This window comes from Cupressus sempervirens, chromosome 1, assembly GCF_028749045.1.
Source record: "Cupressus sempervirens isolate cs-2001-9-10 chromosome 1, ASM2874904v1, whole genome shotgun sequence".
NCBI lineage: Eukaryota > Viridiplantae > Streptophyta > Pinopsida > Cupressales > Cupressaceae > Cupressus > Cupressus sempervirens.
The window spans coordinates 443,022,412-443,094,500 of NC_143118.1; the positions used below are offsets into that span (position 1 = coordinate 443,022,412).

The 72,089-nt window shown below is 34.4% G+C and overlaps 1 pseudogene; it reads right to left on the minus strand.

Annotated features, from left to right (window-relative positions):
- Positions 1 to 28,128: 28,128 nt before the first annotated feature.
- Positions 28,129 to 40,951, minus strand: LOC149578204 (uncharacterized; annotated as a pseudogene).
- Positions 40,952 to 72,089: the final 31,138 nt, after the last annotated feature.

The following is a 72,089-nucleotide window of genomic DNA, read 5'->3' on the forward strand; positions in this document are numbered from 1 at the left end:
TTCAAATAAGGTATTTCTCATGAAGTGTTTACTTAATATGAAGATGGTAGAAGGTGAATATATTGCAGATCATTTAAATGAGTTTAATATGGTTACAAATCAGTTATCTTTTGTGAATGTCAATTTTGATGAAGAAATAAGGGCTTTCTTAATTTTGTGTTCTTTGTAGAAAGATGGAATGACTTGCTAATGGTTGTGAGTAATTTTTTTTCTAGATCTAATACCCTAAAATTTGATAATGCGATTGGTTTTATTCTGAGTGAGGTACCTTGTAGGAAAGCCTTAGGTGATCTACATTAGGAACTTCTTTGAACACACAAAGAAAGGGTAGAATGAATAAGAGAGGAAGTAATTCTAGAATTCATGTGAAATCAAGAGGAAAGTCAAAGGGAAAGAGGTCTCAATCCATAGGACTGAGAGATTATTAGTATTGTAGTAAGTCAAGACATCAGAAGAAAGATTGTTGGACTCAAAAGAATAATGAAGGAGATAAAATAGAAGGGAAGAAGGAAGAAAATGTGGTAAGTAACAAATCCGAAGAGGATGTTTTGCTTCTTTCTTTAGAAAGTGTTGATGACTCTTGGGTTTCAGATTAAGGGGCTTCATTTCATTATAAACCTCGTAGAGGTTATTTTATTGATTATGTCCAAGGGGATTTTGGGTTTGTTTATTTGGGGCATAATGAACCCTATCAGATTGTTGGAAAGGGAAAAGTTAAGATTAAGTTAGAGAATGGGAATCATTGGCTACTACATGAGGTAAGACATGTTCCAAGGTTGAGTAGGAATTTAATTTTGGCACGGCGACTTGGTGATGAGGGTTGTGTAGTTATTTTTAGTGATAAAAATTGGAAGGTTTCAAAAGACTCCCTTGTAGTAGAAAAAATGTGTGAAATTACACACCTTATATCTCTGTATAAGTCATACTATTATTTCTAGTTTAATTGTTTTAGAGAAAAATGAATGTTTGGGAATAGTTGATTCTGATACAGCATTATGATGGACTTAGGCACATGATGAGAAAGGTATGGAATTAATTCATTCAAAGAAAGTTTTACCATGTCTAAAATGTGTCAATATGATTTATATGAAAGTTGTTTGTATGGAAAATAAAAGAGAGTGAGTTTTGTGAAGAGTGGGAAGGAAAATAAAATTGATAAATTAGAGCTTGTGCATATAGATGTATGGGGAATAGCTCAAGTATTTTCTCTTGGTGGCTCTCATTATTATGTTATATTTATTGATGATATAACTTAAAAAGTTTTATTTCCTTATACAAAAATCTGATGTATTCAAACTTTTAAGAAATGGAAATGCCTGGTTAAAAATTAGATTGTTAAAAGATTAAAATATCTCAGATTTGATAATGGTGGTGAATATTACAATCATGAATTTGAATATTATTGCTCCACTAATGATATTTGTAGATATAAAACTATTCCAAGGACTCCATAGGAAAATGGAGTAGTTGAATGCATTAATAGGACTATAATGGAGTGTGCAAGGAGCATGAGGTTTCATGTTGGGTTGCCCTTAAACACGTGGTTAGAGGTTGTTAATATTGATATATATTTGATTTTTGGGGTATGGTTTTTCAAAAGAAGCATGGACTGGTAAGAAGGTGAGTTATTCTTTTCTCAAAACATTTGGTTGTGAAGCATTTGCACATATAGATTATGAAAATAGAGCCAAGCTTGAAGCTAAGCCAAACAAATGTATATTTGTTGGATATGGCATTGATGAATTTGATTATAGGCTTTGAGATTTTGAAAATTGTAAAATTGTAAGAAGCAAGGATGTCATATTCAATGAGAAAGTATTGTACAAAGATATGTTGTAGCAACATGAAAAGAAAGAAGATGATTATATAGTGTTGGATGATACTCCAAAAGATAATGTTCTAGCAACTCCTCATCATCTACAACAACCGCAACAACAAATACCACACACCCCAATGAATGTTAGATAGTCAACAAGAATAAGTAGACCTCTAGATAGATTTTCTCCCTCTTTATAATCTATTTTACTAATTGATGTTGGTGAACCTAAATATTATGATGAAGTTGTGTAGGTGGAGAGTAATATTTATTGAGAGTCTACAATGGTAGAAGAAATGGACTCCTTGCTGACAAATAAGACTTGTGATTTATGCAAGTTGTCTACAAGTAAAAGGGCTTTACAGAATAAATGGGTTTACAAGTTGAAAGAAGATGATGGAGGTAAGAAAAGATTTAAAGCCACATTAGCTGTAAAAGGATTTGCACCAAAAATGGGCATTGATTTTGATGAGATATTTTTCCGTGTTGTTAAAATGACTTCTATTCACATTGTTTTAAGTATTGTGGCTACTTAAGATTTGCATTTAGATCAGCTTGATGTTAAAATAACCTTTCTTCATGGTGATCCAAATGAAGAGATATATATGGCACAGTCATAGGGATTTGAGCTCAAATGTAAGGAGAACTTAGTGTGGAGATTGAAGAAATGTTTATATGGCTTGAAACAAGCACCTCGATAATGGTATCTAAAATATGATATTTTTATGCAAGAGCATGGATAAATTAGGTGTCATTCATATCATTGTGTTTATTTTGAGAGGTTGGATGATGAAAGTTACATTAGTTTATGTTTATATGTTGATGATATGCTTGTAGTTGGGTCTAACATGGATGACATTAAGGGGCTATTAAGGGGCTAAAATGCTAGTTAGCACATTCATTTTCTATGGAGGATTTGGAGGAAGCAAAGAAAATCCTTGGTATGAAAATTTGTAGAGATGAGAAGAAAAAAAATTTGACTTTATCTCAGGTTGATTATATTGCGAAGGTTTTGCAATGTTTCTCTATGGAGAATGCTAAAGTTGTCAAAAGACCTTTACCTAGTCATTTGAAGTTGACTAAGGAGATGTGTCCAAAGACATAAGAAGATTAGGATAAGATCTCCAAGGTACCTTATGCTTTAGTTATAGGAAGCTTGATGTATGTTATGGTATGTACAAGGCAAGATATTGCACATGCAGTACGAGTTGTTAGTAGATAGATGAGTCATCTAAAGCTTGAGCATTGGAATACAATTAAATGGATACTCAAATATTTGAGAGAAACATCCAATAAGTTTTTTTGGGGCTTCTACTATTGACTTACAGGGATATGTTGACTTAGATTTGGTAGGGGATATTGATACCAGGCAGAGTACTATAGGTTATGTATTTATTGTTGGTAGGGTGACAGTGAGCTGGGTTTCTAGGTTATAGAAGGTTAATTCTTTATCCACTACAAAGGCAGAGTATATTGCTTCTATAGAGGCAGCCAAGGAAATTATATGGCTTCAGTTCTTCCTAGAAGAATTTGGACACCCTTAGAGGGATAATTATTTGTTTATAGATAGTCAAAGTTCCATTCATCTTGTGGATAATTCTTCTCTGCATTCAAAGACAAAACACATACAATTATGGTACCATTTCATTCGGTCAATTTTGGATGATGGATAGTTAAAGTTGGACAAGAAACATACAGATGGCAATCCAATAGATATGTTTCCAATGGTAGTGATAAGGGAGAAGTTGAACTCCTCTTCATCTTTGGTTGGTCTTCTAGACTCAACAAAGTAAAAGAATAATAGAGTCCAGGTGGTTTGATCTAGTGAGAGGCTCATGGAGTAGCAGAATTGCTACAAGATTAGTCTCCAAGTGGAAGATTGTTGACTAGTGTGCAGCTTGGTTAGTCTTTTGACTCCTAATTTAATAGAGATTTCAACTACCAGGTAGCCAAGACAATATTGCATCTAAGGGAAGCTATCTCCTATGATGGACACAATTTGTCTAGAACCTGGGCCAACTATAATGCTAAACTCCTTCTTCTTTGGGTTCTACAAAACCTAGATGGGTAGACCTCATATTCATCTATATGGTATCAATTCCTAAAACATAAATCTTAAACTATAGTAAGCAAATAAAACCCCAAATCTTCTATGCTTATACAAATGACAAAGGTATGAAATAGCTAGTAACATGACCTATGAGGTTGACAAGCTAAGTGTGGGTTATCCTTTTTAGCTCTACAACATGAAAGGGAAAATGATTTTGAATAATTGATTGATATCAACAAAACCCACATATGCAACAACAATATACTTGCAAATCTTATGATTGATCAGTGCCCTATCCATCGGGTATTCCACAAATTACAACATACATCAAGCATTAGATCTATCCCTTCACTTTGTGAATTAGACATCTATGTTTAAAATTGAATCTCATGCTCATACTATCCTTCTCATGAAATCTACAACCGTGCAAGATATATCAGGCATTTACATGGTTCTTTAAATGAAAGAAAAAACACATCAAGGCATACAACCCAAAATAAGATGCAACTAGATCTATATTATTTACCCATAAACCATAAAATATTGTAAACAACAGAGACAAGAGACAAGAATTAGAATCAAAATAAGTAACTTGATGTTCTTTGTATTCATTCCTTTGAAATAAGTGCATTCAAGATGTATGAAAAGACTCATAAAAAAAAAAATAGAACATAACTTTACACTAAAACTCCATTAATGTTGTTCATACGAAGAGAAAATGTTGAGGAGAATGGCGAAAATACAGCTAGAGCTCTATTCAATAGTCTGAAACCAACAACATCGAACCCTGGAGAAAGAAAATAAAGAGAATAAGTAGAAGAGGAAGAATTGTTGGATCTTATTTGAGGATTCCATTTGTCCACTTGGAATTTTTCCATTTGTTGAAGCCAAGCCTCTCTCTTCTATCTTCAACTAAAATCTGGATCAATTCCCATCATTGTGCATAACTAACTCTAGAAATATTTTTGAATGATGAGAATACTCTTCTTGATAAAATATTTTACCTACTACCAAAAATCTACTAAAAGTTCCACCAAACTGATTTGGAGGAAAAATAACATTAGCAACAGTATCCTCTCCGAGTTTAGTGAATACCCACTTCACATTTTGGCCACAAACTAAATTTGAACTACCCATACCATAATGTAGTTGAATATGGAGGAGCTCAAACAAATATACAAATACATGTTATACATTGATACTTACTCAAAAACTAATGGAAAATCTAGAAAGTGACTCTAAGAGCTTTTTGATGATATATAGTCCTATATTTGATGAAAAATTAGGCAAGTAAGCCTCCATTTGAAAAGCATGCAGAGTAAGAGACTAGATGTGCAAGCTCCATTCATAAAAAAAATGATTTTATTATAAAGTCCAAACTTTGTAATAAAATGACCTTCAATTTTTAAAATGTGGGGCCCAAATGAATTTAAAACTTCATCCCCAAATCTAGATAAGTGCTCACATTTTGAGCCAAACTATTAAAATTTTGAATTTGTTCTCCAATTTGGTCTCTAGTCAAACCTAGTTCACCACGTGGTGACACATGTCAACACTTGATTGGCTACTCCAATCATCATCACTACCACATCAACATCTAGTTAGAACCTCTGAATGGCTCACCACATCAGTGGTGTGTGATGCTCTCTAATTGGTCCTCAACATTTGGTTACCACTCCACCTCATTTGGCTCCACCTGGGCATTACTACCACGTGGAAGCATCTTGTTGCATCTCATCTTTATGGCTTGGTTTTTGTGAATCAGAGAGATTTTTCCATGTATCACTAACTGATATCACTACCTCTGCCTTCAACCTCCATGTGTTATTGCCTAATTAGTTATCATTGCCATGTCACCGGCCACCTAGATGCTACCTAAGTGCCACATCACCAACTCCCTATTTGGCACTTGGGCCCACTATGCCATGTGGCATGATCTCACCTTTTTGTAGTTTGACAACTTCCTTATTGTGAGAATGCATGATTACACCATGTGGCACTTCATCTACAATCACCACTGGATCTCGCCACCACATGTCATATTTTTGTGACATCTCCATTCTCACACCTTTTCTTATGAATTAGCACATGACTACTATATGTCCTCCTTGTCTAGCTAGATGTCTCAAAATGTATTCTACGTGTTGCATGATTATTGCTCTATATTAGTCCATGTCATCACATCACATCAACTATAGGTAGCAAATAATCTTGGTCTAAAATTCATCATTAGTCCATCTCAATCCACATCATCACCTCATGTCAACCATAGAATTCATCATTGGTTCATCTCGATCCACATTATCACCTCACATTAGCCATAGGTAGCCAGTCACCTCATGTCATCCATAGGTAGCTAGTAACCTTGGTAAAAAATTCATCATGGTCGTCAAGCTAGCCTAGTGGGTCCACACGCAAAGCTCTCCTTCTTATCTATAAGGTGTGTGCCTTATGACATTTAGCAATTGAGTGCTAGGATATAATAAGTGCTAACTATTCTCCACATACAAAATGTAGGATAAAAGATAGTATATGTTTTTCCTTCAAAACCCTAAACAATGTGGTTGTGCAACTTTGTTATATGGTATTTATGCAAAGTGATGAGATTTCCTTCTTCCTTGGACTATTACAGGCATGAATCCACCTTGTGATGATTGAACCACTATGTTTTGTAGAATGGACTCCTGTGTAATATATATTATGTTAGTTTTTTATTAATGGGTTTAGAGTCTACATTCTTCTCTAAAGCAATCACAAGCATCCAATTTTTCTTGGTAACACTTGGATTCCACCTCAGGGAAACACAAACAAGCTAGAAGATTTTATTATGGTGTCTCTACATTTGCATTATGGATGCTAGATTTAAGGAGTTCATCATACATCAGTAATAAGATCCACCTGTAATCACCATCAGGGAGAAATATTTTACCTTGTTATAGGATGATGGTTTATTTCATATTGGCAATGAAAAATGCATAGCATTCATCTTTAAAAATCTACTAGTTCTCTGATACATTCAGTTTCCAATCATGGATGGTAGATATGACCGTGTCCTGCTAAACATAACTAGAATGATTTCAAACCATTAGCAATCATGTGTCTTATTCTTTTGGAAATGGCGTTCACCCTTACCTATGAATGATCCTTACAATAGGAAGTATCATCCAAAATAATTAACTTCTACTTCTACATTGTATATGTGGATCAAACTGTTGATTCAACAATGATGATCTTGATTTTTTGTTGTAGTGATATAAATGACACACATATGCCTCATTGATCAGGCTTTATCCTATAGGGAATGGTGACCCCACTTGTCTTATCTCATGATGCCTAATTATACTTTGGTGTTCATCGAATTACATTTTCTTTTAATATTATCTTAATATTGCTCATGAATAAAATCATAGAATATTGTTTATGAGAAAGGCTCTCTTACACAATATTTTCAACAAATGTGGGTTTTGTATCTCTTGGGAAAATTCAATTATTTATCTTTCATAGCACATTCTAATTTTCCAAATTGTTATTTCTTCACACATTATAACCAAACATCTGCTTCACCTTCTTGATTTAAAAGACTTCATATAATATAATTTTGATATTTTTAATCCCTAATGTCCTATATGTATGATGAAATCAGTCAGGCTTGAAGCAGGTTCAGGTAAAATTTGTGCATCTTAAAAACTTGAATCTTCTAGAATCCACTAACTAACCCTTTCAAACTAGCTGAATTCAATTTTGGATCACTAGTTTAACATGTAAAAATTATTTTTATCCTTTTACAAACCTATTACTTTCAGATCGGGAGGGCTCTGAGATGGCTTTAAAAATTGACTAAAATAAACAACCAAACCCAGAAGCTCCACATTTGTGTTCTCTAGTATAAATTTTTTCACTCTATAAATTTTCACCTTGTGATGATAATTAAATCAAAAGATATTGACCAAAAAGTTCCCCTTTTCAAATTCATCCTACAAACAACATGTTAGAAACATAAAAGTGCATTTGGATTTGGCATTGAAACAAGGTCAAATAGGCATTTGGAGTCCTAAAAATTAGGGAAATGGTTTACAGTCACATGGTGAGTATAAATCTATGATTTGGGTTCATGACTAATAACTGGGAAAATTTGATAAGTGTTCAAAGTTGGGTACTTGGAATATAGAATAGGGAAGACTAGCAAAAAAGTGATTTTCACAAATGGAATGGACTTGGAGAAGTGTGCAAATGGATTCGTCAAGATTTGAAAATTGGCATACATGAAGTATTTTTAGAGAAGAACACATTGGTCTTGTTAGATTGTTCTCACTCTCATGGTTTCAAAGTTATCACATCCTGAACAGGGCTTCCAATCATTTTGCACATTCAATTACCAACAAATAACTAGTCAAACAGGGCTTCCCAAAATTCTAAACAATATGCATCAACATGAAAACAATAAAAATCCAACTGAGGGATTCAAAACTTGGTCAAAACATATTGAAATGACCTAAAACTTGAAATATAGGTTCTCTGATATGCATACTAGACATTCCCAAATTGGTGTGTCCTGAAACTTCACCTCGTGCAAGATATTCAATTGCAAACTAGGTGGTGCAGGAGCACCTAGTCTTAAAGATATTGGAGATAATCCCTAGAAATATTTAAATAATTTAATGTAATTCCATATGTTTTTATGTGATATTCCATGTAATGGAATCAATGATAATTCCTAAAGGCAATAACTGTAAAGTTGTCAAGAAAGTGCAAAACTATAAAGTTGTAATGTAAAATGCATAAAATGTTGTCATGAAAATGCATCGTGATTAAAATATTGTAAGGAGTTCGTTCAATTTTTTTTGGGCGAGTTATAAACCACCAAAGAACCTATAAAACCTTATGTATGGTTGAACCAAATGAGAAGGGAAGGAAACATTCACATTTGAAACAAATTTGGAGTGATTTTAAGTTGTTTTGATTTTTTTTTCAACTTTTGTGTTGGTTCCAAGTCTTTTATAGACATGTACGGCCTGGAAAAAATATAAAATATATATATATATATATATATTTGGATATTAGGATGATTAAATTCCTTCCTTTTTTGGTTTGGAGTGATTATGTGAAGAAATTAATAAGTTATGAGCATTTTGGTAAAAGTGCTTATTTGCAGATTTCAGATTCCCTAACAATAGTAATATTGCAACACTTGGTACTAACACATATGGATGATGTAAAAACTCTAAATGAATTCATTAGAAAGATATGTCTAGTTTTATTTACATTTTGTTTGAATCATTTTCATTGAGATTTGTGGAAGTTATACATTTCTTAGTGAAAACTAGTTTTTTTAAATATTCAATGGAGTTGTAGGCATAGACTTGCAAGCATATAATAACTTATTGATTGGAATATTTAAATGGATTATATATTTGGAAAATAGAATGAATATTTCTTATTATGAAATTGGTTTAGGATCAATTGGTTTTTTATTGTGACAGATACTGGATGCCTTAGGCAGGGTTACAAGTTTTTTTACTGATTTATGACAATAAAATGGGTTTTGGTACAAAGATCATAACTTATAATATATTTATTGTATTAGTCTCAAAGTTGGATATGTTTTAGAAGGGCTAATTTGAAAAAACTCATTAAAAAAAATTTTAAAAAAAAAATCAAGAAACATTCAAAAACAAAAGTTATGAATAATATATTCTTGAATAGATATCAGACAATGTAAATGATGAAGTATTGGTAAACTTGGGTGGAAAGAGTTTTGTCTTGCCTCATGAGATGTCTAAGAATGGAATTCATTTCATTTATATTGATGGGATCATCATGCATCTGATTTATTCACTTATTTTTAAGGTGCTTTGCATCACTAGGCTCCATGTTGTTGTTTCACACTTAGGCAAAAATGCAGATTTGACAAATACTCAAAATAACACTTCACAGAATGACTTGGAATGGAAATTTATCATCATGAAACACATGCATGTATTAAATGAAAGGTGTTAAACACATGAAATACATAATAGGATTCAAAATGACATCAGGGTACATATGCACGAAAAGCTCTTATAGGGGCTCAATTAGACTTAGTTTTTAAGATGGTACTCAAAATCAGTGCTTCAATTTTGAGTCCCAACATAGTCCCCAGCTAAGAGATTGTTAGTTTTTGGTTACTAATCAAGGAAATACTATACATACTCAATAATTTTTTTGGCAGGGTTTAAGGTTGGGTTACGCCCTAAGCAAGGGTTTGGGTGCGGAAACCCCCAACATAGTCATGACCAATAGGCCACAACTGTTAAGTGTTTAAGGGCGTAACCCCTAATAAAAAAAATTTGGGGCTATGTTATTGAAATTTTTGGGCCGACATGTTGTAACTAATTTTAACCCTAAAGAGGCAAAAATACTTGTATTAAATGGCTTAGGATTAGGAATTTTCTATAAGGTTTGATGTGATAATTTCTTCTTGTGGCGATATTGAGTTGTAAGGGATTACATATGGTAATTAGGTTGTAATCACTAGATAGTAATAATATTGGACTCGTTGTTTGGTGGACATAGACCAAAGAATGGGTGAACCATGTTAAATCTTGGTGTCTTGTATTTCTCTCTTGTGTGATTTATTATTTTTCTAATATTGGTTATATTTGCATGTAGTTGTTATTTATCTCTATGGTTAATCCTAATAGAAGATCCCATTACAAAAGATAATGTCAAATCTAAAATTAGTGCACTTACAACATCTCATAGAAGTGAACCCATGTAGTGTCAAGGACATCCATAATGCATAAACTAATAACCAGCAAGAACAACATTAAGTAACAAACCTTCAACACTCTCCCAAGTTCTCCACAAACAACAAACGAAAGAGTTAAAGGAATAACCATGTCATCTCTCACATGACATACACAAATGCAAACTAATGACAAAACCTCTAACCAATCTCAAATCCAATGTAAGTGAAACTGAACATATAAGAAAATAACCAAGACCAAAAAGAAATCGTGTAAATCATAACATGTATCACGTCCTTCTATCCACATCTCTAGATGTAAACTATGCCAAGTCTCCTCCATAAAACCCCAACCAAGAAGCCCGAAAAAATTCCCAAACCATACCATATAACCAATCATGTATGTAAACCTCGCACAAGAAGATCAAACTCATAAACCATTCCTAACCCAATGAATAACCATTACTAATCCAAGGAATATGCCCCATAGAAACCATCTTCAAAACTCAATCAACATAAAAAAATATCTACAAGGAGATAACTAGTGCTAAATCATCTCTCAAATGAACCCTCCAGAACTAACTCATGTACCATAACTCAAGATCCATATCAATGAAAAACAAGCATAAACATAATGCACTTGAGAGATATGATGGGCTATACCTCTCAAGTAGTAAAATTGTCAAGTAGACCAAGAGTGGGGAATGAAAATGGTCATCAGGATGTCCAAGTATCCAACCAAGAATAATCTCCACTCAAGTATATATCAGCTTAATGCCCCTCAGGTTCTTGTTGAAACCATCATGTGTCCCAACAATTAAATCTTTAATCACAAGAGAAATTAGCATCACCGCCATCTATAAGTATCTATTAGCACCTATAACAAATCAATCCATGCTAACTCCAAATGCAACTTAGAAATGTCAAGAAGTATCCAACAAATGATCAATGTACTCAATACAAGGAAACTAAACCAATATCAATGTAAAAGTTCCAACCACAACTTTAGGAACATAAACATGAAAACATGATCTAAACCACCTCAACCAAAGATACAACATGCTCCATATGAACATACCACAACATGTCAAAACTATAAACCTTCATTAAGATTGATTCATCATATAATAATGAAACCATCCTAATACTAATGATAACATGTTAAATGCAAGCATAAACCACACCTCTACCAAGAACCTGAATGAGTCCTCAAGGTGCAACTATTTCCACACAATATGAAGATAACCTATTGGTCTCAACCAATATTGAGAAGGGGAGAATGGATTGGTACCATCTTCTAAATGGGTTAAACTCTTCACCACTTTGGATATACTAATTAATAGCCACTTGATAGCTAACACAATTATGAATATATTGAAATAGAATTATATATACTCATGTAGAAAAGCATTCAACAATAAACACAGATTTTTGTACATGGAAACCCTTGACAAGAGGATGAAAACCATGGTGGAAATAATATACTCACTAGCCTTTTACTACAAATAAAAGGTTTCTATATTAAGAGCCATAACTTGTTCCTTATAAGAACCCATCCTATTAGGAATATCTATAATCTATTAAGATTATAATGAACCTGTTAAGGCTACCTTGTTACAAGAATCAAAACTCTTGGTAAGAGGAATATAGTTCAAGGATTTAACATATTCTTGCAACTAAAGTATGATTTGTTAGGATCTTACAAATTGATTACAATGTTTAGAGAGCAATCAAATGTGATTTAAACATGTAGCACTTTCCTACTTAGTAGGTATCTAGTGAATACCTTTGAGATGTCATGGTCTCCCTTTGTTTGATATTCATACTAAGTGATCTCCTTTTGATCACTCTATCTCTCTCTCCTCTGCTCACACTCACAACATACTCTTCTACCTCTAATAAGGTGTGGCACTATTTTCTTCAACTTCTTTCTTAACAACTATCATCTATCATTTTTCCTTTTATTCTATGTGATCTTAGTATGACATTCTTTCCTTTCTTCTCTAAATCTTAATCTCTCTTACTTAGTAACCTCTCTTTATACATTCTTGTCCACACTTCGCTCCTATGTTTTGAATGTGTGAATTCACCTCTTATCTATGGGTGTTGAAAACCCTAGAGAATATCCCACTCAAACTAGTAAATTCAAAATTTAAATTTGAACTATTGAGTATTTCATGAGCAACCTATGACACCTACACTATAGGGTCTAGACTAGTGACAGTGTCAGCCTAACGTGGGTCTCGTCTCAATTCATCTATCCACTCTGCATTCCATCATTCTTGTCATAATTTAATCTTAACTTGAATTCTCACCATACCTATTCTTCCATGTCGCTATGATGACTCCTCATGCTTACTAGATTAGTCTTAGCCTAGTCTTATTCTTCTATGTAGACTGGTGAAGATATCTATCAGTACTCAAAAGGTGTACATTTCTTGATTGGTTGTGAATCAATGACAAGATACTTATACCAACTATACTTCATAATGCCAATGCAATTAGTCAAGACAAAAATCTACCCCTTTAACATTGATGGCAAAGCATATGCCTTGGTGGGTTAGATATTGGTAGAATCTTTATCGGTGATTGAACTTAACCATTTTTTTGTGCTTCTCCATAATTTCCTATATTGTGATCCCTCTATGGTGTATCTTTGACTTGGTTTCTTCTCTCGACTATTTTTAGTGCCAACTTCCCCTTTTGTTGCCTTTTCTAATGATCCTCCATCTCCTTCTTTGTTGTTCACATTGTTCATCTCCCCCTTTCTTTAGTCTTCCCCTTTTGCTGCATCTCCCTTCATTTCCCATTGCCCAATATTTTTTTCTATTCATTTTTCTTATTATCTCCCATTACTTCATCATCTCCCCACTTTGGTTATTAATTACAAATGATATGTTGTCTCTATAGTTTCCAACCATGTCTTCCATATGTCTTGAATTTTCTAGAGTGCATGGGTCAAGTTGATGATTTATGGTAGGCATTGTTCCATTTCTCCAATAATGTCTCTAGGAATTGAGGATATCAATTCATCTGGCTTAGTGATATGTTCTTGGATAATTTCTATCATGGAAAATAAGAAATATTGTAATTTGAATAGGGCAGCATATCTTTTTTCTTATATTGTAGTAACCTAGTTGATTAGATGTTGTTTTTCTTGAATTTATTTGATGTACACACTTGTTGAACAAGTCAATATATCAAATGATGTTTGAGTGGCCTATAGTTCTTGATGAGTTGTTTTCACTAAGTCATTTAGATCTATCAAAAAGTTTTATGAATCTGGGCCTAATGAAGGATTGAAGAGATGTCCTTCAATGATTCAATTGTAGTGTTCTTGGATTCTACAATTTGATGTAAGTGATGCTCAATAAGTTACTTGAGCTTGTCTTTCTCCTTCCTTTTGTTGAGTGAGTGTGTTCTATCACTAATGTTTACATGCTTCAATATTTTCCTTAGTTGATCAATAAGATTAGTAGTAGTGTCATTTTGCACATCACTAAGTATTCATGTGATTAACTTCTTTGATTTGATTAGAGTATGTGCACATTCCTTACGTGGATTTTCTTTCTTTGTCTTAGTGATCTTCCTTAATAAATGATTGTGTTGATTCAATTCTTCATTACTCAATTCCTTTACTCTATCAACATACATGTCCAATGCACTTTGAATTGTCTCAAAATTCTCTACTTCCTTAGTGTGCCACTTAAACAATTCTCCATCTTTAGATCTTAAAAATGAATGTGATGAGGATGGTGTTATCCTTGTCATCCTTTTCCATGTAGATTGTTTAGACTATGTGCTTCCCAGTTGTAACTTTCTTTTTGTGATTTGAGGCTTTGTAGTGCTCTTGGATTTCCTTGGTGCCTAAGGTTGGACTGATTAGTTGACACCCTTCTATCTAGCTTATTTCTCTTTGTGGAGATTTTGTAGCTTTGCCCCCTTTTGGACATCCTAAGAATTTGCCTCCTTCTTTTGTGGCCTCTAATGATAAAATTTTCTCTTTGTGTTGGGTTTATGTTGGTTTGCTTGGCTGAGTCTCACCTTCTTCTTGCCTTGTGCTAAGTTGTGTGAGATTCGTTTGTGACTTCTACTATTTGTACCTTGGCTATCTTGGAGGTATCAATTATAACATGTGTGATTGGAGTTTATTGTGACCTCCCTATCCTTGGTAACCTTTTACTTTATGTGATTTTTGTGCTACACACTTTTGCATATTTTGATTTTCTTGGCAAGGTTAAAGGATTAAAGTTGATAGGTTCATCTAAATCCTCAACATATCCTTCAACTTATTTTGTTCTACTGGTTCCAATAGATGCAATTGTCTTTTTCTTGACATTGTTGTTTGGATCGGGTCTAGTTAGAGCTTTTACCTACTTTATCAGCTTCCTTACACATACTATCTCTACTTTCTTGGTCATCCATTTACAATATTTGATTTCTTTATCAAAAATTTCTCTTTCCTTTCTTGTTATGACTAATGCAACATTAGCTTGTGTTAATAATTCTTCAATATATGCATCTATATAGGTTTATCTATCTACTAGCACATTTGATTTCTTTTAGTTATGCAACTCCAATTCATCACTTCTTTATTATAACATTTTCTAGTTCCTTTGGTAAACCCATCTTTACCATTTATGGTGTTCTATTGTAGATCCTCATACTAACTAGTACTACACTAATAACATTGTTTTGATCCTTCTCACTCATGAAAGAATATATGTACCTTATAGTGTTATAGTTTTCATTGTGCATAATTTCCCTTACTATATGATCAATTGAAAATATAGGAGTGTGGTTACCACTTCTTACTTATTTTACAAATCTTGGGTTTGTTCTTCTTCTTTTTTTCTGTTGTAGGCTTCTTCTTAATCACTTCTTCCATCTTCTTCTTCTTTCTCTCATAATCATCACTTAACTCTGGTTTAAGTGAGGTAGTTTCTCTTCCTAAGACATTATTTCCTTCATCACTCTTCTTTTTCTTAGGGTTTATGGTCTTGATACTGGTTGCCTTCTTCTTTCTTTTTCTTTTAGCATTTTTTTAGTTCTCCTCCTTGTCCTTTTCAATTCTGGATACTATGCTTCTTCTCATTGTGTTGGTGCCACACACTAGTCACTTGTCATCAATAGGTATAGAGAATATTAGCTCCATAGTTTCTTTTGCCTCTTCTTCTATTACCTCATAGTGGAATACAGTAAGCAAGTGAGTTCTGGGCTTCACAGTTTCTATCATGCAAGATTTTGTGTTGCCTAGGAAACATAATTCATTCTTATATTCATCTACTAGGACAAATGATATCCTCTTTCTTTTTCTCATTATATCCCTAAATCTATCAAAATATCTTTTAAAGTGAACATCTTTATCATCACCTAATATCATATATGCTTTACAAAATAATTCACAAATGGGCCTATCAGTTATCCACATGACTTGACCTTGTCTAGGAATTTCTCTCATGAAATAGAAGAATATACATACCAGGAGAGCCCCAAAATTGAATAGATGTACCTTTTGGTTTTCTTTAATCTTTGTCAATTTCATCATCAATTGTTCATGAAGCCATCCACTTAAATCAAGTGGTGCACCTGTGTGAATGATTTGGTAAGTTTCATATACCACTCCATAGGGAATGTTGTTGAGTTTTCTTGAAAAGTAAAGTCTGTAAACAATTCCTATTACAACAAATATTATTTTAGGGTAAGGGATTTTCTCTATAGCCTGTGTTTGTCCCTCCTTCCTTTCTCATATCATTCTGGCCACTTCATCAAGTGTTGCCTTGCCTAAATCCAGCCTTGCTCCAATGCTATTGGGCCTTATTACCCTGGAAATAACCTACTTTTTAATTTCGTAGCATTTGTCAAGCCATATGTGGTTCCTATGTACTCTGCTCAGTACAATTCTCACCCAATTTTCCTAGTTGTAGTTAGTAAACTCTATCACTTGATGCAAAGTCATGTTCAATAAATGTCATTTATCCTTCTTCATTCTACCATCCTTTAGAAATGTGGATAATACTTCATAGATTTTTTTGGCTTCTAGTTCCATGATTTTCACATTTAGGTATGTGCTTATGTCTTCTACAAGTAAAGCATTTGTAGGCAATGAGGATAGTGTTACTAGCTAGTTCCTTGAATCTCCTTTTAGTGAGGTAACTACATATGTCATTCTTGACATTTCTTCATTGCTGACAAGAACAACCTTATGAAATTTTTCAAGTATGATGCCCTTTTGAATAAATTGATCTTGTTGAGTATGATCTTGTACACTTTTATAAATCCAAAGATCTCATTGGGGGCAGGGATGGTGCATTGTTGCTCAACTAAGTTTTCTTGTTTTTTTTTGTTTAGCATAAGATTTGAATTTGCAAGTTAATTGATCAAACTCCTCTTGACCTATTTATATCCTTTGAGATATTGTTAGGTTTCTATTAATGAGAAAAATTAAATATAGTGCTTATGTATCAATCCTTTTGCAATTAGTGCATATGTTTTGTGCAACAACGATCATAATCTCATCATTCTCCTACCTAGATATAGATTCCTTATGTTTGATTTATGTTTCCTTGTACTGATTTTAAATAGAGGACCAATGTAAAGTATATTCTTTGGCATGCAACCCCTTCCAAGCTAGGACTAGCTTAGTTTGTTGCAAAAGTCTCACCACCAATAGGTGGGCTCTCTACCTCTTTAGACTTGAGCTCTTTGTTCTCATCTACCTTCCTTGTCCATAACTTGTTGAACTCCTTTTTGGCTTACTCCTTATCTACTATCTTGATCTTTCCACCATTATCCAACTTTTTCACTTGGGCTCCTCTCCGTGATCTATAATCTTGGGAAATATGCCCTATCTTGTTGCAATAGTAATAGATCATGCATGTTCCTTTCCATGGTCCTAAGTAATTTCTTTGACCAATTTATGTTTGTCAATGATCACCTGTATGTCCTCTGTTCTCATAGGTTGAGTATAAAGGAATGTTAATTCTATTCTTCCAACAAGGATTGGAGGTCCTCTAAGATTTTTTATTTGTCCACAGTCTTCATTTGCATACACATGCCTTGTGTCCATAATTGTTACAATAGTAACAATACCCATCAAATATTTTCTCGTAAGTTTGAGATCTACACTCTCAAGAAGAGTGATCATACCTGTGACATGTATTTCAATCCATGTAGAAGGTGTATTGTGCATTGGGTGCAAACTATTTGTGCCATCATATATTTGAGGTATGACCTATTTTACCACAATAATGGCATTTTGGTTTCTTAGGCTTCTTACCTTTAGATGATGTTTTCCCTTGTCCTTGTTTGGTCTAGATTTTTCTCTTAGATGTTTTGCCACCTTCAATCTTTTTGACTCCTTCATAGCCAAGATTGATTGTGTCATTTGTTCTCCTTTAAGCCTTGAGTTCTTCATCTATCATCTCTGAGTTTTTATTGAACCCTCTTAGCTTCTCCTTTCTTTCGTTGGTATTTTTATTTCCTTTTTTAGCCTTGGAATATGTTGATCCTTCTATGTGATAGTTTCCTCATATACTCTTTTTGTTTCTATGGCTTCACTTAGTGTTCTTTCAACTTTCTTCAATGCTTGTGTTGCATCGCCTATCTCTCTATGTGCTTAGACTCGATCTCTCTTATGCTTCTTCTAGTTATTTCTTTAGATAAGCAAAAAAAATTCTCAACTTCTTGTTATCAAACATGAGGTCAGAGTTAGTTTCTTTAGATCCATCTAATCCACTCTACTCTTCCATTTTCTCAATAATTTAATGACTCACTAAATTTCTTCACAAGTTTCTTTCTTTTTACTAGGGACTTCTTAAGCTATTCCTTCAAGTCTTCCATGGTGTCAAGTTCTTCTTTGTATAACCACTTGTACTTCATGGCTATTGTTTGATCTTCCCTCAAGATGTAAGGCTTTCTACTATTAGGGTCCAAGCTCTGATACCATTTGTTGGTCCCAACCAGTACTAGGGGGGTGAACTAGTACCATTTGCTAAACTAGTTAAACTCTTCACCACTTAATATATACTAGTTAACAATCACTTGAGAGCTAACACAATTATGAATATAGTAAAACATAATCATATAAACTTATACAAAAAAGCATTCAACAATAAGCACACATATTTTTATATGTGGAAACCCTCAATTAGAGGATGAAAACTATGTTGGGGATAATATACCCACTAGCCTTTTATTGTAGATAAAAGGTTGTCCTATTAAGAGCTACAATTTATTCCTTCTAAGAACCCATCCTATTAGGAATGTTTGTAATCTATTAAGATTTCAAACAATATGTTAAGGCTACCTTGTTAAAGGATTTAGCACTCTTTCTGAGAGGCAGCTGGTTAAAGGATTTAACATGCTTACAACTAAAGCATTCTCCATTAGGAGCTTACAAATTGATTAAAATGGTTAGAGAGCAATAAAATGTGATCTAAAAATGTAACACTTTCCTTCTTAGTATATCTCTAGTAAATACCTAAATGAGATGTCATGATCTCCCTTTATCTGATAGGTGTACTCAGTGATCCCCTTCGTATCATTCTTCCTTTCTTTCCATTGTTTTCCCTCATAGCATTCTCTACTACCTTTGGTTAGGTGTGACACTACATTCTTCAACTTTCTCCTTAATGGCTTTCATATGTCATTTTTCCTATTCTTCTCCATGATCTTAGTGTGACATTTTTTCCTTTCTTCTCCAACTCTTAATCTCTCTTACTTAGTAACCTCCCTTTCTACATTCTTGTCCACACTCTAGTCCTATTTTTTGAATGTGTGAAGTCGCGTCTTATCTATAGGTGTCACAACTCTTAGAGAATATACTGCTCAAACCAATGAATTCAAAATTTGAATTTGAATTGTTGAGTATTTCACAAGATACCTGTGACACCTACACTGTAGGATCTAGACTAGAAGCACTATTAGTATAACATGGGTTTCATCTCAATTCATCTATCATCTTTGTGTTCCTTCATTCCTGTTAGAATAAAAACTTAATTTGAATTCTCTCCATACCTATTCTATCATATCAATGTGATGACTCCTCATGCTAACTGAATTAGTCTTATCCTAGTCTTATTCTTCCGCATAGATCAATGAAGATACTACCAGTACTAAAAAGGTGATGTATATTCCTTGACTAGTTACCAATCAATGAAAACACACTAATGCTAACTATACTTCATAATTCCAATACGACCGGTTGGGTTAGCATAACCACCACCAACAATTACACCATGCAAATGTCAAAGATGCTTTTGTTGCAACATGATCTAAAATATCCTCTAACATTTGCAATAAAATAAAAATATATCAATTCCAACAACTTGCACTCAATTGTGGTAGCTATTTACCATGGCATCATAACATCCATTTTTGGTGTGGAGATCTTCCAGGTTTATACAAACACAACCAAAGTGTCAGTACCAAGTGAAGCCAAGATCTCCAAACAAAGAAGATACAAACTAAACCAAGAACTAATCTTATATTGCTACACCATAATTTTGATAATCTTCCACTAAAATATATATCCAAGCTATCCATGATACCATGATAAAAACCCACCCTCTAACCATGAGAATCAACCAAGGCATCATTCCATCAAAGAACTCAAGGTGCACATCATGGGATTCTCAAAATAAACCAATCCATTGTAATCAAATTAGGAACCCAAAAAAATTAAGCATCAATAAGATACCTCTATTTCCAATCATGTCACGCCAAAATCCATGGCACCATGATCGCATCCATGTAGTGAGCAACTAAATCTCGAAGTGTCCAACCTATCAGCATGAAATAGTCAACCACAATCCTCCACCATGACTATACTTGGTGACAACATATCATACCCTCTTCATGAAGACAAATTAGCAAATCATGTGACTAAGGACATAGAAAACCCAAATCCAAGCCACCAATTTAAATATGTATCAATACTAAAAGATCAATGGGCAAAGTCAACACATATCAAAGCCATAAATGTAACTTGTAAGTATAGACTGCTTACAACACTAGACAACTTGTAGGCTCAACAATTCATCATACATATCCAAATCAAATACTAATAATCATATCATCATAAGACCAATCTAAAATACATCTTGAGTATATAAAATCACATCAAATCTCAAATCTCCAAAATATACAATGTTATAAATTCATAATGTTACCATAGTCAATATAAATCATAAACCATTCATATTAATATATCACCCAATAAACTATGCCAAACCTACACTAAATTTGAACAATACATAAAGCTCTCCCAGATCTTTCTATTGACTATACGAAGTCTAAAATCTAACTTTGTATGCCCAAGTTATGCCCAAAATTACGTAAAAAACAAACAATATCTGACTTGCAGGCTCATAAAACATGAAAAAATGTCAAATCATAGAAACAAAACTATACCAAGTTATAGTGCTTTGAATTATCTTTCCAACAATGATTAAAAAAGTCTAAAATTTGATATCCTAACTTAAAGTTATGGTCATTTTAACAAGACAACCTATTTAAACTGGTTGAATGGTGGATTCAAAGTGGCTGCTAAATTAAAAAAATGTTAAAAAGGAGGTCAAAATATGGAATAAAAGATGTTTTGGTAATATTTTTGAGAATAAAGCTACTTTAAAGGAGGACCTCCAAAGTATTTAGAGTAAGATTCAGAAGGAAGGTTATTCCTCTAACCTTGTTAGAGAAGAGAATGAAAAAATAGTTGAGCTTCATGACATTGTCACTAAGGAGGAAATCTATTGGAGACAAAGATCTAGATCGATTTGGCTAAATGAAGGAGATAAGAATACCAATTTTTTTCATCTTTCTACCTTGAAACACAGAGAAAAAACTTGTATAGCATATCTTAAAAAGGGTGATGTAAATATTGCTGAGGAAAAGAATATCTCAAAAGAGATGGTCTCTTTTTTCTCTTCTTTTATGATAATTGATCCTAATATTCATGTTGGTCACCAAGAAGATCTCTTGAAGGTGATCCCTTCTTTAATTACTGAAGAAAAAAACAAATTGTTAGGATCTATTCCTAAGGAAGAAGACATTTTTAAATTTTTTACCTCATTAGGAGGGGATAAGTCTCCTAGACTAGATGGTTTTCCTATGTTCTTTTTTTCACAAGGCTTAGTATCTGGTTGGAAGAGATGTATGTGATGCTATTAAGGAATTCTTTGGGGCTAAGAGAATGCTTAAGGAGATAAGCTCTACCTTCCTGTGTCTTATTCCTAAAAAGATTGGGGCTAATACTCTAGACCAGTTCAAACCTATTAGTCTATGTAATTCCTTTTATAAGATTGTTTCTAAGGTTCTTACATCTAGATTGCTTTTCGTGCTTCCTTCTCTTATTTCTGGTCAAAAAAATGGTTTTATCCCAGGAAGGCAAATTCTTAATTCTATTATTACTACTCATGAGATTATTCATTCCTTATCTTACTCTAACAAACAAGGATTCATCATGAAAATTGATATTGCAAAAGCCTATGATAGAGTAGAATGGGGTTTTCTTGTTAAGATTTTGTAGGCTTTTGGATTTAACCATAAGATTGTAAGAGTCATATCTTAGCTAATCTTCACCACTTCTATTGTTGTTTTGGTGAATGGATGATCTTCTAAATTTTTCAGCCCCTCCAGAGGATTAAGATAGGGGGATGCTTTATCCCCCATCCTCTTTATTATTATAGCTGATTGCTTGGGAAGATATATTGGGGAACTAGTTTTGCAACGAGATATTAAAGGTTTTCAGCCTTCTTCTCAACCTCTTACTTGTTCTCATGGTCAATTTTTTGATGATACTATATTTATGGGTAAAGCTGATGTCAAGGAAGCTAGAAACCTTAAGAAAGCCCTTAATTTGTACTCCTCTACTTTAGGTTAATTAATTAATTGGAATAAGAGCTCCTTGTTTTTTATTAACACACTTGTTCCAAGATAGAACAAAATTGCTAAAATTATAGGTTGTTCAATAGGATCTTTTCCTTGTATTTATTTGGGTCTCCCTTTGGGACCTAAAGTTTCAGACTCTTTCTAGGAAGATCTCATAAATAAGTTTAAAAAGAAATTAGCAAGCTGGACGGGAAACCTATTAAGTCAAGCAAGTAAAATTACCCTCCTTAAAGCTTGCCTTCAAAGTATTCCTACTTATGCTTTGATTCTTTTTAGAATACCATCAAAATTTGCAAATACTATTGAAAAAATCCAAAGAAATTTTCTTTGGTTTGGAACTGAGGAAAGAAAGAGAATGGCTTTGATAGCTTGGGATCAAATCTGTCAACCTATTTGGGAAGGTGGCCTAGGAATCAAATCAATGCAAAGTTTAAATAGAGCTCTTTTGGCTAAACAAGGATGGATAGTATATCATGATGAAAAGGAATGGAGTATAATATGGAAACATAAATATCTCTTTTATGCTCATTCTTTACCTGAATTTTTGTCTTCTCCTGATGTTCTTTCCCCTTCTGCTATTTGGGGGGTTATTTAGGGAACTAAGAAAACCCTAAGTATAGGTTTCTCTTGGAAAATTGGAAATGGGTTAAAAGTCAAATTTTGGGAAGATACTTGGTTAAAGGATCAACCCCTAATTGAGGACTTTGAGAATAGAACTCAAGTTGATAGATGCAAATAATTGTTTGGGACTCTTGTGGAACACTATTGGCATAATAATAATTGGGTCAACCTTATTGATGTAAACCAGGTTTTTCACAATATCTAGATCATGTTGAATGCCTTTTCTTTGCATCCCCTTTAGGAGGATAAGATGATATGGATTGTTGATCGTAGTGGATAGTTCAAAGTTTCCTCTGTTTTCAATTTAAAAGAGAAAGGTAATCAACCTTTTTGGACAAAAGCATGGATTAAGGGTCTTATACCAAAAATAAATATCTTTTATTGGATTTTGCTTCAAAATAAAATTCCAACTTTGGACAACCTACAAAAGAGAGGCATTAATGTGGTTAACAAGTGCAATCTTTGTAAAGAAGGTTTTGAAGACAAAGATCACTTGTTTTTGAATTGCACTTATAGTCAGCAAGTTTGGAGCTCTATTCTTAACTATTGGAATATTTATTGGATCCATCAAAACAATGTTGATCTATGTTTTAAAAGTTGGATTTGTCCCTCTAAGGATATTGATGTTGTTTTCGTATGGAAAATTACCCTCCCCTATCATTAGTGGGGCATTTAGAAAGAAAGAAATAACAAAATTTTTCAAAATAAAGAAATGCCAGATTGGGTGCTTGGACAAAACATTGTCAGGGCAATAAAGAAAAATTTTAAGGCTCAAAAGAACTGTAATTAAGACTTTCAAATTGACAACCCAATGCTTTCCACAAATTCAAATATGAAGAAAGAAGACCTTAGACTAAAGACTAGATGGAAGGCTCCACCTATGGGATGGCTTAAAGGGAACTTTGATGGTGCTGCTAAGGGAAATCTAGGTAAATCGGGTTGTGGTGGAGATTTGAGAGATCATACTAGAAATATAATAGATGTTATTGCTATACCTATTGGTATATCTAATAGCCATAAAATTGAGGCCACTGTAGCTCTTTATATTATGAGGATTGCTATGGAAACTGGTTTCCATAATCTATGGCTGGAAGGAGATTCCTTAAAAATTGTTAATATGCTAAATGGTAAAAGTTTTGTCACATGGTCAATTGAAGATTGTGTAAAGGAAATTAAATCATTAATGAATAAATTTGAGAAATTTTTTATTTCCCATTCTTTTCGTGAAGGTAATGCAGTGGCTGATTGGATCGCCAACAAAGTTGTACAATGAGAGTGCAAGATGATATGGCATGATGATTTAAGCAGGGATATAGATTTGAAATCTCTCATTAATTATGATAGATTTCACATGAAGGAGGGAAAGATTTTCTAAGATTAGAAATATAATGAAATTTGGAGGTGCAGATACGGATGTCAAAATTATTTTCCCAAGAAAGTACATTAATGTGACTGCAATCCTAGCTTCACACGTATTTGTTTTTATGAGTGCCTTAGCTATTATTATGAATACCCTAGTTCTAGTTTTTTCTTTATTTCTTCTTCTTGAATCGACTATGGTTTTCCTTAGCATAACAAAGTCTTCTAAAATGGGTGGAGAACCATGTAAACAGGAGCCTAACAATTGCAAGGCTTGGAAAGCCAAAAATTTTGTTTGGCAAATTCTGTAGAAGGGGGAGGTTACCAATTATCTGGAGTGACTTCATAGATGTAAACCTCATGTCACTATGGCTTTCTTCAAAAATTGGGTGGAGGATGATTTTTCTTTGCATGGAGTGATGGTGCATTTGATGAAGACTTTATTACCACTAGTACATTTGAGGTCATTTTTTGACCTTTATTGGTCAAAATTTTTTACCAAACTTTGACCAAACTTGACCAAATTCGACCAAACCATTGGTCAAAAATTTTCTCGTCGAAATTTTGACCAACCTACTGGTTGGTCAAAATTTCAACCAACATGTTGGTCGAAAACTGCACAAAATTGTTGGCACAATTTCTACCAAGCATTGGTCGAAATTTCTACCAATGATTGGTAGAAAATTGCCATGCATTGGTCAAAATTTTGACCAATGCTTGGAAGAAATTTTTTTTGAGGCTCACACTTGTTGAGATCCACTTTAGCAATGGCCCTTCTTGTGAAATTGCTGTCTAAAACCTTTCTAATGAGATAATGTGTTATGAGCTCTTTGTCAGTGGGATGGAATGTGAATCCAGGAGGCAGTTATGCATCACCCATATCATGACTGTAACTAAAGTTAAGACCCTCTATTATTGAATTCTTTTCCTTATCACCCATATTTGACAGTCATGATATGGGTGATGTACAACTGCCTCCTGGATTCACGTTCCATCCCATTGACGAAGAGCTCATAACTCGTTATCTCATTAGAAAGGTTTTAGATAGAAATTTCATAGGAAGGGCCATTGCCGAAGTGGACCTCAACAAGTGTGAGCCTTAAGGAGGGTTCGATTCCTAGCTTTATTATTCACTATGCGTTCTAAAAGTAACAAAAATTAGTCTAGATTAAACCACTTAAGTTTTGTGGCAACATGGGCATTATAGTAGAGGATCTGACATGCCTTTCCCTCAAATCTAAAAACCAATAAGTATCTCATAATGGAAAAATTTATGCCAACTTGGTTTGTATCTCAATTATAAGCAAACCATCCAACATTCTTTCTAATGGCAGGGTTTGACAGTATCAAGGACATAATGAAGCACTTTGCAGCAATCACAAAGGAAATCTTCCATTTTTCCATATACCAGTTCAAACTTAGATATATCTTGCTGATCTAACAACATCCCATCATTAAAAGTACCAGAAAGGCGTGCAAACATTTGTAAATCACCATAAGATCCATAATACTGAAATTTACTTGTAATATGCACTTGGAGATGATGCATAGAACCTCTATCTGCAAGAGTCATTTGATGAAAATTCCTACAAAAATAACAAAGTTCTAGATACAAGAAAACAATAATGTGTTATTCATCTTGCATCCTATGCCTTCCCACACCTGAGATATTAAATCTTTAATTTATGAAATAGTAAATGTTACCACCAAAATCTCTTCAAATTCTGAACCTACCAACTAGTAGCTTGTATAATATTTCTACACTTCGATTCTCATTCAGCCACCTCAAGCTACAAGAGCCTCTTCTCATATAAAAAGAATGATGCCTTAAAAAAATTAAGTTATGCCTCTTAGAGCTTGATTCTATTCCTGCCTATGGCAGCCTCATGATCACATATTTATATGCCATAGAGATGTGTTAAAGAGACATCATACTAAGACAACTATGTAGTCTACTACTCAAACCATAGCAAGGTCTCACAAACAAAAGATTAGACTTTACTATTAGAGACTAAAATTTTACAGTAGAAAATATGACAATTATACTTACAGTTTAATAATAGGATGACCCACAGCCACCTAAGTATCCACCACCCATGCCAGACTTGAATACAAAGATGAGTAAGAACCTCCACCAATCTGAATACAATAGGAACTAGTTAATATTGTTATAAAATTAAACAAATCAAAACAGAAAGATATCAAATTACATACATCAGCACCGCTAGATGTTAAATAGTCAAACACATCACAACCTTTGTTTTCATGCTGAGAAGATGCAGCATAGGAGATGACAAAATAAAGGAATTAAGTCATTATTTATCTTCAAGCAATAGGCATACACATGATAGTTTCTAAATTGTAAGTTGTGTTCTCTTCAATCAGAGGTTGATGTGGATTTTGTTTATGGATGCATAAAAATCATTACAACTACCAACAAGAGGAAAGGTGGAGCTCAGTTAGTTCATATATAGGCTTTCATCGGCATCAAACACTTCATGTTGTATGGGTAAAATATTCAAAATGATTAGCATGACATCTTTAAACTAGTCATCATGTAAATTGTAAAGCAATAACCATCACAAGATTATCCATGATCAAATGGTGAAGGATCCTTAGCATGACATCTATTATTGAGCAATCATTCCTAGATGAAGGAAAGTACTCATATTAGAGAATCACAACTATGGATAAATCATCATTTAGAACTATTTTCACTAGTAGCTAAGATATCAATCTACATCAAAGATGGAAGAAGTTGAAGAGTAGTCAATACACATCAACATCATGAGTAGAAGTGATTTGGTTAATGAACCGATTACTAAATCAATATGGATAGAACACCTACGAATGGATTCATTGTCAAACTTTACCATGCTTGGTATACAATACAATTTTCTATACAACACATCAGCACGAGTGAAATGCCTTGGGAGCATGGAACTAATAATACAACAAAATTTGGTCTTTCAGTTGTTCTTTCTTGCCCCATTTCCTCTTAATGTGTATGCCTAAAGACTAGTAAATTTACTTCAGTTAAGTGCATAAAAGGCATGGTTATTGAGATAGATCAAGTTTATCAAGCCATCAACAATGAATATTTTCTCTATACTATTTCAAAATGAATTTTACAAAGTAACCAATCATTTTTCACTCCTAAGATATATGCTCATTTGTCAAGTTTTCAAATACCCTGCAGATGCAGTTGATGTTTCTTTGCTATGAATTGTCAACGCTATAAAAATTCACTCCTATTGTACAAGCTCTTTAAATCCATCTTTCGATGGTTCAAATTTAAATTTATAGCTGAATGGGCCAAGAACAATTTTAGGACTAAACATCATGTACTTAGCTCATAGGCAATCAATTTAGAAACATCTCCCAAAATGAGTTGGAACAGAAACTTCAAATATTTCATTTTGTTTAAAAATGGACAATTTGCATTTGATTTCAAAAGCATAAGATCTATAAAATCCTTCAGCAATGCAAATTATAAGTGAAGCATGCAAGATTCAATTTCAATATTTCATAAGAATGATAGAGTAAAGCTCAATGGAAACTTACATAATATTGGTATAGATCCTTGTCAGGAAGCTGTGCCAAAAAATGATTAGCCTTGATAATGCACCTAGTGCCAGTTTTCCCCATTCCTGGAAGCAATGGGAATCACACTCCCTTGCTTGACAATGGTATTGTTCCAACTACTACAATCTCAGATGGCCCAGGCACATCAAGGCCTGAAGGAGCCTGCAAAGTGACGTGCTCCATCTTTTCCACAACTTCACCAACTCTAGCTTCAAAAACATGTTCAACCCCACTGCCAAATTCAACTGGCAAAAGGAACTGTGGAGCAAAGGATTGTACTGGTGCTATTGCAGCTTATTCTTGTTGATAAGGCTATTGATGTTTATATTGTTAAAAATGGTCTGTTCTTGTAATGATGTTTATATTTTTTTAAATAGTCTGTAGATCATAAAATCCATTAGAATCTATAATATCATGCTATGAACAAAATTTAGAATTTTTAATGCAAGCCTGAACAATGTTTAAGTATGCAGGGCACCAGGACAACTATTGTGTTCAACGAGCATGGTTAAGGCATAATGGTTTTAATAAACAAGAAGTTAATACTGGGGAGTACTCACAATGTTTGGAATACAAATGTAGAAACCATTAATGTCAATTTACCACTTTAAAACACTGCAACTATGCAAGTACACATCATATTCCTATCTTAGGCAATCTGTTGTTACAAAGCATTTGACATGTAACTATGTTGATTTCTCCATATATACAAAAAAAAAAACAAAATACAAAACTGTTCTAAGGAATACCCGAGAAGGCTTCCTACATTAATTGAAAATACATCATACTTAATCATAAAAGCAAGATTATATAATATTATGGAACATTTCTTAAAGGTTACAACTCGTACACACTCCAATCTAGAAATAAAATTGCTAAAAATTATGAACTATGTCATAAGAAAACAAATCAACATAACAATTTTGGCAATCTTCAATCCAAAAACAACAATCATATGAAAAAACCAACTTAACAATTTGGGCTATCTCCATTACCATTTTCTCTGTGAGACCCATCTGGATAACTCCCTTAGGATTGAGCTTTTCATCATATGGATTCTTTCTATGCTCGTCCCACCCAACAAAATAAGGAGATTCCTCTCCATGGGTATTGCATGTAGCCCTCCTAGAAACACTTGTTGTTGTATTCTTATTCAGACCTAAACCCAGACATTTTTCCTCACATATGCTCATCCTCATTGTCAATAGCAAGAAAAAAGAAGCAGCTCAACTCAAGCTCAAAAAAAAAGTTGAATTCTACACTTCTCCAATCAAGGAAATGATCAAATATAAAGTGTGGGCACCATTGAAATTAAGAGACATGGGGCTTATTAATCCTCTTTTCCATCAATTTCTTTCAGCACAAATTGCGATGCACCGATGACACCTGGAGTCTAGACAAAATTTGGGAGCTTCACTATTATGTGTTAGTAGAGAGTGGAGGAGTTAGCTTCAAGCCATGTGGTTTGTGACCTCGTACAACATTGTAAAACACTATTTATATTTGATCATTTCCTAGATTGGAGAAGTGTAGAATTCAACTTTCTCCTAAAAAAAGATGCTTCAAATCATTGTGTAAGCAACACTTGTAAATCATTAAACTTTAATTTATTTTCTTGGTCATTGTACTTGCATAAAAGAGACTATGTTCCTAACAATGCAGGAAGGACTTTGTAGCTTACACTAAAGTCTTCTTTCAAGAGTTTGAAGATAGAGATTACTACTCATTTATTTGTTTGTACAGATCATTTTTTTCGTGAGTAATTTTTTAAAATTTAGATTAAAACTATGCTTGATATAGAATATTATTAAAATATCCAAGGCAAGAATATGCACTCTGAGTATTCTAGACTATACAAAGTGGAGGTGTATGTGGATATGGATACATGCTTTTTCAAAATAGGCTTAATTAAATTCAAATGTTAAAGAATGATGAAGCAAGTGAATGTTACTGCCCCAACGTTGGTAGAGCTGCCAAGTCTATGAGTTTGTTCTTGCAGCAATTTTTAGATTGAAATGGGTATGGGAGCCTTAATTTTTGTATTAAATTAAGGCTCCATCAAAATGTATAAAGGGTATTTACATTAAATAAGAATGATACAGCAATTACGTATAATGAAAGCTACATATAATAAAAGAGATAATGATATCAAAGTAGTTTATTAAAAGAGAATGAAAGACAAAGTATGTCGACATGCGAAAAATACAAGAGGGATCCAATATCATGCAAGCAAACAATATATTATTCAGCGATATAGTCTATGATTATGATTATCATTTACTTCTTTATTCAAATTTATTTTGGTACCTAACCCACAAATAAGGTAGATTGATTGTCCATGTTAATTCTCTTTGAATCAAGAAGCAATTGAGGAACACCATTTTCTCTGTCAACCTGCATTAGATCCAAAAATAATTTATGCTCCATTACTTACATCAGAAGAGATCTCAAAAAAATCATGCTATCAATCTTAGCAACTAAGTTGTACATACAATACATGTCCAATGTTACCATATTACAAACAGTGGATTGGCCTAGTAGCTAAACCTGGTACTTGTCATACAATGTGTATAAAGTCCAATCCCTATCAAGCAGTTAGACTTCATGAAAAAAAATATTGTTCCACAACCATAATTGAATAAACCCAACAAGAGGAAGTTGCAATCAGAAATACAGATTTAATTTGAAGATGTGTCTATAACCATAGATATTACAATTCTGAAGGCAACACTAAAAATATCAAAAAATTGAGACCATAACTAGGAAAGCTAAATAGTTTCTAGTAGTCAATTTTAAAGAACTCCAGCACCAGCTAGAAATGGTTGGTCCTTACACATTCTGTGCAAGCTAGATATAGTGATAAAGATGTATTTGACAAATGTCTCTAGAGCACCATCAAAAAAACATTTTTCTACATTCATAGTTACTAAAGCACACAACTTCTTAAAAGACACAATAAGAATTCAAGGAAGAAAAGGATAAATAAATAAAAATTGGAGAGATGAGATATTAGTTTTTCTGTACATTATGAAGACCTGTTCATTTATGATACCCAGTTCCTAAGAGGATATGATATGAGTTTTCAAATTTTCTCTCAGCATCACAAAACACCACCCTTAATCTCTAGCTAGTAATGTCCAACGTAGAATAAATGGCATGTTCCCTGAGCTAGGATCTCACATAGGTTCTCTTCTAGGTGCCTCTACCTTATATTGGTTTTCTTTGTTTGTGTTTACGCATGGCTCCTGGAAACCAATTAAGAAAGTACATGCTCAATAAGCCACATGTGGGAAAGATCTTACAAAAAATAAGTATGTGACACATATTAATCAACATAATTATGAAATTAGACCATTTCAGATTACCATCTCATAAATAGAAAATCCATTAGCTACATGAGCATCACTCCTCACATTTCTGCAAACATCAGAAGCAGGTTCACTTGCTCCCAATCCATCTGAACAAGCTGTAACATTCAAAACACGTTATTACTCCGGGTAAACAAAACATACAATTGTCTAGATTGTAAATCGCTTAGCATAATTGAGATGGTATTAAAAAGCTCAATTCAACAATACCAAGAGACTGGTGAGGAGGCTTAAAATTAACAACATATTCTGGCAAAATGTGTGTATTCATGTAAGTGCTCCAAATAATGTAATGCTTTGGATTGGCGATATTGTTAATGTCAGAATCAAACTTTTCACAACTCGGATGAAACTGAAGAGAGCCAAGAGGAACTTCCTCAACATTCCCCAAAATAACTCGGCACAACACAGCATACTATTCCACATTAATGTCCAAGTCTAAAAATGGAACACTATAAAGAATAAGCAATAATATTTAGTCAAACATTCCTTCTTAAATAAAGAATATGCGTATTAAAGGAAAGAATATTTTGGAATTCAAACATTTAAAAGAAATCCCCACCAAAGACACATCTTTGAGCATAATCTTTCATACCTCAAGTAGGAGCAATCTTCAAGAGCAAGATAAACACCAACACCATATGTCGAACCACCATTCATTAATCTATTATTCCTAAAACCATGTAGTATAATTGATGATACACTTGTATCAGATGCCCCATGCCATGCATATTTAACATTTGCTTTACCACGATAATTTCTTGTTATCTCAACCTGTTCATTGAAAATCTGCAGCTGACCCTGTCCCAGCCTACCTGTATGTGAATTTTGATAAATACCAGCAACACTGGTTGCAAGTCCAATTTTATTTAGGCTAGTAAGGAAACAATTTTCCATAGCTACAAACTTTGTATCACAATCCATTAATTTGATGAATCTGTCCCCCAGATGTTCAAATTCACAAGTCACAAAACTAGAACATTGTTGGGATTTAGAAAGCAAATTGTTATTAATCACACCATCCTTAACCTCATCACGCAATACCTAGCCATTCTGCAACTAAGTTGCTTCTATGCATGTTCGAACCTTAGTTGATGGTTTATCAAACAACTACTTTGTTTGGAAAATCTTCATTGGTAACTTGGTGATAGGTCCTCGCTTTGGATCCTTAGACAAGTTTTAATTTCTTAAATCTCTATACAATTCATTTTCACTAGTGGGGATCTCAGTTGAATATTTCTTGATCAACTCATCTAATTTAGAAACATTCATTGAAGCCACATCAGCTGCAGTCTTCAAATTCAGCACCTTGGACAGGAGCTTTAAGTGACCACGAAAGTTATTTATTTGAGTTTTGGAGACTCCAACATTATCAGGAATGCAAACTTGCATATTTTTTGAAACATCCATATTAGCAGCAACTATATCACAATTCTCAGTGTTTGAGGCCTCCGTTGTACTTATTCAAATTTCAATCTCAACCTCAACCTCAAAACAAACTTCTTCATTGGCATTATCCTCAATGATAAATTTGGGAAAAAATCATAAGCCATTCTCATCAATCCAAGAGACGGACCTTTGACAACCCGCCCTCGAATCTATTTGTAGCATTCAGAAAAAATCAACAACATATGGTGAGCCATCTATTGCCAACTCTACAGTGGGCATGCCAGCCAAAAACTCAACTCTAAGTGAATCCAGAACTTGGACAAAAAAATCATTCCATGAGCCATTCCAAAAATACATCACCTTCATGGGAACTAAACTCTTACTAAAATTCTCATAGTTATGCAATGATACCTTGCCAGAATAGGACTTATACAGACAACTACATTTCAAACCTCTTTCCTTCTTGCCACGGTTGACTTTATTTTTACGTACCCACTTAGGCAATCCACTTCCTTTGGAGAAGAAAGCATATTTATTACCTTGTTCTCATTTCATTTGAGCTCTCTCCAATATTTTTTTGCTAAGGTGATAGAAATGCTTCCCCTCACCCTTCATCACAAATAAAACCAATTCACAGCTCAAACCGTTTCAACTAAGCACAAATATTTACAATGTCACCACCAAGTTAGTGTCAATCCCAAAACTAGGCTCTTAATCATTTATTAACTGACTTCAAACTAATCATGTTTTTTGATGTTGTCCCATTGTTGATGAACTTCCTCTTAAATTGGAAAAGCCCCCTACTCTCTATTTTATTGATTTTGTGTATCACTTATAGAACTCATATGACATCATAACAGTAACTAACCCATGCCACAAGCTGCTTCATGTCATCAAATTGTTTCCTAAAACAATAATTTTCAGCATGCTCAAGCTTATTAAAAAATTGCTACATTTCAAATTCAAACTCTCCTTCTTAGGTAAATATTATCCTGAGAAGAGGTAGGAGGTTCTATTAATTCTTATCTTAAGTTTATTCTTCATCTTTCCTTTACCCTTGAATTGTGAATCAATGCAAGAGACTTTGAAGATGCATCAAGTTGACATGTTTGCTTATTGTCTAGTCAATCTATCACATTTTTCAAATGAAGGTATTACAAATGATGCTCTTGAACTATCCATGATAGAGTAAAAGGAAGTAGAGCAGCATGAAAAAAAAATCACTCGAAAAAAAAAAAGAAATATGTATTCCTTATTAGTTTTATGTTTCTAATAACCAGCTCAATGAGATCTCAATATTCTAAACATAGCCAAATAATATTTAATGGTAAGAAAAACATGAGTAAAAAGGGATGCAATTTATTCTTATAATAACACAAATCTTACCCTTTTAACTAATAAAAAAAGATTTGTGTACTTGTTTCACACCCTTCATGGATTAATAAACTCCTCAATATTAAAGAATGATCTATCTGAAACATGCACTTCAATCAAGCCTATAGCCTCATAAATTTTATTTCCATTTGAAAATATTTGATATTATTTGGTGTAAATTAAAGAGAAATATGGAAGGATAGAATATTAGAAGAGGAGGGAGAGGTGACCCACTTTTTTTTTTAATTGTACAATCAAAAGGATGATGGCCCAATAGGCTCAAATATGACTTAAGCATTAAGTTACTAAATGATCCTTTGATGATAATGAATTGGAATAAGTTGTATTTGAGGAGATACAACAAACTAATGTAAGATAGAAACCTAATTAGGCTAAATGAAAACTTATAACATAATAAAAAAGACAAAAATCAGACATGAAATTGTAATGAGTGGAAATAGAAACCACATTTCATCACTAACATAGGATTTAAATTTGAAGTTATTTTGGAGGGTATAGGAAATCTAGATGTCATATACCTGGGTATAGTATGCCTTCTCACCATATACCTTATACTTTCTCCCAAAAAATTCAGAGATCATTCATTTGATCCTATACTTTCTAGATTTGTAATAGTAGGTTTGCCACCTATTCTTTCGATTCAACATTGGGATATGTTGCATTTTTGGGTAGAATGTTGGGGAGAAAGAGAAAGAAGTTTGTGGGAATTAGATAGAGGCCATCAGGGAGATGGGTTGCTAAGATTAAAGACACCATTCAAAAGATCAGACTCTGGTTGGGCACCTTTGACATAGCAGAGGATGCTACCCGGGCCTATGATGAAGGTACCTGTATTCTGAGAGGGAAAAACACAAGAACACATTTATGGCCATCTCCTTCCACTGAAGCCCATGGGACCTTAGTGTTGCCTTGAAGGACTACAAGGATGCTACAGCTCAGACTCTAGGAAGCCAAAGCCAGAAACAACAATGACAGTATGATATCTCACATCAATTCTTCAATGGATCATAGTCTTTGTAATCAATTTATGCACTCAAAACTTAATCTTGAAGCTAAAATTCCAAGCTTGGAGGAGGATAATTTATCTGAAACTGAAACATCCCAAATCCATAGCTTAACTACAGGGATGTCAAGCATGGATGTAATTTTACATTCTACAGTGCCCAACAAGCCTCATGCTGCTGCTAATGATTCAAATGAAGAGAAATGTCTTGAAGATCAAGATGGGTTTTTAAATCCCAGTCTACTCATTGAGCCAAACATTAGAATGGGCCAGAGAGATGCCAATAAGGGAGCTTCCCAATTGGTCCAAACAATCCATAAAAAGGCCTTGCCTTAGTTTATCCAGAAAACCATTTTAAACCCTGGAGTGGTTCACACAAACCCTAATAAGGATGATACAAAAATGCTACTTTAAAGTGATACAACCAGAAAACAAACAATTAGATACACAATCACTTGTGCAATTGTAGCTGGGTCACAGACAAGATTCAAAAGCTTCTTAATGGCTTCTTTTATCTACAAGGAAAACAAGCTCTCAATATTTTTAATAATACAAAATCAATGACAAAATATTTATAGTAATGACTAAAAATCCATATGTTCACATTTCCATACAAGCACATACAATATTTGTAAAACTCTATGCATAGAAGGTATATAGAACATTTTGTTAAAAACTTTTCTAGACAATATATGTAAAACTCAATGCATAGCAAGTACTTCAAACATTTTACTAAAAACTTCTCTATGCTTATGTAGGGCTAGACCTATGGATTCAAACTCATCTTTCTCAACTTTGATTTGGTGGTCACCTGGGAAGTAGTCCTTGGACCTCATCTTAAAGGAAATTCAATCCTCTTGTGGGTGCAAGAAAATTGATGTTTCCTTGTGCAATAATGAATGTGAATGTCAAGGTGTTGATCAATGATATTAAATGGATACCAAACAAAAGTTCCCTTTTTCCTTGAATAATCCACAATATTAGATCAATACCTTTCACAGGAAAACTTCTAGATTAGGCATTCCATAGAGACATCAATATACAAAAGGAAACAAAAAGTTCTTCCAGCATGAAGGTTCAAGTTTACTATTGTAAGAAGACTAAGGTTATGTATAAGATAGTCACTACCAACTATTTTCAAATGTTTTCAATGATGTTTGCAAACCAAGGTGGTCTCCACTTTAGCTAAAAACATTTCCAAATTGAACTGAGCCACATTTCGTTATTTAAAACCTTGATCTATCCCAATCTAACTAAACCAGTTTGCTACAATCCATTCAGAAATGTCAAATTAGGATATCTTAAGCTATGGAGACAAGAGGTTTACTCCACAAACCATGATAGAGGAGGAATTATTAAAGAGAAAATAGCAATGCCCAAATATCCTTTTGAATAGGGGTAACACAGTGCTGTCATGTAACATGCTTGGATAGATGAACAAGTTTTACATAATGCCAGCACTTGGTTCAATTGATTTTGCTTCATTTGGTCCAGAAAACCCTTATAATCCCTATAGTGGTCCAGAGAAACCCTAATGAGGACTTGTCTCAATTGTTAGAAGATAAAGATGGGTCTTTGAATCCTACCTCACCCACTATAAATAGAAGAATGGGCTAGAGAAACCCTAGTAATGGGGCACTCGAAATGATTGAGACAAATCCTAATAAGGAGCTGCCTCAACTACTATAGAAAAGCTACTATAGTGTGAAAGGAGGTGGGGAAGAGGATAATTTGAGTTCTTCTTTAATCTAATTTGAGTGAAAAGCTACTGTAGTCATAGCTTAGTTTTGAAACTCGATATGCAGAAAGGAAGGGATCAAGTCATGAGAAGGAAGAGATCTCACTTCCTCAAAATAGGCTCCAAAATGTTCAATTTTTTTAAGTACAATACAAAAAGAAATCAATTGTGAGGACTTGCAGGAGAAATGCTAAGACAAACTTATAGATTATAATGATGGACCAAATCAAAGAAATGAAAGGAATGTCAACCAAAGAAGAATGAAAATTGTAGGCTATATTCCAGTCCACCTTCAATCCATGGCATGATTTGAAAACCCTAAGCAAAATAGACTTCAGTATAGCCACAAAAATCGGCACTGAAACAACTAGAAGAGACTATAATTTTCCTGTGCTCCACCCGCCAGTCTAGACGAGCAATCCATTATTGTCAAATGAGCCTGAGGAACACAACGTGTCAGTTAAAATGTGTAGTGGACTTCTCATAAAAATGAAATAGATCGACCTTTTTTGGTGGTTGAGCCAAGTCAATGATCTATAGCAGAATACATTGGGGGTGTTGGAATATGTAAGAGAGAGACAGTCATAGGTTATCAAGTGAGTTGACACTAGTGGTTAGGCATGGTGAAATTCTAACTTGTGGATGGAATATGTAATTGGAAGGGTTAGAGAGAGATCCTAGTTGGTTTTGGGAAGAGGATTGGATGTGAACTTGTGAAGCAGGTTGCATTGTGAAGGATTGTGTGAGAGTAATTAGACTTGGGGAGATGCAAAAACAAATGAAAAGGATAGTATGTGGTAACATATTATACGTTCATACAATCAGAGATGGATGTTAATCAAGTTTGGTGTCTAAATGATGAATCATTCAAAGAAGTTTTGAATGACATTGTGAGTATTTGAAGGAACCTTTCACAAGGAAAGGTGTTGATGATTTAGTATAGGAGAGAGACCTCAATGTCATAGATGGGACTGGAAGTCCTTATGGGTTTTAGTTGTGGATGCTCTGCATCAGCGTGCAAATAAATGAATATGGAAATGGCTATATTATAAAACTATTGTCACAAAAAAATGTGGAGATGGAGATGGGGGTAGGAATGGGAACAAGGTTGGGGATGTGCCTTTTCCTTAAAACAAGATTTCCTAGTGACAATGAATTAAAGAATTATAAGTGCTTGAAATAATAATAGCATGTAGTAAGTCAACAATTAGGCAAGTAAATAGAACAAAACCACATCACGACAAGAGGGACCAAAACTCATTGGAGACACACAATGTGGGATAGCTATTGCATGTTAATTTGGTTGTAATACTTAATATCAACTATATTTAGGAAGCTTATAATCAATTCCTATTATTGAGTCTTCAATAACACATTTAGGTTGATGCATAGATAGACCACACTCTCATAGGTGTGTCCTCCTCATTAAGCTTACTCAGAGTAACTCCATACTCTACTAGAATGCATGTAAAAATTTTAGAACAAACTCTAGCTAAAGATGTGTTGCCCCCATTTCCATATCTAGAAGATGTGGATATGGAGTTGAGGGAAGGATCAGGAACAAGGATGTAGATGTGCCTTAACAAGAGTTCCTTGTGACCTTGAATTAAATAATTATAAGGCTTTGAAATGAAAATAGCATGCAAGAAGTCAGAAATTGGGTGAATAAAGAGCACAAATCAACATCGCAACAAGCGGTACAAAAATTCATTGCAAAAACATAGGGTGGGATAGATGCCACATGTAAATTGGGCAGTAACACTTAATGTCAATTGCTATCAGGAAGCTTATAAATCAATTGTTATTATTAAGCCTTCAAGAACACATTTAGGCTAATACATATATAGACCATCATCTCATAGGTGTGTCCTCCTAAATCTTGCTCATAATAGCTCCGTACTTGACTGAAATGCATGTAAAATTTTGAGAACAAACTGTAGTTGAAGATCTGTTTCCATTGAACTAGATGTAGTGAACCCAATGGAAATATTTGTACATATGATGTATTAGAAAAACAACACAAAAAATCAAACAGACAAATTACTTCAGTAGTTCAAAGGGAAAGCAACTTATCATCCAATCTAAGTTGTCTTCTGGTATAACTCCTATATAGAATGATTTCGCAATGCTTGAATGCATGACTTATGCTTAGATGACATGTTTGTGGTGAACCAAGTGTGTCAAACTGAAATATTGTCACAATAAAACTCAACTAAGCACAAGTCCATGATAAAGGGATGAGTGGCAGATTCAATAGAGGATTAGACATTTAGCCACACCCAAATCAGTCATTGATTCAAAGCTCAAAAGTTAGACCAAAGTTATTCACTTTTAAAACCATAACTTTGTCTTATGGGCTAAAGTTTTTGTCCAAACATTATTGAAGAGTTCCAACCATTGGTGGGCATCGCACCAGATTTTGATTTAATTTTTTTACATTTTCCAAAAGTATTAAATGCATATCCTTATATTCAGCACTTCATGCTAGATATTGTCATATGAGAAATTAATTGTTTGTCCACATAGTTATACAAATCATGTTCTAGGATACTACTAAATTTTCCCAATCAACAATATATTGTATATTGGAAGCATCCACCATAAACAACCAAAAATTTCATAGGAAAGGTTATTATGTATACAAGGCTCATTGATTTTTCACAAATGTAGATAGCAAAACCCGCTTACTTTGCACTTTCTGAGACAGTATTACATCCAAATGTCTCTATTTCCACCCTGGATATTGGCGCAAGAATTATGAAAAATTAAATTCTCAAGTCCTCCAAGACCAAACTGATTCCTTGATTTTTCTGGGTCTATTTTAGAATTTCCCTATATAGATAGTTTATTTTCAGCATTTCCAACCAAAATGCCATTGTTTATGTGTACCATGTAACATGGAAAAACTAAAACTAAATAAAGATGGAATGGAGGTTGGAAAATCCTCTCCAATGTTTGAAATTTATTAAACCCTTAAGTAACCAAATTTTGAGAAGAATCTTCCAAGAGAGATTCCATCATGTATGGGGCACTTATACTTCTACAAGAATCTATACTGATCAAATTCAATGATGCAACTAGCTTGCCAAAATCAATGTTAGAGACATTCTTAGATCTAAATATGATAGTCCTCACCAATTACTTTACTAAGAAAAATACAAAATTCAAGGCCCACTGATACTGTAGAACCCAAAGGATTCGCTTGAATCACTAATATTGATTTTTGATGGAACTTCCATGTTATTTATTTTTGTTGATTTTCAATAGAAATATAGGCATTGTAGGTATAGATAGTTGTAGATTATTATAGAAAACAAAATGAAGAACAAAAAATTGATTAAAACATTACTCATTCATTAAAGATGTCATTGTACTATTCTAAGGGATTCAGTTCCTATATAGGAACTAGTCACTATCTAGATGTCAAGAGAGACTCTCTATAGTCCGGGCATCTCCCTTCATATCCATGGAAACCCCCCTTATATACATGGGCATGGAAATGGGAGATCATCCATATGTCTAGATATCCTCATCTGGCCATATCCATTGGGGGAGAGGGATCGATCCTTTAAATCATCTGGCCACGTCCATCTATATAGAGGGGGCAGGGAGGGCAAACTATAGATAGTAGGGCCATTGGGACTTCAGCTCTGCATATGGCCCTATATAGAGAACTGGGATGGACGACTATCCATAGCTTAGCTCCTCTACATTCGGGTACTCAACGGGCATTTGACTACGAACTAAAGAGGCCAATGTCCCATAGCCTGGGTAGGGGAATAATAGCCTGGCCACATTAAGAATAAAAATAGTAGGTAGCAAGCAGAAGAAGACTAGTAGAGAAAACATGTTCCACTTACCTCAGCACGAAAGAATTTCCAGTTGGTTCAGAGAGCACATATTTGTCTTCACTCTTCAGGAGAGCCAGCTTTGGATTGATTCCATCAAATTTTAGAGTAAAATCTCCCGCTCTCTCCTAAGAAATTTACTTTCTGCCTTCCTCTCCGCCATAACAATGAGTTAGGGTGGGTGAAATGAAAAACTTGCCTTCCTCTTCGCCATAACAATGAATTAACTTTTTTCATTTTAATATAATGAACCCGTGTTGGTCAAAATTTTGACCAACACGAGATATATATTTCTCCTTGCCTATTGCAACCAATTTGACCCAATTTGACCCCATTTTAATAAATGGTCAAAAATTTTGGTCTAAAAATGGGGTCAAATGTACTAGTGTACTGAGGTGACGAGATTGCCAAAGGATGGCATAAAATTTAGTAAGGAAATGAGTATTTCAAATGTAGCATTTAAGAAGTTCCCAAAAATTGATGAGGAGGAAAAGAACTTGGAAAAGAATGGTGATTTTTATGAATTGGGCTGAATCAAGGCCATCTGGCAGGATGTGCTTTCATGCATTCATGAGTCCTTTATCTTAGATGGTAGAGCTAAACGCGTTCATAAATTTCATTTTGTGTTTTGGAACCACTTTAGGCACAAAGATAGAATCTCATTTCCTTTTTATTTGAGATTTTCTTTACTCCATAGTCTCCAAACTCATAGAAAAAAAGAATCCCACTCGATTCTTCATGAGGGGTTAATTTTACTAATTGAGAATTATTGTAAGAACAAGGCTATTGTGTCTTCTCCTCCTGAGAAAAAGAAGGGATTCATAAGTGAAACCTACTCTAGGAACAGTAAAGGTGCGAAAGGGGCAAGTAGGAAAAGAAGGAATCTGAAATAAGAAACCCCTCAAAAAAAATGTGGAAGAGATTACTGAGCCTAATAACTTAGATAATAATGAATTAAAAAATGTGGATGAAGAGGAGAACACAGATGTAGGATATTTTAGCTCTAATTTTGAAGGTTACCTGGGTGGTAAGGGTGAATCTGGTAAGGAGGAAATGGATGAAAACAATGATAAAAATATTGGGTCGGGTAATTTTGGTGAAGAGGATACCAATCAAAGTGAACATTCCCTAGGAGTGAGGGATGAAGAAGAATAAGTAATGGAGAAGGGAAATGAAGAACTCTTGAATAAGGATGATGAAAATGTGAAGGAAGACATAAGAAAAGAGAAGAACGAGTCTATGGGTAAGGAAGATATGGGGGAGGATAAGGAGGATTATGGTGGTATAGATAATAGGCTTTCTTTCCTACATACTATAAAGCTCAAGGTGGACTCTTCCCTTCAAACTGACTCCTGGGTGTATAACAAATTAATGAAATTGAAAAGAAAAATCACAACTATTGAGCAGAACCAAGAAACTGATCGCGCAAAGACTACCCAAATGGAAATTCATATTGGTAATATAGTAGACAAACTAAAGGAATATTAAAACAAGCTTTGATTATTGATCAAAGAAAGTGGTAATAAGATGGAGCAGGTTACTTCTAGAATTTGTGTTGCTGCTGCCAGCCTAGGGAAGAGAACTAATGAAGAAATCATATCTCTAGGTGGTCCAAGTAAACGAACCAGAGAAAGCTCCAAGAAAAAAGCTATTGAGGGCACTATGGGATCTATAGTTAATACCATCCAAAGTACCATAGAGGCTAGAAAAGAGGTGGTCTAAATGATCAAAGAATTGCAATATCAATTTTTCTATGTTTCTAGTTTCTAGTTTCTGTCTTGGTAGTTCTCCTAGTTTCTAGTTGATTGTCTAGGTTTTTTATTTGGTTTTATTGTTTTAAAACTAGGTTCCAGGTCCTTGTAAAACTTAGTCTCATTTTTTGGTTTTATTTTATGGTTTCAGGTCCCTATAAAACTTGATTTTGAATCTTTTTAAACTGTAGGTTTCTAGTCCTTGTAAAACCTAGTGGAACTTAATGGTTTATCTTTTGATTTCTTGTTAAGGGTTTTGGGTCCCCTTCAAAACCTATTTTTACCTTAATCTAGAATAAGACAACCTATTTACTCATATAAACTATTTTTTTAATAATTTTAATATGGATCCAATGGTGAGGTATGTTTTTTCCTAGGACCTCATTTTTGCAAGAGACCCCTTACAACCCTAATTTAAATGAAACATCCAAAAAACTCTTTTGACCAACAATTTCATATGTCCAAAATATGCCAACAACCCATAATAATAGCAAACCCAAAACCCTAAAAAAACCTATGAAACCCATCTATCTTGTCATTTCTTCTATTATTTCATACATTCCCATGGATTCAATCTAGGATTACAACAACAAAATAATAGCTCTGATATGACTTGTTAGAAAAATTGTAACAAAAATATCACCATTTTCACATAACCTATAATAAATTTGAAACAAATAAGCACTTAAAATCCACATGCAAATGAATAGACAACATACCTACAAAAATGCAACACAATATATACCTTGGGAAACCCTCATTGAGGGAAAAACCTAGCCTCCAAAAGCATGCATCTCCATACATTATTAAGAAAAAACACCATTGCAATACAACCATGGAAGCCTTCGAAGTCATTATCACAACCAAATAATCCATGTAATCAAGCATAAATCCACACATCACATTGTTAGCATGAATGATGATGGTATTCCTTTGGAGGAGTATCTTAAGCATTGGATAGATGGATAGCATGATTAACATGTTGCATTCATGACTATGTTTGTCATTGATGTCAATATAGCATTAGTTCTATGAAGACTAGCAAAGTAATAGACATAGAATGAGGTCATATAGACTGCGTATTGATTATTAGGTCAATCATTGTTAAGGATGTATTATACATTATATATTGTTGAAGTAGATAAGTCCATGTACTGAGAGTCGAAGACATGTAGAAGATGTTCTTGAATTATAGAAGACAGTAAGCAAACAAAGCACTTGATAAGTGGTTTTTGATGATTGATTTGTATCTCTTAATTAGGATAGAATCATGATGAGTGTAATTAGAAAATGATAGTAGACAACCTGATGATGATGCCAGTAAGTGTGCAAGGTCAATCATCACACGTGTGAGAAGTTGTAAAGACTATGAGCCAACAGTAACTTGCAATTATGAAAAATATGTAATGTTTTATAATATCTTAATGAGGTCCTATTATAATTAATAAGAAAAGCCTCAAGGTTGACTCAAGGAATTATTTTGAGGATATGGTATAAAGGAAGGTTATACTCCTTGTGGAGAAGTGTGAACAAGTATTAAAGTGTGACATGCGAAGTATTTGGTAAATGCGAGTAAGCAATCCAAGAGATTATTTGTATGTGAAGTTGGTGATCTAGTATTGAGATCAAAAGAAGTTTGGTCTGGTCAAGAGGATAGAGAAGGAACTAAATTTATTCCATTCCTATTATTTTGCAAGGAATAATATAGAGATCAATTGGACAGTGAGTTCAATGATCTTACCCCTAAAGTTGTTTGGACAGTGGGTTCTTCTACCTTCTACAACTCCTAACAGGATTGGAATCTCCTACTAGGGATTCAAAGTCTCCTAATAAGGACTGATATGTACTGAATGTACTCATTGGATCCTAATAGATTCCATCCTCTTACAAGGAAATTTTATATTAGTACATCATTTTGTGGGTGCCATCCCCACTAGGGTTTTCCCTCTTATCAAGGGTTTTCCTAATTAACATATCTAGTGTTATTATGTATGTAAGTCTTCTTATGGTTGTTGATTATATTTTTTTCATGCTTAAGGATTAATAAGGTTGATAAGTGTTATGGTAGTAGGATAACTTATTCACCCTTCATCTCAGTTATCTTGGTGGACTTTACTTTCTAACAATTGGTTAAATATACTTTATGATTTTTTTTGATGATTTCACTATAATTATGTGGGTAGCATTTCTCAAAGTGAGTATGAGGCATTTGAAAAGTTAAAGTTGTTCAAGCATAGAGTTTAGAATGAATTTGGTGTAAAGATAAAATGTTTTAGATTAGATAGAGGTGGAGAGTTTAGTTCAAGAGAGTTTAAAATATTTTGTGAAGAAAATGGTATTAAGAGACAACTATCAACACCTAAGACTCTTGAGAAAAATGGGATTGCTGAAAGAAGAAATAGGTCTATAACAGAAGTAGTAAGAACCATGATGTTTGAGAATGATGTATCCAAGACATTTTGGAGAGAAATAGTCAACATGATAGTAAACACCATGAAAAAAGTACATATTAGAAAAGGTACAAACAAGACTCCCTATGAATTATGGTTTGGACATGCACCTTTATTAAAATATTTTACAATTGTTGGAAGTGTTACATAAAGAGATATGATGATACTGGTAAGTTTGATGCAATAAGTGATGAAGGTATGTTCCTTGGTTATTCATTGATAAGAAAAGCTTATATATGTTTTAATCAAAGAAATAAGATTATTGTTGAGTGTGCAAATGTGAAAGTGGATGAAAAGTTTGGAGTTAAAGAGAGAATGATGAATTATGTTTTTGATGAAGAAGAAGATAATCCTAAACCTATTAGAGAGAATATTGAAGTTTTCTTTGAGACCAATAATGACTTCCATAATTATGTTCAAATTGTTGAACCAAGATTTGAACCCAGAGAAGAAGTGAGAATTATAACAATTCCTACACCACATAGAAATTTGATAAAGAACCACCCTGAGAATCATATTATGAGAAGAAAAGACAAAGGAGTTATGAAAAGAAATATAGTATAAGAAGAATTTTGCTTGATTTCTCAAGTTGAACCAAAGAGTGCAGATGAGGCATGCAAGGATGATCATTGGATTCAAGAAATTAAGAAAGAAGTAGATCGAATTGTGAAGAATGACACATCAGAATTGGTTCCTAGACCTAAAGACAAGAATGCTATAGGAACTAAATGGGTTTTTAGAAATAAGATGAATGAACAAGGTGAGGTTGTGAGGAATAAAGAAAGATTGGCATGCAAAGGATATTTAGAGCAAGAAGGCATAGACTATGAGGAAATGTTTCCCCCTTTTTGCCAAACTTGAAGTAGTAAGAATGGTCTTGGATTATGAAGCAAATAAGAAGTTTACAGTGTATCAGATGGATGTAAAGTCAATGTTTCTAAATGGATAACTTGAAGAAGAAGTCTATGTTGAGAATCCTGAAGGATTTCCTTTGACAAAAGAAAAAGATATGGTATAAAAATTGAAGAAATCATTGTATGGTCTAAAGCAAGCACCTAGAACCTAGTATGCAAGATTGGACAAATATTTGGAAAAATGGGGACTTGCTAAAGGTATGATAGATAGCAATTTATATTTGAGAGAAATTGAGAATGGATTGTTGATTATTGTGATATTTTTGGATGACATAATCTTTGGAGGAATGATGAAGCAAGTGATAAATTTGTTGATGAAATGAAGAATGAATTTGAGATGAGCATGATTTGTGAGTTGAAATATTTCTTGGGTCTACAGATTGTACAAACTAGTGATGGTATTTTCATATCACAAGCTAAGTATTTAAAAGACTCATTGAAAAGATTTGGCTTGGAAATTTGTAAGCATGGTTGTACACCTATGATAAGTGGTCACAAGTTATCTAGCAAAGATGAGACACCTACAATTGAGAAAAAGAAGTATAGATCTATGATTATAGGTTTGCAATATTTGACTCACACTAGACCAAGATTTCAAGCTAATCCTAAGGAATCACATTATGTAGCAGTAAAGAGAATATTTAGATATTTGAAGGGTACACCTAATTTTGGATTGTGATATGACAGATCAAGTGATTTTACTTTGCTTGCATATATTGATGTGGATTGGGTAGGCAATGTGGATGTTAGAAAGAGAACCAATGGTGGAGCATTTTTCCTTGGAGGAATATTGGTTTCTTGCTTGAGTAAGAAACATGATTTTATTTCATAGAGTATAATAGAAGAAGGGTATGTAGCTATAGCAAACAATTGTAATTAGATCATTTGGATGAAGAAGATGTTGATGGATATTGGGATAGAATTCTTAGAACATGTTATCATACATTGTGATAACACAAGTACAATGAGTATGTCTAAGAATCATGTGTTGCATTCTAAGACTAAACATATCTATTAAGTATCATGTTTTGAGAGAGAAATTTGTAGATGAGGAGATCAGATTAGTGTATGTAAGTACAAAAGAGAAAATTGTAGATATCTTTACAATGCCTTTGCCTAAAGACATATTTGAGTATTTACAAGATATGCTTGGGGTTATGCCCCTAACTACTTTTGAGTAGATGATGTAGAAAGTGCATCAGTCTAGTGGTGCATAAAATTATTGTTTATTTGGACTAAATTCTCATGCTTCTTGTATGGGGGAGTCTCTAAAATGAGCAGAGTCATCAAGGACTCTTGGTAGTTGATATTGAACAATGTCTTTGGACACTTCAGTTGGTTGACGACTTTGAGCAGATGATTGACAAAATGAATTCTTTGTCATTGATATCAATAGGAGATATGGGGGAGAATTGTTGTTCATATATTTTTTGATGTTAATGATGAGAAACATTGAGTTATATAAATGAGGGAGAAGTGTGAACAACTGATGTCAATCCTAAGAATGATAAAGAAAAGACAAAGCAATATTCTTGTGAGTTGCAGATTTGATTGATGAAAAGGATTTGAAAAGAAGAGACCAGCAACAACGTCAATAGAATTTAATTTGGTGTTCTTGGAACTTAGATGTTTTTCATCTATATTTCCATCAATGCCAAAGTGGGAGATTGTTGGCATGAATGTTGATGGTATTCCTTTGGAGGAGTATCTTAAGCATTAGATAGATGGATAGCATAATTGACATGTTGCATTCATGACCATTTTTGTCATTGATGTCAACATAACATTATTTTTGTGAAGACTGGCATAGTAGAAGACAGAGAACAAGGTTGTATAGACTGTGTATTAATTATTAGGTCAAGAACAAATATATTCTACACTCTATCCTAATAAAGTGGATAAGTGCATGTACTAAGAGTCAAAGACATGTAGAAGATAATCTTTAATTTCAAAAGACAATAAGTAGACTAAGCAACTGATAAGTTGTTTTTGATGATTGATTTGTATCTCTTAACTAGGAAACCATTTGTATTTTTATATTAGTACATCATTTTGTGGGCACCATCCCCACCAGGGTTTTCCCTCTAATCAAGGGTTTCCCTAGTTAGCATATATGGTGTTATTGTGTATGCATATCTCCTATTGGTGTAAATAAGTATTTAGTATTTACACTTTACTTACATTTACTTAAGTTAATGCATGTTCATATTAGTTGTCATGTAGACACTGAGGAATTTGCATATTTATATGAGTTTTCATATAGACAACACAGTAGTTTGCACTCTATTGGTGAATAGATTTGTCTTTTAAATTAAAGAAAAAGAATGAAAGATCTTATGTCCATGTTCATAAGACAAATACAACTTCCCAACAGTTGAGGAATTTTCACATTCATGATTCCCCTTTGAATTTTGGTAAGGTTCAACTCCCTATTAGATTTCCAATCAAAACTACCTTTTACACAAAGATTACTTTTAACTCGAAAGTAATAAGGCTTTTTGTCTATTCTTGGATAGAGGAAATAATCTAATTAATTAGAATATGATGAAAATAAACATACAAAAAGGAGAGAATACACATTTTCTTTATTATTCACATTCCAAAAAACAAACAAACTTGAAAGATAATCACCACAAGGAAAGAAATATCCAGCACATGAAGAATCATTTAGTCATTCAATACTAATTCAATACTAAATCAATAATAAACTAATTCAAAGCATACATCTTTGAAACATTCAACCATTTCCTTTCAAAAGAACAATATTGTTCATATATAATGCTGGAAAACTTAGAAAAATTGCATAAAACATAAAGCTTCAAGCAAATCGATCAAAGCATGATATCCATCAAAAATTGCCAACCCTTAGCACTACTGAGTTTTAAGCTTAAGTAATAAGTTGTCCAAGAATCTCCCTAAAAACCCAATTCTTGGACAGTTAAAAATAGTTATGAAAACCAAAATTAAAATAGGGTACGCAGACCCAAAGTTTAACTGATAAGAACCATAACTAAAAAGTTTTTAAACAAATTAACAGAAAATATAAGATGACCATCGATTAATCAAGCGATTTCATCCTCCTCCTCATCTTCAACATCTCTTTGCCCATGCACTAGAATCCATGTCCTAAATGCATTCATGAACTTAGTCATGGCAGTCATGTTTGGATTCTTGATGCTTTGAAGGTAATTTTTCCAGATGTCTCTATCCAGCTTTATTTTGTCCATCGTGTCTAGGTAGCTTGGTAGTTACAAGGTACAGGTTCCTACCATCACTTCACTTTTTGCCACTCTAGAGAAGTTGAATGATGTGAGGTCCATTTTGTCCTTAACAGATTTCATACATTCTTCATGCTACTTCACAATTGTCTCTACATCAAAACTTCCTTCTTTAAGGGGGCTAGGCAAAGGTGAACTGATAGACTAGAAATCTCTATCAACCTACTCTAGTAATGCCTTGAAATCCTTTTCACAAGATTGCATTCTTGAAATGGAACAAGTGTAGTTGGACACTCTCTAGACAATATTTTTCCTTAGAACCTAAATTAAACTTGCATCTACATATTGCAGTGGATTCTCTTGAAGGAACTTTTCTAGCCTAAACTCTTCTGCTTCCACTAGCTGAGACACCATGGCTGATAGTTTTTTAACTTTTGTTTTCCATGTCTTGGATTGAGCATGGGATTCATTTAGAGAAACCCCTGCTAGGGAAACAACCTCGTGCAAATTTTGCATAAGTTTGGCAACTTGACTCATTGCCAAGCTGATCCAACTAGACACTATGAGCATCATCATTTTTCCCTTTTTAAGATCTTCTAGCAGCTATTGGTTTTTGGGAGCAATGGAATTGAAGGTAGCTTGTGACTGATTACTAGGAACATAGCTTTTTTCCTTTAAGGAGCTTATGTACTCAATCATCATATTGTTTTCAGCTTTCAACCTTTTCTTTTTTATTCCATCCTTTTCTGATTGTAGCACGATTTTTTTAGTGGAGGCTTCTACACAGTGCTCCTTTTTTTCATAGTTCATTACCCCTAGGTCAATGTGTGTAACCTCAAAATTTCTCAAATCCAATTTGTCAGTTCCCTCTTTAAGGTTATAAGTAGCCACTTCAGCAATGTTCCTCACAGTTGGACTGTCAAAAGTTATCCTTGCAGTTCTTTTGGTCCTCTTGGTTTTGGAAGCCTTATTAGTGTACTTACTTACAATGTCATCCATAAGAAAAGAAACTGGGACCATACTTCTTTTCCTATTTACCAAGGCCACAAGCTAGTTAGGAGTGGTAGCATCCCATTGTGATCCAAAAACCCTTTTTGGCATAGTTACAACCTATACCCTTGGAGGAGATGAACCCACAGTCATCTGAACTCTCCAGCTATTGTCAATGAATTCCCTACCTTGGTCTTTGTCTTGATCACTATCAACCTGAATAACTTGGTGAGGACTTGTTGAAGATGACATTTTAGCCTTCCTACTGGAACAAGTTTTATGTACAAGCGGAGGATTGTGAACTTTTTTCTCAAAAATTTTAGAAGACCTTCTGCTACCTACAATGGGGAGACCAATATTAGAAATAGAATCAACCTTGACATTAGCACCGGTGCCCTTTTTCAATTTCAACCAAGATATTGTCCTTTAAAACACATTAGCTGTTATTTCAAGGATATTATCTTCTTCCTTAGAATCCCAATTTATGGTAAGATTTACAGGTTCAATTTCTTGAGAAGTTAGAATGTTTGTTCCATCATCCTCTACATCTGTGATATCTATTCCCAACTTCAATTGAAAAAGGATATTTTGGGAAATGGTAAATTTGGATAAACCTCTCCTTTTTAATTCTAGTTCATTAGTACAGTCTTCCAAGAAATCCTGCATAGTAGGAACATGTGTAATTTTAACCTAGCTATCAAACAAGCTATGGATGATGCCTTTGCTGTCAAAGTTCATTCTAGCTTGATACATACCAAAATAAAACTTAACCAGATCAAAGCTTATACATTTGGCATCTTCCATGCTTCCACAACTTAGCTCACCTAGTTTAAGCAGGAAAATAATATCACAAGATTCTTTAGCTGAGAATTTATTTATCATAGAAATTAATTGTCGCACTACTTTCACCAAGATGAAACAATAAAAGAAAAATCTAGGAAGACGCATAGGTTCTTCATCAAAACCTCTTATTCTCAAATATGTAAACCTTGAGAATTGAACATATAGGCTGCCAAAAGATTGGACAGGTCTTTGAGACTTAGGTGAAACTTTGTGTTGCAAAGAACTTTTCATTTCAAAACACAATTTTCCAAAGAAAACATCATGAACCCTTCTAAAATCATTTAAGGCTTTATCTTTATGCAACAAAGGGAAACAATTATATATGGTGATCTGCTCAGTCCAGGGTTCATGTGGTAATTGTTGTAAATCTTGAGTGGTAGTTGGCATGTACATTAAGTAAGATGACATGAAGAAATCTTTCTTCAGATTTAGGGCACCTTTTAATTAGTCTCTAAGGGAGCTGGCAATTAGTTTTATCCAATCTAGAAATTGTAAACCTTCTAACACAATTTGAACATAAAAATACATCCAATTCTTGAGAACAAAAACATTAGGGGAACCACAAATTTTGTGCAAAAGAACCATTATGTCCTGAACCTTAGCAGTCATCAGGCTTTTCTTCAAGGTTTTAGGTAACCTCGAACCACCCTTATAGAAAGCTTTTGTCCAACTTTTTGCTATTACATTTCTATAACCATTGGCTTTCTTAGAAAACCTAGCCGCAGATAAGGCTAGGGTAAGATCAAAAAATGGTTGCTCTTCCAGGGGAAATAAACTAGACGCGTTCTCTCTATTGATATCCAATGAGACACGTCCATCCTTTTTTAGTATATGGTCTTTAGACACATTGTACATATGTATGTATTCCTGAATTAACTCTAGGCAAGGATAAGCCAGAGGAAAAGTGGAAGCCATGAGAAAGTTTGTATCTAATATTACAGTGGGAAAAGGTTGAGCTAGTCTTTCACATAATCTTTCTGAAACCTTTCCCAAATCAACCCCCAACAAGTCTATATCAGTTATAATAGGGGACCTACATTATAGACTATGGGTTTTTCCAAATATGTGTAATCTAGACTTCATGATTTTAAGAGTTCTATTTTGAATACAAAAGAAAGGAAATGACCACAAGCATTATTCACCTCACGAATGAGAGGAATAAACAATTAGAAGATGGAAGGATTACTTGGAATATGATGACCATTTTAACCATGAAAGAGAGCTAGTTTTCTTCATTTCTCTCCTACAACTGCTTGTTTGAATAGAAAAAGAAACTTAAAATCTTTGTTTTACACCATGAAACTTTCCTTTAAATGCATTTTAATAGGAGGGCATGATAATTGATTGCGCATATGATGGAAGTTATTTTTGGCATGTCGTGAGGGAAAGGTGACAGAGCAGAAAGGGTACTGGCATTAAATTAGGAGCCAATTACTTTAAATGATTATCCTTCTTTACACATACCAAATCTTTTCTTTTGCACCCTTAAATCAAAATTCTGACGCAATTATTAATGGCAATTTTACTTGACAATTAATTACTTGTACTTACCTTTCAGATTGTGACATAACCTACCACCATGTTAATCATGATGAGGAAACTAGCTATTGTGTATCTCATGTGCCACATGTGTGTGTGGCATGTCAAGTGGGTTCTCCAAGGAGAGCTATTTTGATGGGACACAAAAGATATTGAACTCATGAACTAGTTCCTTTGGTACAAGAGGTTCAATGTGGCTTAATGCTCTTTGAACTTGGTACAAAGGGTACAAAAGGTTCAATGAGTACAAGGAACTTGTTTATTATACTAAGACACCTTCCAAACTACAACAAAATGATGCTTTGAAATAAAACACATTCAATTCAAGATGGCTATAAGGAGGACTTGGTCAACAATTTAGCTTGAGGGAGGGGAAGATATGGTCAAAAATGAAGTTGAATAAATATGAGAATGTAAACACAACTTCATTTTTGAGTTTGACAATTTGATAGAACCAAGAGTTCAAACTAAAAATGTGAAAACAAGAGTAAACCAAAAATAATGAGTAAAAATGGCAACTCTAAAAAACATAAACTAACACACTCCAATTGAATACATGTTATCTACTACATCTCTTTATGAGATACACCTTTACATTCTTATCCTTTCATTGTTGCACATACATTCATGCACAATGGAGGATAATCTACTCATGGTGGACATATGCTTAGTTGTTTCTTATCTCTTTGTATGACTCCTAGGCATATCAATTGCCTTTATATACAAATCACTTCTATGATGTATTGATCCAATTATTTGATTAATCCATTCTCATTTGATCATATCTTGTCTATCTTGTGCTATCTCTTGAGCTTCTAGATCTTGGCATTTCATTCTTGCCTTAGGCATATTCTTACATGGTATCAGAGCTATATCAAATTCTTACATGGTATCAAAGCCATAGGAGTTTCATTGCATAGTCATTGGAGAGATTTATTTTTTGTAGGTCAAGATTGGAGCTTGCTTGTGTAAATTAGATGTTGGCATCACATTCAGAAGGTCAAAAGACCTCTAAGTCAACTTTTGTTTCATCAAAATATGACATCTGAGGTGAAATCTAGAGTCATTTGATTTTTGAAGGTGCGATGGCAGAAATTCAGGAAAAATAATTATAGAGGTGATTTTCAAACAACGATATCTCCCTTATACAGAGTCCTTTTTTTGAGCAATTTTTTTTTGTTTTGGGGTAGAATTTTGTGATCTACACATTGCTAAAGGTTGTTTGAAATAATTGTTCCTAAATGTTTCTAAAAATCACAAATCCTATTTTTTGCAAATTCAAAGGCTTAGTTCAAGCTCATCTGGACATATATTCAAGTGCTACTTTTTTTTGAAAGTGCATGATTTTTTATCTACTTTCTAGATCTAGTATCAATTTGGAAAAATTATAAGTAGACATAGTGCTTACAAATTTTGGTCTCATTTTGGCCTATTTTGGTACTTGTAATTAATTAGATCCTTGAGAGGTCTTGTGTCTTATCTTTTTGAGTTTGATATAGCTTCATACTTGTTGTTGTAACCATCAAAATCAGAAGTCCATTTTGGCTCATTTTGACAAGTGGCAGACAAACATTAAGTGTAAAGTTGCAAAATCATCCATTTCGGGGGGGTTCTTTGATTGAGTGATTTGGGGGGTGTGTCTTGAGCATTTTCACTTTTCTTTCTCTTGTGTTATTTTATTTTGCATCATGGGTTCTCCTAAGTTTCCACTTTTAACTCCACATAATTATGTTACATGGAAAATTAGAGCATGGAGTAAAATGATGGAAAAAATTTTAATTGATTATGTTGATGGAACCATAGTTGCACCATCTATTCCTTATAAACTAAATGAATGGAATCATAAAAATAAAGTTGCTATTGGTACTTTGTGTAAGTATGTATGTGAGGATCCTATCTTCCATATTGATAATTGTAAAATGGTAAAGGAAGCATGGGATAAGTTTGCTACCTTGTATGCAAAAGTAGACAAAGCTAGGAGTTTTGAACCAGATGAAAATCTCATGTCATTAGATCCAAAGGAGTTTGACATAATTCAAGACTTCATCACCAAGGCACATGAGCTAAGGTCAATGGTTAAGGATTGTGGAATTACCATAGAGGATGAAAAATTGATCTATAATTTGATGAGAAAACTTCCTCCAGAGTATGCATAATTTGTTTTGAGCTTCAACACTCATGAATTAACCTTAGGTTCTTCCTACACCATGCCTTCATTTGATTCCTTTGTAGAGATGTTGATGGTAGAACAATCAAATTTGATGAGCATGGGGATTCTCAAGTCTTCAAAGTCCAAAGCATTGGTGGCTAGTAAAGGGAATCAAGGAAAAGGGTCTAACAAGAAGCAAAAATCATGGCAAAAAAATTCACAACAAGAGAAAGAACACTTAACCTCCTTACCACAAGACAACTCCAAAAATAAGGGAAAATCATCCAAGAAGAAGTTTCATACTTATGCATATTGCAAGAAGAATGGACATGAAGAACATCATTGTTACAAGAAGGAAATTGATGAACTTAAGAATCTTCTCAAGCAGAATCAAATTGGTCTACTTTCAAGAATGACTACTTCACCCTCTTCTTCACATTTAGATTTTGATAAAGGAAAGGATCACATGGGAAAAGGTCAAGCCTTAGCAGCTACTTCAAGTCAAGATTCAGGAAGATGGCTTCTAGATACAAGGGCTTCTCATCATATGACATCTTCACAGTCTATGTTTTCATCATTTGATCCTTGTCATACTCCACCTATTTTGATGGGCAATCATACTTACATTAATGTGATTGGGAAATGAACTATTGATAAAGGGGAGGGATACTTCAAAGATGTGTTGTGTGTACCTTACCTAAGTCACAATCTTCTTTCCATCTATTAGCTCACTCATGGAGATAGAGGAAGGACTATGGAATTCACACCTAATTCAGTTTTTATCAAAGACTTGGAGACTACATAGATCATTGATATAGGGGTGGTTGATCATGCATCTAGGCTATACTACTTCTCAAACTTTTGTCATGATGATGATAGTGATTTCTTGGCAAATTCTTTAGCACATTTTGATCACACTTCTATTGTTGATTTAGACTTTGAGGAGAACTTTGGCTACTTGGACATGGGTGTTCTCCCATGTGATCAAGTGCTTGAGCCATCCATTGCTTCTCCTCCTTCTGATATTCCATCTACTACTATTCCTGATGATAGTTGTATTCACATAGCCATGGATTCAAGTGATCTAGTGTAGCATGATATTCATTGTCTTCTAGACTCAGTTCTATAGGATGACTACTTGACAAACATTTCTAGTTTGTTTGTGGAGTCCTACATTGCTGATTTGGGAGACAATATTGATGATATTCATCTTCTATTTGATGAAGATGATCCTTCTTCAATTTTTGTGAGGGAACATACTGACCCTCATCTTCATTCTCTACTTGATCAGTCTTTCAAGGTTGACATGATGGTAGATCCTTTGATACAAGAGTTGGAGGAGGTCACTTTATTTTTAGAGGAGATATTTGAGTCTTTGATACATGTTCTATATTCATCCTCAGTTGAGCCTAATTTGTCTTTTTCAAAAAAGTGGCATAGTACACATGATTTGGATGAGGCACATTTCAGCATTGACATGGGGACACTTGAGTAGGTTTTAGAGATTCCATACATTTTGATGTTTCTTCCTATAGATGGGAGAGGCTTCATTGGTACACCTTTGGTTTTGTTTCTTCCTAAGGGTAGGAATCTTGTTCTACACTGATGGTGCAGTTTCTACATCAAGCTTAAAGCATCTTCCATTGGTGTACATTCTACATTGAGGGGAGGTTACTTGGTCTATCTTCCTCTTCTTCTCTCTTATGGGGGGGATCTTTTCCTCACACAAGGTCTTCTTCTCTCTCATTATCTTTTATTGTACTTATCTCTCTTTTTGGAGGTGAGTTTTTCCCATGTGGTTTTCCCTCTTTCTCCACTTTATGAGATTGCATTGCATATGTTTTGCACTTTCATTTTATATACGGGTACCTAACATGGCCTAGTAGCTGAGACCCATCTTGCATTATTATATAGCTTTTGTGAGCTTAAGTACATTCTCCTAAGTTGCACTTAAGGGGGCGTTTTGGTGTAAATAAGTGTTTACTATTTACACTTTACTTAAGTTTACTTAGGTTAATGCATTTTCATATTAGTTTTCATGTAGACACCTATGATTTTGCATATTTATATGAGTTATTGTAAGAATTTGGCTTAGGCTAGAATTCACCCAAGAACTAAAGAACTCAACACAAGCACACAGTAGAACAAAATAGACAGAGTGTGATCAGAATGATGATATTCATTCAATAACTACTTGAAGAGTACACTAGGAGTGCCTAAATATAAAGGCCTCAGGAGAGCTTCTAGAATGCATAGAAGTTAGCATCATGATATGTCATACAACCAGGCACATGTCTACTAGATATGGATTATCCTCCATTAAGCACGAGATTAAGTGCGATGATGTGGGGATAAGCCTACAATGGTGTAGCACACAAATCAATGGTGTAGACAACATGTGCTAAATGAGGAGTTCAGATAATTGTGTTGTCAACATGACAACTCAATGAATGATGCATACTCCTGTGTTGTAGACACCATGTGCATAATTAGAGTTGCATAACTCAATGAGAGTTAACAAACTCCCAAGTGTCTCACCTAAAATAATAATAAAATAATGCAAAATAATTTAATAATGCATTAACCTAAATAAAACTTAAGTAAGTGTAATAAGTAAATACTTATTTACACCAACACCCCCCCTTAAGTGCAACTTAGGGGAATGCCCTTAAGCTTACGAAATCTAGGATGATATGTAGTATGAGTCCCAGCTACTAGGCCATGTTAGGTACCCATGTACATAATGATATGCAACCTCCCATAAAGCGGGGAAAGAGGAAAAATCTCATGGGAAAAACCCTCCCCCAAAAAGAGAGATAAAGAAGGATGCATGGATGGATGGAGTAATCAAGACCCCCCCATTACGACATACATCCAGTATATACATAAGAGAATGATGAGAAAAGGAAGAGAGATAGGATTGGCTCCCCCCCCAAAGAAGAATGCCGAACAGTGACTCCTCCGATGAAGAAGCTGATCCAAGACTGCAAAATGGTGTTCCTCCCCTTAGGAAGAAACAATGCCAAAGGTACAAATGAGACGCTTTTGCTGTGTGTGGAAAGAATCCCATGGATAAGTAATGTCTCTGAAACCTGCTCAACTGGCTAAAGAACCTATCCCAAAGAACTGTTTGAATCTACAACTGATGAAGAACCCTGCTGCAACTGCTGATCATAAGTATCCACAATCACTTCAACCTATGAGGATTGATCATGTAGAGAATGAAAAAGAGAGTCTAATGGAACCCTCATGACAACTGAAGAAGGAAATTCTACATCAAGAAGAAGAGGTAGATCATGAATACTGTCCCCCAAATCTATCATTGAACCTGTATCTGGAAGACTAGATGTACCCTGTTGTTCTGGACCTATCAGTGTGGCTATGTATGCATGTGGACTAAACTGATGAAGTGACCTCTCACTGTATCTATCAATAGAACTCCATGTGTCTGAAGTTGTTGAAGCACTATCACTGAAATCACTATCAGTATCCATACTGTATGATGTGTGAAGAGGAGTAGAGGACAAGCTTGGTGAACTTTCCTCAAAATGTACATCCTTCTCCACAAATATCTGATGTGTCTCAAGATCTAGACGTCTATATGCCTTCACACCATCTTCATAACCAATGAAAGTATAAGGTTGAGATGACTATGCCTTGCATCCCCTAGAAGATCTCTTTGCCCATGCAGGACAACCGAAGACTCTGAAGTGTGTCACAATAGGTTTTCTATCGCACCATGCCTCAAAAGGAGTTTTTCCATCTAAGGTTGGATGAGGAGAATGATTAAGAATGTGAGTGGCACTTGAGATTGCTTCAACTTCTAATGATGGATCCAGAGACTTGGCATGAATCATGCAACTTGCCATAGACTTAGTTTGAATCCTCAATGCTGCAACATTTGTCTTATGCGGACTGAATGTTGGTTGAGTTTGAAGATCAATTCCCTCATGTCTACAAAAGTCCCTAAGTCTTTTGTTCACATCCATGTTACCATTGTCCATGTAGAGTATTTTGATGGCTTTCTTGGATTTCCCTTCAAAATGAGCCTTGAAGGCTAGAAATGTGTCCAACACTTCATTCTTGTTATGCAGAAAGTAGACCCAAGTGAACCTTGAAAAGTCATCAACTAAGGTGAGTATATAGCAACCCTGGCTAAATGCAAAAGGACCTGCTAATACCATGTGAACCATCTAAAGAACACCTGTTGCTTTAGAAGACTTGCCTCTTTGTAACTTCCCCTCTGGATGCATATCCACTGAATCTGTTGAACATTCATCCTTAGAAAAGTTGATTTGAGGTAGACCTTTCACCATGTGGTATGTGCAAAGTTGCTGAAGATAGTGATAGTCACGATGACCATACTGCTCATGCCATAATTGCATGTTTGAATTAGATTGTGATAACAAGGCCTTTGAAGGAGACTTGGGTAAAAAATGTGAGAAAGAGTACAACATCTTGTGATCATTCACTTTCCCCACTACAACCAAGGAATTATCTTTAAGATTGTGCACTTTTACTGACTCAGGAAGGAACTCAACTCTATGTCCATCTCCGAAGTGAGTGACTTGGTAGATTGAGAGGAGATTTGAACTTAGGTTTGGAACATAGAGAACCTCTTGAAACTCTCCATTTTCCATTTCCATGTTGCCTTTTCCTTCAACTTCCATTTTACTATCATTCCCCATGAAGATGTGTGGTACCTTGGACTGCTTCATTGAACAAAAATCCTCCTTTGAAGAACCCATGTGATATGAGGCACCTGAGTCAAATATCCATTCTTTTGAAGAGTTTGCATTTGCCATGAATGCTTTCCCTTTGCCCTTTGAATCTGAAGAAGACCCTTTATCCTTATAAGCATTAGGCAATGGAACATTATGTTTCTTCATGATGTGAGTTAACTCATCAATCTTTTTGAGATAACACTCATGCTCTTCATGACCCAATTTATTGCAATAAGCACACTTCTTCTTCTCCTTATTGTTTTCCTCTTTCTTGTTAGAATTCGAGGACTTGCCTTCTTGATTGGATTCTGGTGTTGTCTTTTTTGCATCCTCAGATTTGTCTTTCTTCCACTCCTTCTTACCCTTTCCTTTATTAGAAGATTGTCTAGCTGAATGTTGAGAACCCTCATTGGCCACCAATGCTTTAGACTGAGGTGATTTGAGAATCCCCATTGTTTTCAACTTCTTTTCTTCATCATCCAACATTTTAGCATATTCATCAAAAGTGAGTTTCTTGTAGGCAGACCCTAAGGTAGTCTTTGAGGTATTAAAAGAAGATACAAATGTGGAATATTCAGATGGCAGCTTGTTATGTATGAGATAGATCAGTCTGTCATCTTTTATAGAATTCCCACAATCAGTAAGCTTTGTCCTTAATTCATTCACCTTAATGATGAAGTCATGTATTGAGTCATACGACTTAGGATCTAAGAAAATAAGCTCATCTTCAATCTTGAACACATCCTCTTTAGACACTTTACCATAAAGGCTTTCGAGGGTATCCCAAGCTTCCTTGGATGTAGTACATTTCTTGATTTGATACATGATTTTATCATCTACCCCCAAACATATATCACCTAGGACTTTCCTATCCATGGCTACCCAATTTGAAATTTCACTTATTGATACATTATCACCTGCTGGTTTAGGAAGAGTACCATCTACATATTGTGAAACTCCATTATGCATTAAGTGATACAACATTTTGATTGACCACGAAGCATAGTTATGAGGAGTTAATTTAGGAAACTTAAAGTTTCCCATAATGCATAAAATGAAAGAAAATTGCAGAAAAGAGAGAACACAACACCAAGAACACCCCCCCTTTTCACTAAATCAAGAAACCCCCCCAAAATATATGCTTTGGGCACTTTATTAGTAGTGTGATTACAATGGGCCACCAATTTTGGCCTTCGTGGACTTCTAATTTTGCTTGTTACAACCTCTTAATGGAGTACAAATCTGAAACTTTACAATGTGCTACAATTCTGAAGCATTACAAAGAAAAGAAAGGCCCTATGCTGAAAGTGACAATTTTGTCCACACAACACTACAATTTGATGCTAGATCTGAAAAGTAGATGAAAAAATACGCACTTTCAAAAAATTGGAACCTATTTTCGACTCCAGATGTGCTTGTACAGAGCATTTGAAGTTGAAAAATGCAGGATTATCTAGGTACAGTCACCAAAAAATGAAATTTCTAAACAATCTATGAGCCAAAACTAGAAAATAGCTCCACCACTAAAAAATTTAGAACATTTTACCCAATTTCAAAAAAAATTGCACCTGATTTGGAGTTCGTATGTATGAGTTATGGCCTCTTGAAGTCGGACTGCAAAAACCAAAATCAATTTGGTGAGGGGTTGCACCAGCAAAAGATGAGGTTAAATTTAATGATCATACGGCTGTCATAGTAGTTATAAATTTGCCTGTGATGACGTCCATATGGGCATCAATTTTAGGCTCATAAAATGATGATGTCAGCAAAAAATTTGACCCACTGGATGATGTCAGCGCATATGTGACATCCATACAGTACAGATACGTACAATCGATATGAAAATGACAGTGTGGCAAGGTGGCGTGTCTTTCCAGTCACCGATGATGTGGCACTGAGTAGGATTGCTGACAGGGCATACGAGTGGGCTGACGGGTCTGGCTGAGCAGTGCTGACTAGACTGTTGTGGGCGAATTAATTCATGCCACATGGCTCATTTTGAGTGGAGGATGCGTCAGATGAAATGTTGTGTGGGTGTGTTAAATCACGCCGCATGTTTTCTGCGTTCATCGAAGAATGCTTTTTTGCAGCGCCTGTTTTAGGATTATAATCCCACATGCGTGGGATGTGGGAGGTCGATGCTTTTTAAAAGCTATGTGCCACAGATGTTAAATAAATAACTGTCTATGGTCGAGTTGCGTACCGGATGTTGTGATTGGGTGAGATCTTGGGCCAGATTTGATTCATGAATGGATTACGTGCATGATTTCGTAGGGGTACGGACTGGGGCAGAGAGTTGTATAGACCCACCAATAATAATAGATACCCTGCGAGATTACAAATAATCCAACACCAAAAACTATAAGGCCGAGCTGGAGTGTCACTACCCAATTCGGCTAAAAATAATTCTCTGCTTGGAAATAATTTCGAAAAAATAATTCCAAAAAATAAATAATTTCAAAAATATAGATAATTGCAAAGAATTATAGATTCGAAAATTAATAATCAGATCAATAAAAATAATCATACCCAATTGAAAATCGGTGCTTTTGGGGGTTGGTTTGCAAAAAAAATTTGCCTCAAGATCAACTTTCACCAAATATAGGCAATTTATAGTCAATCTTCACCGAATGATGCTCTAGATGCAATGGAGAGGTCAGATCTGGCTCTAGACGCTCCCAATTTTTGCGGATCCTCCAAATGCGTGTCGAGGTGCTGAAGCATGAATGATCTCAAATGGCTACATGATGAGAATCCTCCTTAGCTCTGATACCATGTAAGAATTTGGCTTAGGCCAGAATTCACCCAAGAACTAAAGAACTCAACACAAGCACATAGTAGACCAAAATAGACAAAGTATAATCAGAATGACGATATTCATTCAATAACTGCTTCAAGAGTACACTAGGAGTGCTTGAATATAAAGGCCTCAGGAGAGCTTCTAGAATGCATAGAAGTTAGCATCATAATATGTCATACAACCAGGCACATGTCCACTAGATATGGATTATCCTCCATTAAGCACGAGATTAAGTGCGATGATGTGGGGATAAGCCTACAATAGTGTAGCATGCAAATTAGTGGTGTAGACAACATGTGCTAAATGAGGAGTGTAGATAACTGTGTTGTCAACATGACAACTTAGTGAATGATGCATACTCTTGTGTTGTAGACACCATGTGCATAATTAGAGTTGCGTAACTCAATGAGAGTTCACAAACTCCTAAGTGTCTCACCTAAAATAATAATAAAATAATGCAAAATAATTTAATAATGCATTAACCTAAGTAAAACTTAAGTGTAATAAGTAAATACTTATTTACACCAATAGTTGTCATATAGACAACACAATAGTTTACACTCCAATTGAGCACATGTTGTCTACATCTCTTTATGAGACACACCTTTACATTCTTATCCTCTCAATTGTTGCACATACATTCATGCACAATGGAGGATAATCCACTCATGGTGGATATGTGCTTAGTTGTTGCTTATCTCTTTTCATGACTCCTAGACATATCAATTGCCTTTATATACAAGGCACTTCTATGATGTATTCATCCAATTATCTGATTAATCCATTCTCAGTTGATCATATCTTGTCTCTCTTGTGCCATCTCTTGAGCTTCTAGATCTTGGCATTTCATTCTTGCCTTAGGCATATTCTTACATGGTATCAGAGCTATACCAAATTCTTACATAGTATCAGAGCCATAGGAGTTTCATTGCATAGCCATTGGAGTGATTTTTTTTTGTAGGTAAAGATTGGAGCTTGTTGGTGCAAATCAGATATTGGTATCAGAAGGTTAAAAAACCTCAAATTGACTTTTGTTTCATCAAAATTGGACATCTGAGGTGAAATCTACAGCCATTTGATTTTTGAAGGTGCAACAACGATGATTCAGGAAAAATAATTACAGAGGTGATTTTCAAACAACGATATCTCCCTCATACGAACTCCTATTTTTGAGCAATTTTTTTGTTTTGGGGTAGAATTTTGTGATCTACACATTGGCGTAGGTTGCTTGAGATCTCTATTCTTGAGTGTTTCTGAAAATCACAAATCACAATTTTTACAACTTTAGAGGCTTCATTCGAGCTCATATGGACACATATTCAAGTGCTATTTTTTTTGAAAGTGCATATTTTTTGTCTACTTTCTAGATCTAGTATTAGTTTGGAGTAATTTTGAGTGGACATAGTACTTTCAATATTTGGTCATTTTTTTACCTATATTGGCACTTGTAATTAATTAGATCCTTAAGAGGTCTTGTGTATTATCTTGTTGAGTCATATATAGATTCATATTTTCAATTGTAAATATCAAAAATCAGAGTTCCACTTTGGCCCAAAATTGGCAAGTGGCTATTGTACACACACTTAGTATAAAGTGCCAAAGCATATTTTTTTTGTTTGGGGGGGTGGGGGGGTTGCATTGATTAGTACATCATGAATGAGGAAGATTTAATTACCTTGACAACACAAAACTATAAGAAATGGAGTGAATTAGTTCTCACTTATCTTAATGAAAATAATGCATTGTCATATGTGAAAGGACTTTCATATAGTAGTGACATTGTTACACTCATTTTCCATGCACTCTTTCTACATATGGATATGGAGGTTATGGATTCACTTGATGACATGAAGTCAACTGATTTTTATGACATTTGGATCTACCTTTGGGAGATGTATGGAGATCCACATGTTCCTCTATTCCCAAAAGATCTTTTACCTCCATTTGTAGCTACATCCTCTCTAGTTGAGATAACTACATCTACTATTGTTTCTGATGATGCTTATATTCACATAGTCATGGATTCGCATGATTCAGTGCAGCAAGATATTCATCATCTTCCAAACTTAGTTCCTTGGGATGACTTCTTGACAAACATTGTAGGTTTGTTTATGGAGTCCTACATTGAGGATATGAGAGACTATTGATGATATACATCTTCTCTTTATTGAGAATGATCCTTCCTTAGTTGTCGCAAGGGAACACTCTAACCCTCATGATTCTCCACTTTATCTTTCTTTTGAGTTTGATATGATTTTGGATACTTTCTTACAATATTTGCAGGAGGTGCCTTTCACTTCAGAGAAGGCATTTGAGTCCTTGGACATTGCTTTACATGAATCTCAAACTTCACTTGAGATGTCAGATTGCATGGCTGATCATACTCATGTGTTGTTGATTCCTATGCAGTTTCCTAAGACATATTACATTTCGAGAGTTCTTCCTATTGATTGGGGAGGATTATTTTGTACACCCATGACACCATTTCTCCTCAAGGGAGAAATATCATTTAGTTTTCATGGTGCAGCTTGTACATTGATCCAGGAGCATATTTCATGGGTGCAAATTCTAAATTGAGGGAGGGTTTCCTTGTTACTCTTCCTACTTCTTGTTTTGATGAGGCATCTTTGTCTTTGGAGTTTGATCCACATTCCTATAAGAAGTAGTTGCCATTGGTTCCTTGTCTGTCACCATCTTCTATTGGACTTGATCTTGATTGGTTCATGACATCTTCATTATTTAAGGACATGGTGACACATCTTCAGACTTCAGAGACAACATACTTCATATGGATTCCCCTTCCATCTTCCTATCCACAACGGGAAGCCTTCTTGCATTTGTATTTGGTGTATCTTCTTCCTAAAGGGAGAAATATTGTTTGTAGGCATTGGATTCTCTTTTGTCTTCAAGCACTCATCATTAGTATATCATTCACTAAGGGGGGATTTCATTTCTCCATATTTCCCTCTTATGGAAGGATTCTTTATTGTATATGCATGATGTATGTCATAATAAGGGGGTCTTGATTACTCCATCCATACATGCATCTTAGTTTATTTTTCTTCTCTCTTTTTGGGGGAGGATTTTTCCCATGAGGTTTTCTCTCTTTTTTTTCTTTATGAGAGATTTCATTGCATATCATTTGAACTCATATATTGTACATGGGTACCTAACATGGCCTAGTAGCTGGGACCCATCTTGCATTATCATCTAGCTTTTGTGAGCTTAAGTACATTTCCCTAAGTCACACTTAAGGGGGGCTGTTGGTGTAAATAAGTATTTACTATTTACACTTTACTTAAGTTTACTTAAGATAATGCATATTCATATTAGTTGTAAAGTAGACACCTAGGAGTTTGCATATTCGCATGAGTTATCATGTAGACAACACAATTGTTTGCACTCTGATTGAGCACATGTTGTCTACTACATTTCTTTATGAGATACACCTTTGCATTCTTATCCTCTCATTATTACATGTACATTCATGCACAATGGAGGATAATCCACTCTTGGTAGACATGTGCTTAGTTGTTATGCTTATCTCTTTGCTGACTCTTAGTCATATCAACTGTCTTTATTTGTTGACTCCTAGTCATATTAGTTGCGTTTATATACAAGGCACTTCTTTGATGTATTCATCCAATTATATGATATCCATTATCATTTTGATCATTATTGAGATTCTCATTTGATCATTATTTGTCTCTCTTGTGCTATCTCCTGAGCTTCTTGATCTTGGCATTGAATTATGGTAGAAGATAATCTTGAATTTCAGAAGAGAGCAAGTAGACTAAGCAGCTGATAAGTTGTTTCTGATGATTGATTTGTATCTCTTAACTGGGAAACCATTTGTATTTTTATATTAGTACATCATTTTGTGGGCACCATCCCTACTAGGGTTTTCCCTCTAATCAAGGGTTTCCTTAGTTAATATATATGGTGTTATTGTGTATGCATATCTTCTTATGGTTATTGATTATATTGTTCACATGCTTAAAGATTAATAAGGTTGATAATTTTTATAATATTAGGATAACTAATTCACCCCCCACCCCCAGAGTTATCTTGGTGGACTTTACTTTCTAACAATTGGTATTAAAGCATCAAGTCCTTGAAGAAAAAGCTTAACAACTTAAGGAGAATAATGGTGGGTCACTTTAGAAAAGAAAGTCCTAAATTTGATAAGTGGTTTCCAATGATTGATTTGAATCTCTTAATTGGTATATAATCATGATGAGTGCAGCTAGATAGTGATAGTAGACAACCTAATGATGATGCCAGTAAGTGCGCAAGCTTATTCGTCACACATGTGAGAATTTATAAAGATTGTGAGTTGATAGTAACTTGTAATTATGAAAAGATTTAATGTTTTGTAATATATCTCAATGAAGTCCTATTATAATTAATTGGGAAATCCTTTGACAGAAGTAATAGTTACATCCAAATATAAACAATATCAAAAAACAATAGATCACATAAAAGAGAACAAAAGACACCAAGATTTAATGTGGTTCACCCAAATCTTGGGCTACATCCACCAAATAGCAAGTCCAATATTATTACGATCCAATGATTAAACCTAATTACAATTTGTAATTCCTTACAACTCAATACCACCGCAAGAAGTAATTTTCACATTACACCTTATGAAACAATCCCTAACCCTAAGCCCTTTTATAAAAGTATTTTCTTTGCTTTAGGGTTAAAATTAGTTACAACATGTCGGCCATAAATTGGCAAATAAATAATAGCCAATTCGCGAATATTAGCCAATTGGCAAATATTACCCCAAGAATTTATGAAGTATGTACAAATACCTCCCTAATTAGTCCCTACAAACCAACAATCTCCTACTTGGGGACTAATCAAACTCCACACTAGACAACAATCTCCCACTTGGAGACTTATCCTATAACAATACTACTACCACATGGGGCTCCCACTAGATCAAACCACCCTAGACTTTGTTGTTTTCTTATTTTGTTTAGTCTAAAAGACCAACCAAAGCTGAAGAGAAATTTAGCTTCTCCCTTGTCACTACCTTTGTAAACATATCTATTGGATTGTCATCTATATGTGTCTTGTCCAACTTTAACTATCTATAATCCAAAATTGACCGAATGAAATTGTAAGACAACTGAATGTGTTTTGTCTTTAAATGCAGAGCAGAATTCTTCGCAAGATGAATGACACTTTGACTATATATAAAAAAATAATTATCCCTCTGAGGGTGTCCCAATTCTTCCAAGAAGAACTATATCCATATAATCTCCTTGGTTGTCTTTGTAGTAGCAACATACTCTACCTCTATAGTGGATAAAGCATTAACCTTCTGTAACTTAGAAACACAGCTCATTGTTGCCCCACCAACAATAAATACATAAACCTGTAGTACTTCACTTGGTATCAATATTTCTTACAAAATTTGAGCCAACATAACCTTGTAAAGTAGTAGTAGAGCCCCAAAAATGTAAACACTTACTAGATGTTCCTCTTAAATATTTGAGAATCCATTTAACTACATTCCAATGCTCAATTCTTGGATGACTCATATACCTGCTAACGACTCACACTACATGTGTAATATCTGGTCTTGTACATATAATAGCATACATCAAGCTTCCTATAGTTGAAGCATAGGGTACCTTGGACATCTTATCCTCCTCTTCTTGTGTCTTGGAACACATCTTCTTAGTCAACTTCAAATGACTAGGTAAAGTTGTGCTGACAGTTTTAACATTCTCTATAGAGAAACATTGCAACACCTTCTCAACATAATCATCTTGAGATAACATCAATTTTCTAGTCTTCCTATCTCTAAAAATCTTCATACCAAGGATTTGTTTTGCTACCCCCAAATCCTTCATAGCAAATGCATATGTTAACTGGCATTTCAACCCCTTAATTTGATCCATGTTAGACCCAACTATCATCAAAATATAAACATAATACATTGTAGCTATCATCATCCAACCTCTTAAAGTAAACACAATGGTCTGAATGACACCTACTATATCCACGCTCATGCATAAAACTGTCAAATTTCAGATACCATTGCTGAGGTGCTTGCTTCAAGCCATATAAACTTTTCTTTAATCTACACACTAAGTTCTTTTTACCTTTGACCTCAAATCCCTGTGGTTGAGCCATATATATCTCTTCATCTAAATCACCATGAAGGAAGGTTGTTTTAACATCAAGCTACTCCAAATGCAAATCTTTAGTAGCCACAATACTTAAAATAGTGAGAATAGAAGTCATTTTAACAATAGGAGAGAATATCTCATCAAAATCAATGCCTTTTTTCTATAAAAATCCTTTTATAACTAACCTAACTTTAAATCTTTTCTTACCTCCATCCTCTTCTTTCAACCTATAAACCCACTTATTCTATAAAGCCCTTTTACTTGCAGGCAACTTGCATAAATCCCATGTCTTATTTTTCATCAAAGAGTCCATTTCGTCTTTCATTGCAAACTCCCATTGAATCTTAGTATCCACCTACACAACTTCATCATAACATTCAGGTTCACTAGCATCAATAGGTAAAATAGAATATAAAGAGGGAGAAAATCTTTCTGGAGGTCTAGTTAGCCTTGTTGACCATATAACATTCACTGGTGTGTGTAGTATTTGTTGTTGCAGTTGTTGCACATCATGATGAATTGCTGGAACATCATCTTTTGGAGTATCATCAAGCACTACATAATCATCTTCTTTCTTCTTATGTTGTTGCAACAGATCTTTGTACAATACTTTCTCATTGAATATGCCATTCTTGCTTCTTACAATTTTATGATTTTCAAAATCCCAAAGCCTATAACCAAATTCATCAATGCCATATCCAAAAAATACACATTTCTTTGACTTAGCTTCCAGCTTGGTTCTATTTTTAGAATATATATGAGCCAATGCTTCACGACCGAAGGTTTTGAGAAAAGAATAACTCACTTTCTTACCAATCCATGCTTCCTCTAGAATACCACAACCCAAAGGAGTAGAGGGATCTCTATTAATCAAATATATAGCAATATTAATAGCCTCTACCAACATGTTTAAGGGCAACCCAACATGTAACCTCATGCTTCTTGCATGCTCCATTCTAGTCGTATTCATGCGTTCAACCACTCCATTTTCCTATGGAATCCTTTGAATAGTTTTCTATCTATGAATACCATTAGTGGAGCAATAATCTTCAAATTCATGACTACAACACTCACCACCATTATTAGATCTGAGACATTTTAATTTCTTACCAGTCTCATTTTCAACTAAGCATTTCCATTTCTTAAAAGTTTGAAATACATTAGATTTTTGTCTAAGGAAATAAATCCATACTTTTCTAGTTGCATCATCAATAAATGTAACATAATAATGGAGCCACTAAGGGAAGATACCTAAGCTGGTCCCCATACACCTGTATGTACAAGCTCTAACTTCTCACTTTTATTTTCCTTCCCAGTCTTCACAAAACTCACTCTCTTTTGTTTTCCATACATACAACTTTCAAAAAAATTCATATTAATACATTTCAAAGCTGGTAGAACTTTCTTTGAATAAAGTACATCCATACATTTCTCACTCATGTGCCCAAGTTTGTTGTGCCACAATGTTGTATCAGAATCCACTGTAGCTATTTGTTCTCCCTACTCAACTACAACAACTATTGTTGAACATTCATTTTTTTCTGAAACAACTAAAGTAGAAGGAACAATATGACCTATACAAAGATATAAGGTTCCTACTTTCACATGTTTTTCTACTACAAGGGAGCCTTTTGAAACCTTCAAATTTTTATCATTAAAAGTAACTACACAACCCTCATCACCAAGTTGCCCTGCTGAAATTAAATTCCTACTCAACCTCAAAACATGTCTTACCTCATGTAGTAGCCAATGATTCTCATTCTGCAACTTAATCTCAACTTTTCCCTTTCCAACAATTTGACAAGGTTCATTATTCCCCAAATAAAAAAGCCTGAAATCCCCTTGGACATAATCAATGAAATAACCTCTATGAGGTGTAGCATGAAATGAAGCACCAAAATCTAAAACCCATGATTCATCAATACTTTCTAAAAACAAAAGCAAAGCATCCTCTTCGGATTTTTTACTTACCACATTTGCCTCCTTGCTCCCTTTTGGTTTATCTCCTTCATTGTTCTTTCGAGTCCAACAATATTTCTTCTTATGCCCTGTTTTACCATAGTACCAACAATCTTTGGGTCCTCTAGATTGAGACCTTTCCCCTTTGACTTTCCTCTTGATTTCTCACAATTTTTTGTAATTATTTCCTCTTTCAGTCGTTCTAGCTTTGCTTTGTCTGTTCAAAGCACCTCCTTATGTAGATCCACCTAAGGTTTTTCTACAAGTTTTCTCACTCAAAATAATACTAATCACATCATCATATTTTAGGATATTAGATCCAAAAATAGAATTACTCACAGCCATTACCAAGCCACTCCAAATTTCAGGCAAAGAACATAAAATCAAGAGAGCCCTAATTTCTTCATCAAAATTAGTACCCATAGAAGATAACTGACTAGTAATAGTATTAAACTCATGTAAATGATTTGTATGAAAGATTCACCTTCTTCCATTTTCATATTAAATATACACTTCATGAGAAATACCTTATTTGAAGCAGAGGGCTTTTCATACAATTTCGCTAGGGCTTCCATCAACTCTTTTGTCATCTTTGCTTTCATAATATTAAATGTCATCAATGGTGACATGCATTATCGAATGCTTCCAAGTGAATTTCTATCTAAAAAGATCTCAATCATCATTTGTCATAGATCCTAGATTCTTTGTTTTTCCTTCCAACAGCTTCCATAAATCCTTCTAATAAAGATAGTCTTCTATTTGCATCTTCCATAACTGAAAGTTCTACCCATTAAACTTGTCAACCCTTAGCTTACCCTCATCTACCATCGCTCCCACTCAACCATGAGACTCCCACTCAACCGTGAGATTTTCTTGTAGAGGATAACTAAAAAACAACCTCGCTCTAATACCACTTGTTAGGATTTAACCACAAATAGAAATAACAGTTACATGCAAATATAAACAATATCAGAAAATAATAGATCACATAGAAGAGAACATAAGACACCAAGATTTGACATGGTTCACCCAAACCCACCAAACAACAACAAATCCAATATTATTACAATCTAGTGATTACAACCTGATTACAATCCATAATCCCTTACAACTCAATACTGCTGCAAGAAGCAATTTTCACATCACACCTTATGAAACAATCCCTAACCCTAAGCCCTTTTATACATTTATTTTTGCCAATTTAGGGTTAAAATTAGTTACAACATGTCGGCCATAAATTGGTGAATAAATAATAGTCAATTGGCAAATATTAGCCAATTGGTGAATAGTACCCCAAAGAATTAATGAAGTATGTATAGTACTACCCTGATTAGTCACCACAAACTAATAAGCCTCAAGGTTGACTCAAGGAATTATTTTTGAGGATAATATATAAAGGAAGGTTAGTCTCCTTGTGGAGAAGTTTGAGTAGGTATTCAAGTGTGATATGTGAAGTATTTGGTAAATGTGAGTAAGCAATCCAAGGGATTATTTGGATGTGAAGTTGGTGATCTGGCACTGAGATCAAAAAAGGTTTGGTTTCAATCAAGAGGACATAGAAGGAGCTAAAGTTATTCCATTTATATTATTACGTAAGGGATAATACAGAGATTAGTTGGAAAGTGAGTTCAATGATCTTACCTTTGAAGCTATTTGGACAGCGGGTCCTTCTATCTTCTACAAATCCTAATAAGGTTGGCACAACTCCTATTAGGGTTGGAATCTCCTAACAGGAATTCAAAGCCTCCTAGCAAGGACTGATATGTATCGAGTGTATTTCATTGGCTCCTAATAGAGTCCATCCTCTTACAAGGA